Source organism: Lathyrus oleraceus, chromosome 5, assembly GCF_024323335.1.
Source record: "Lathyrus oleraceus cultivar Zhongwan6 chromosome 5, CAAS_Psat_ZW6_1.0, whole genome shotgun sequence".
NCBI lineage: Eukaryota > Viridiplantae > Streptophyta > Magnoliopsida > Fabales > Fabaceae > Lathyrus > Lathyrus oleraceus.
This window is the reverse complement of record NC_066583.1, coordinates 618,785,736-618,857,824: the sequence shown is the minus strand read 5'-3', so window position 1 is coordinate 618,857,824 and position 72,089 is coordinate 618,785,736. Positions and strand designations below refer to the sequence as shown.

The window sequence follows — 72,089 nt, the reverse complement described above, 5'->3', positions numbered from 1 at the left end:
TTTGCTACCATAATGACCACCAGACAGGTAACTTGCAGAGAAATGTAACTATCATTTTCCCTATAATTGCGTAATATTTCAATGTTGGTAATCTTTTAGTCAAATTGTTGCAGCTGGTGAGCATTATGCTGTCCTGTGTGTGGTTTTCCCATCCTCTTAGCTGGGAGCAGTGGATTGGAGCAGTAAGACTTTTACCTTTTCTGAACATTATAACAAATCATGTTGCACTTGCACAGTTGCACTCTAAGATCACACACCATTTCTTTATCACTTCTTTATGACTGCTCGCACTTCATTTGATTAAAATTAAAACCAAACCCTGTATATTGATCAAAGCCTACACTTGAATGTGTGATCCAACGATACCAACCATTTCCTTGATGAATTTAATGGTAAGCATTGTAACGCCATTACATTGTCAGGTCATTGTCTTCGGCTCCCTTTATGCAAAAAGTTTCTGGAAGAAAGCGCCTCAGAAGACAACATCACCTCAGAAGACAACATCCCCAACATCCACAGTAGAGCTTGTTCAAAATGAGGAATCGAATAATTTGAAGGACAACCCCTGACTAAGATAGAGTTAAAGAATACTGACCTTACACCTGACAATGTCTGAAGGGATTCAGTTTTAACTTCAAGAGGTGCACATTCAGTCTTATACAAAGATGGTTTGACTTAAATTCAGACAACTTAAATTCAGACAGCACCAAGTGCAGCTAGATTCCTGGATTTTGACATCACTGTCATAACAATAGAGAACTTGAAAAGGATGTTGTTAACCCCACATTTTTCCTCAGGGGAGATCAATTTTGGACCTTACTAAAGCCAAAAGATGTTTAATGATTGAGATATGTATAATGCGTTGCTCAAGCAAAGTTGTTTTTGTTCAGTTTTTCAGATGTGTTGGAGGGAAAGATGGAAGGTTTGTGCTAATTTTTGGGGTCAATTATTTACTTAATTTAATATCATTATTGGCAATTTATTTTAAGATAGCATAATCTATAAACTAATTGTGCAAAAATATAACTTGCATATATTGTCGCTAAACTATAAATGCATTACTGAATGAAAATTTAAATGATATAAACATCTTGACAAACTGTGTACACGCATGTTTTTTTTTCATTACTCTGATTCTAACACATGTTTTTTAATATTATTTTGCACAAATTAATTTTTTTTAATAATAGCTTTGATTAACGGGAAAATTTTATTTACTTACATCAAAAAGTTGGATAAATGTACATATAGAGTAAAAATGCATTGAAAATCTTCAAAAGTTATATTATTAAATAAGTAATAAAATATAATAAAATAATATGTCATTAATTCATGAAGGCCCCTTATTTAACTTTTTGTAATGAGTTAAGAAGTTGTCTAAATAAGCAAAATTCAAATGTACCCTCACTTTTTATTGGGTTAGTCGCTGATTTACTCCCTTAGTTAATAAAAGCTTAAAATAATATAATTGATAAAATGGAGTTAATATAACTGAAATTTGAAAGCAACGATAAAAAAGAAATATTAACAATTAAATGAAGGCATATGCTTAAATGTTGCTAACATTAGCATCACCAAAGCACCTCTGCCATTTTTGTTTATCTCTTCTTTCTCCAATTATCTTTTCTTATTTATCTTCCATTTTCTTCTCCCACACTTGTTAACCTTCCCATTTGAAAAGCATAAGAGCATTGTTTTAAAAATTGGACCGAATCGGTCGGTCAAACCAGTTGAACAAAGAATCGAAGAGGTCATCGATTTGATATGAATAAGAGATCGGATAAACTATTGAACCAGTGTGAATCCTCTAAAATCCATAAAAACTGATAAATCGACAGTTTTAAAAAATCGGCGGGTTAAATACTTGTTTTTTTTCTTTTCTCAAACAAAACAATGTCATTTTTGATAGAAAAATAAAATTAAAACATATGTAGACTTTGTTCAAAACTTATTTAAAATAATTTTCGCTCCTTAAAATTAAATTTATTAGAAACCGTTAATTAACAAGTTGATAGCATTAGCGTCTGCTAGTTAAGAAGCAAGTTAGTTAAGATGTTTGCTATCTGAGATCCCTTCGTAGGAAAAACCTATGTCAGCTGTGTTAATCCAATGTGATAGTACCACGACTATTGCAAAAATTGAGAACCGTTATTATAATGATAAAAGATGTCAAATTAGAGGAAAGCACATCACTGTTAGAGACTGTATCTCTGAAGGGGGTGTAAAAGTGGATCATGTAAGTACTGAAGAAAATTTAGTAGATCCTTTGACGAAAGGGTTAGCCAGAGAGAAAGTCTCTAATACATCCAATAAGATGTGACTAATGCCTATAGAAAAATGAGTTGCTCATAACGGTAACCCGACCTAAATGACCGGAGATCCCAAAAAATATGTTCAATAGATAATAGCAAGTTGTGAGTAATATGAGATGATCATGTTAGAGTAAATAAGAAAATCATGCATTCTAAAGTGATAAGAGGAAGGGATAATATAAACTCTTAATGAGATTTATACTCAGTATGAGGAAGTACCTAGGCTACATGAGTACTCTTGATAGACTCACTTATGTGATTGTGGAACTTAGGCCGATTACTATGAAATTTGGAGACAAATTTCTTAGAGCCTTCACTAACCCGGGATACAGATGCATGACCACTAAAGCACGGACTATTAGGATAAACCTTAAAAACAAATTGAGTGCGAGTTTGATGTCTAAGATAAACTTGAAGACATTTGTGTTACTATTGTTGAATTAGAATTCTACTTGTTATGCAAAGGTTCAAGTCATAGACACCTTTGCTTATGCACAATCTTAGAAATGTTTGACGTTACTTCTAAAATTCTCTTTTAAATTCAAGTGGGAGATTGGTAGAATACTTGGAATGATGTAAACTTGGAATGGATACTTGGAAGGGTTTATTGACATTAAATGAACACAAGTATGAACAATATGGAACTGAATTTAAAAATATTCACTTTAGCTTCACATACGAGGGAACAAACATATTAGTAGTATATATATCCTCTAAATGGACAAAATTGATTGAACCTAAAGAGATACTCAATTTTATAAAGTAGTGAAGACACACCACCAAGCTACCTTCACACATGCGTGTGCGCCACCGTTCGTTCGTCCGATCGACTCAGCTCGGTCCAGTCTTAGGCTTAAGCCTTGATCATTTATTTTCTAGAACCCGAATGGATGGAAAATTAATTAATATGAATTTAATTAATTCAATGGAAATTAGTTATTATTAATTAATTAATTAATTTAGTGGATATTAATAAATATTAATTAATTAATTATTAATGACGTCCCCTATACATAAACCAAGTCTTAACCTAGTTTTTGATTGTGTTTTGCTTGCCCTCCAAGAGTCAACCGTGACTTGCTGACCAAGTAAAAACCAATAGTTTTTTGGCCGACCCGCTCCATTTTCCCCACGTTCTCTTCATCTGGGCAAGATCCTTAACTATAGTACCGATCTAGAGGGGGGGGGGGGGGGGGGGGGTTGAATAGATCAATATTTAAATTTAGCGCTTTTTAAAAATGTTTTCAAAGGTTGCGAAAGCTCCCTAGACCACAATCGTCTAAACGATCCGTTAATGGAAAGATCGGATATGCGTGAAACCAAATGGAATAACTAAGATAAAGATAATCAACTACTATTATAACCAATTGATTAATTACCCCAATCCTTGATATAGTTACCACTAATGATGAGTTAACACAATAAGAGAACAAGTAAAATATTGATAGACTTGTGTGAGGTTGATTTTATCAAACACTTGGTGTGCACTTCACACCAAGTCTTAATTTCACTCAAATTGAATGTGCAAAATTTTACTTAGTTGTAATCAAAGTGATTGCACCAATTTATCGAACAGCTTCTATGCACAACAATTAAGCAAGATTAATTTTACTATTAAATTCACACAAGACTCAATTAATACAGAATTTAAAGAGTTAAGAGAAAGAGAGAACAACACCAGATTTGTTTAGGCAGTTCCCCTTTCGTCCTCACTTAGGGTACGTCTTCCCCCAATTCTAAAACTAGAATTGAGATATTTATTATCAAATTGCAAAGTTAATACAAGAGAAGAAATGATCACCACCAACCAACCCCAAGTGTTGTTGCAGATCCTATTCACTTCTCTCCCCTTGATTCGAGTTGAACCAAGTCCTTCAAGCGTTCCGAACAAACCTCCGTTTGTATCTACCTTATTGCAAGAACTCCACATTCTCCAAAATTCTAGCTCGACTGATTTCAATCGAATCCGCGTGAAACCTCTGGTTGTAGCTACCTTATTGCAAGAACTCCACGTTCTCCAAAATTCTAGCTCGGCTGACTTCAATCGCAAGATGCTTGAACCCTAACCTTCCTTCACAATCCTCCGGTTACCGTTACTTGTTTGAACGAACCCACCGTTCTTCAAACCTTTCACTCGGCTGAATCTATGAAGCAAAGGTTAGTGCAAAACCCCCCAATTCTTGGAGGACAAAACCCCAATGGTTTTATTCAAGAAAAACCCACTTAAAGCCTCTACCCAAAATAAGATTACACAATCCTACTTGGATGTTATCACCACAACAATGCATAATGATCAACAAAAATTGTTATGTGTAGTTGTTGAGAAATGCAATGAAGAATGAAGATGAAGAGCACTTTAGTGTATATCTTTCACTTTTCTTATTGGTTTTTTGAATAAGAGACTCTATAATATTTATATGATGCATGGACAAAGTAACAGACATAACAGAATAATTTTGCAAAAATACACAGCAGAAAATTGAGTGCCAACAATGACCACTCGACATGTTCGCACAGGTCACTCAACCTGTTCAGACCCGAGGCAAAACTACTCAAGTGAAGCAGGCGATGAGTCGACTCAAACAGGGGATTAGTCGACTCAAACATGGTTTTTCCAAAGTTGAGTCCACCTATGACTCGACCTGTTCAGACCCTTGGCAACATGGTTAAAATGAAACAGAAAATGAGTCGACTCAAACATGTTTTTCCATAGTTGAGTCGACCTATGACTCGACCTGTTCAGACCCGAGAGTTACGCTCCAAGTCATGAGTCGACTCACAGTTCTACCGCTCCAGGTCATGAGTCAACTCAAAATTCTTAAACTGTCAAAAATGAGTTTTTGAGATGTATTTTGGTCAATTCAAACCATTCTCTTATGAACCTAAGGTACCAATGATGATCAAGTGCATTATTCACATATATGATATGCTCCTATATGCATGGACACATTTCACTTATACTTTGAGCATGTTGGAGGATGAATGCATTCTATGATATGATGACATCATCCAAAGCACACATTATGAGCAACTAAAAAGGTTTGACATCATTAAAATAATGACAAAGGATCTTTGCCCTCACATACTCCCCCTTTTTTATGATGGCAAACCGTGGCACAATCGCGTACTTTGATAGACATCCTCCCCCTGATTTTATGCACGCCTTTAAAAATTCTGCTATTATAAAACTACTATCGTGTTTCCATTGCTTCTCCCTCTTTGACAACATCAAAAAGAAACAATGATACAGTCAACAGGAAACAAAAATATTCATAAACACTTAGTCAACTACTTTGCAACAGATAGACATTAACAACCATGCACATAACATGAAGTCAATGTAAGAATTATAGGCATAAATATTGCACGGAGCAAAAGAAAATAAGTAACTAACATTGCCATATTTGTTTAGCATAAACTTTAAGACAAATTACTAAATACAGTAACATGCATGTTAAATATGATACCAAAGCAAGTTCAAGCATAATCCAAACATAGAAATTGATCAAACTTAGATCAAACCATAAAATAAACATCAAGAATTGCATTACATAGAACACATATATACATACATAATTGATCAGGATAGTTCAAATAGATACGAACGATATTACCTTCAATGATGATAGACGATGAGTGCCCTCACATAGCCCACACTTATAAATCAAGGAATAGACATGCATAGATATAGAGCAAGCATCATATATAAATTTAAAAGCGATCTGATATATCGAGAACACCAAGTTCCCTATGAATGTGGAAGAAAGGCTCTGTCGCAAGTGGTTTTGTGCTCAAAGACAACACCACCTTTCTCAACATGATCCCTACGGAAGTGATGTTGAATTTCAATATGTTTAGTGCGTGAATGTAGTATAGGATTTTTGGTTAAATTTATGGCGCTTGTGTTGTCACAAAAAAAGGGAATACGTTCAAGTTGAACATTGAAGTCGAGTAATTGTTGTTTGAGCCATAAAATTTGAGCACAACAACTACCGGCTGCAACGTATTCCGCCTCGGTCGTTGACAAAGCAACTGAAACTTAATTTTTGCTGTGCCAACTCACTAAGGAATTTGAATAAAAATGACAAGTGCCACTAGTGCTTTTCCTATCCGATTGGCAACCGACAAAGTCGGAATCAGAGTAGCCAACCAAAGAGCAATCACTTCCCTTAGAAAACCAAAGCCCATATTTTGAGGTACCACAAAGGTATCTAAGTATGCGCTTGGCGACCTTTAAATGTAACTCTCTGGGACATGATTGATACCTAGCACACATATATACACTAAACATAATATCTGGTCGAAATGCGGTAAGATAGAGGAGGGAGCCGATCATACCTCTATACCTTTTTATATCTACGACCTTACCATTTTCATCCCTATCCATATTAACCGCAGTGGGCATTGGAGTGTCGATTAATTTGAAGTTTGCCATATCGAAGCACTTGAGTAACTCATTGCAATACTGCGTTTGGCTCAAAAAAGTTCCTTCTTCAAGTTGCTTGATTTGAAGTCCGAGGAAGTAATTTAGCTCCCCCATCATGCTCATTTCAAATTCTCCCTGCATCAACTTAGAGAATTCCTTAACCAAATTTATGTTAGTAGATCCAAAAATAATGTCATCTACATAGGCTTGAACTAAAATAAAGTGTTTTCCTTAACGCCTAATAAAAAGGGTTGAGAATCCTTGTTTTAGTAGAAATTTGCTAAGATGCTCATACCATGCCCTAGGGGCTTGTTTGAGACTGTACAAAGCACACTTAAGCTTATAAACATAGTTAGGATTCTCATGGTTTTCAAAACTGGGAGGTTGAGATACATAGACCTCTTCATTAATGTAACCGTTTAGTAAAGTGCTCTTAACATCCATTTGAAATAATTTGAAATTTTGAGAACAAGCATAGGCAAGCAAGAGGCGTATAGCCTCGAGTCGGACGACCGGAGCATAAGTTTCCTCATAGTCGATGCTTTCCTCTTGGTTATACCCTTGAGCAACAAGGTGAGGCTTGTTGCGAGTTATAACTTCATTTTCGTCTAACTTGTTTCTAAACACCCATTTAGTATTGATTACTCGATGGTCTCGCGGAGGGGGAACAAGATCCCACACCTCATTTCTTTTGAACTGATTAAGTTCCTCTTGCATTGCTAAAAACCAATGTTCATCGAGTAATGCGTCTTTGGAGTTTTTAGACTCAATTTGAGAGACGAAAGTGAAATGATAACAAAAGTTACTTATCTTTGACTGTGTGGTAACTCCCTTTGAGATATCTCCTAGAATATTATCGATGGGATGATCCTTAGAAGATTTCCATTCCAAAGGAAGATCATTGTTATTAATCGAATGATCCTCCTCTTTCTTTTCAGATATGTGATCCGGCTTCTCCTCAACTTTTTCCAGATGGGGTTCAATACTCTTTTCTTCTTAATCTTTTATTATGTCTTCTAAAGGAACACCTGCACCACCAACAGTAATACCTTCTCCGACAATTTTCAGATAAGATTCATCAAAGGAAACATGCACAGATTCTTCAACGATAAGTAACCTTTTGTTGTATACTCTACATGCTTTACTAGATTGAGATGATCCGAGAAAGATACCTTCAACAACTTTTGAGTCAAATTTACCAAGGTTTTCTTTACCATTATTTAATACAAAGCATTTACATCCAAAGACATGAAGATGTGAAACATTAGGGTTCCTTCCCTTTAGCAATTCATAAGGAGTTTTGTTTAGAATAGGACGAATGAGTATCCTATTCAATACATAACAAGTCATATTTATGGCATCTTCCCAAAAATATTTAGAAGGCCATTTTCATTGATCATAGTCCTTCCAAGCTTTTCTAAAACTCGGTTTTTACGTTCCACTACTCCATTTTGTTGTGGAGTTCACAGAGCAGAAAAATTATGATCAATGTCGTTTATTTCACAAAATTACTCAAAGAGGTGGTTTTCAAATTCACCTTTGTGATCACTTTGGGTAGTAACTATGCTAGTGTTCAATTTGTTTTGAGAAATCTTGGCAAACTTTTCAAAAGCGAAAAATTGTCACTTTTACTTGCTAAGAAGATGATCCAACAAAATTTAGAGTAATCATCTGCTATAACAAAACCATTATAGTTTCCACCTAGAATTTTAATTCTAGATGGCCCAAAGAGGTCCATATGGAGAAGTTCAAGGGGTCTCGTTGTGGAAATAATATTTTTAGATTTAAAAGAGATCCTTGTTTGCTTTCCCATTTGGCACGCATCACATAAGTGATCTTTTGAAAATTTGATTTTGGGAAGACCAACTACTAGATCTTTTGCAATAACTTTATTTAGCAAGTCAAAGTTGACATGCGCTAATCGCCTATGCCAAAGCCAAGAGTCTTCACTCATGGAGACGAGACATTTAGCGCTAATCAAAGATACTTCATTCAAGTCAAGCATGTATACATTATTTACCCTCCGTCCCTTAAGCACGTCATTCTTTTTATCGTTATGTTCAATCATGCAACAATATTTTGTAAATGATACTTTATATCCTTTGTCACATAATTGACTAATACTAATGAGGTTGTACTTAAGGCCTTAAACTAAATCAAAATCCCTTATCATTTTTAGTTTTGCCTTTAGTAGCCTCTATCATAGATTTCTTAAGAGTTTCTAATTCCTTTTCGGAATCAGAAACCTTCTTTTCTAAATAACAGAAATTTTTCTTATTTGAGGCTAAGCGTTTAAAAGCTTCTTTTGCCTCATTGTGTAGAGTACTAAAGGTATTTTGCAAATCAAAATAAGACATTTTATCAACATGGTCATATTCAAAATAAGACAATCTTTGTAGAGTACTAAAGGTATTTTACAAAGATTGATATTTTCTTCTTCATCACTTGAGTTATCATCGCTTGAGGACTCACTATCGCTCTCCCGTGCAATGTATGCTCTTCTAGCTTTGCTAGATTTGTTGTGACGTTTGTCTCTTCCTTTGTCTTTTTTCAACAAGGGACAGTCCGGCTTATAGTGACCGACCTTTCCGCAATTAAAGCATGATCCTTTTGACTTAGTTGTCTTACCTTTCTCTCGATTCAGGAATTTTGATTGTCTTCTATAGTTAACAAAAGTTTTATCCAAATGTTGAACTTCATTCTTTCTAAGGTATCGGTTATACCTCCTTACAAACAGTCCCATGTCTTCATTCAAATCTTTATCATCATCATTTGATTCACTCTCACACGCATCATTGGTGGATGACTTAGATCTTGAAGCCTCAAAATCAAATTCTGCAGGAAACCAATGTCGGTTTCAGGCCTATCAAATCCAAAATAATGGTGAAACATCATAACTCTAACTTTAAGCCTAGTACAAGAACTAGAGTTGGCCATGTTAACCCGACCTTATGAAGTGCCTCTATTGTAACCTGAGAGGTATTGCTAACTCTCCCATAAAATTAGCTTTAAAAAGGATGATCCTTATAAATAAACTTAATTTAGTTTTTATTTCTGAACTGTGGATGGCTGTAGAAAAGTTTCTGGTTAGATGGTTACATAGATTAGGTCTTAAGCTTTTTGTTGTGAATGTTAGGGAAGGTTTATAGCCTAATCTGTGGTGTTGTTGTCTCGTTAGAATTGATCCTGAGGTTATTAATTCTGACAGCCAGCAGGTATCATTTTTGGTGAAAGATCATGATATTTCATTTCGTATTTCGGTCGTTTATGCTTCAACTAATCTGGTTATTCAAAGGTCTTTGTGGAATAATATGAGTCTTATTCAAAATCAATACAAGCTTCCTTGGTATTTATTGGTGATTTTAATTGCATTCTTGGTGCTTCTGAACACAGAGGTCAACACCTCCATGCTCGTGCTCCTATGGATACTTTCAGCAAGTGGACTGATGATAATTTGCTTTTTCATATTCCTACATCTGGAGTGCTTTTCACTTGGAGTAATGGCAGAAGAGGAACTATGCACACTCAACAAAGGCATGATATATCCATATGCAATCAATTGTGGTTAGACATTTGGTCTAATATTTCTTGCAGAACCCTTACTTGAAACATATATGATCAGTATCCAATTATGTTGGAATTCTTCAATTCTGAGGTTAAGATGGCTTCTCAATTCAAGTTCCTGCAAATGCGGGCTTCCCACCCTAGTTGTCAAAAGATTAATTTGGAAACTTGGAGAACTAGAGTGGTAGGATGTCCTATGTTCATCCTTCAAAAGAAACTTCAAATATTGAAAGCAAAACTAAAAGAGTGGAATAAATCAACTTTTAGAAACGTCCATGACAATGTGAAGGTAGCTGAAGTGAATCTGTGTATAATCCAAAAAGATATATAAGTGGATGTCCATATTGGTGCTCTTAGTATTTTAGAGAAGAATTCCCAGGTTCATCTTGATGAAGCTCTTCAATCGAGGAAATATTATGGAAAGAAAAATCAAGGGTGAACTGGAATATGGATGGGGACAGAAAAACCAGGTTTTTCCATAGAATTGCTAAGATCAAGCAAACTACAAAGAGAATTTCCATCTTGAAAGTGGAGGGAGTGTTTCTCACTGATCAGAATCAGATAATTGATCATGTCGTAGCTTACTACAAAGGTCTTGTTAACAAATTTTCTATTTTGCAAGATGATCATTTAATTGAAGAAGTTATTCCCTTGATGATGACGTGATGAAGCCAATAATACTTTGATTATGCTGCCAACTCTAGAGGAAGTTCACAACGCAGTTTTTAGTCTAGATAAAGATAGCGCTCCTGGTCTTGACGAATTTGGGTTTTTTTTCTTTTAGACTTACTGGTATAAAATACAAACTGACGTCTTTACCGATGTTCTGTAATTCTTTAGAGATGGCTAGATCACTCCTAAGTATAACTCAAACCTTTTGATCCTATTGGAAAAAATAGGTAAAAGCTGTTATGTTTTATTCGTCAGCCTTAGGCTGGTTTATATAGTGAGAATACAATTATTACAATTGATTTTATCCTTAATGGAGAATAAAGAAAAATAAAGGTAGTATTAAAGGCAATAAAAAAACGGAAATAATATATTTTCCAACACCCCCCCCCTCAAGTTGGTGCATAGATATCTATCATGCCCAACTTGTCTATCAAATACTCAAAAGTAGGTCTTGTCAAACTTTTGGTCAGGATATCCGCAGTTTGTTGACTTGAAGTCACGAAGGGTAGACATATGATTATCACATCTAAATTCTCCTTTATGAAGTGTCGATCAATCTCGATATGCTTGGTTCTGTCACATTGAGCTAGATTATGAGCTATGCTAATAGCAACTTTACTGTCAAAGTACAATTTCAATGGAAGCTCAATTTTCATCTTATGTTCTTCTAGGACTCTAAGGATCCATAATCCTTCAGAAATACCTTGAGACATAGCTCTAAACTCATCCTTTGCACTACTCCTTGCTACAACTCCTTGTTTCTTGCTCCTCCATGTCACAAGATTACCCTAAACATATGTACAATATCCAGAGGTTGATCTTCTATTTTTGACTGAACCTGCCCAATCGGCATCGGTGAAGATAGACACATTTCTTTCACTAGTCTTTTTAAAAAATAATCCTTTTCCAGGATTTCTCTTCAAATATCTCAGTATCCTATAGACTGCCTTAAGATGTTCCTCGAAAGGAGAATGCATAAATTGACTCACTACACTAACTGAGAAAGTAATGTCAGGTCGGGTGTGTGACAAATAAATCAGTTTCCCAACCAAGCTCTAATATCTCCCAGTATCAACAGAAACATTACCTTCTCCCCAAAGTTTAGCATTAGGATCCATAGGGGTATCTACAGGAAGATATCCACTCATTCATGTTTCTTTCAACAAGTCTATAATGTATTTCTGTTGTGAAACCACAATACCATTTTTTGACCGAGCAACCTTCATACCTAGAAAATATCTGATGAATCCCAGGTCTTTGATTTCAAAGTCTACTACCGATTTCTCTTTTATTCTTTCCATTTCCACTGTATCGTCTCCAGTAAGGACAATATCATCAACATAAACAATCAAGACAACAACTTTTCCATCATGGGAGAATTTTGTGAACAAGGTGTGATCAGCCTGTCCTTGGATGTACCCTTATTTCTTCATGGATTGAGTGAACTTTTCAAACCAAGCTCTAGGGGTCTGCTTTAATCCATACAAAGACTTATTTAGTTTGCTCACATTTGATCCAAATTTGTTTTCAAATCCAGAAGGAATCTCCATATATACTTCTTCTTCTAGATCGCCATTAAGAAATGCATTCTTAACATCTAACTGATGCAATGGCCAATCCATGTTAGCAGCAAGAAATAAAAGAATTCTGACAGTGTTCAATTTTGCAACAGGAGCAAATGTCTCTGAGTAATCTATACCATAGGTCTGAGTAAAGCCTTTAGTCACCAAGCGAGCGTTGTACCTTTCAATTGATCCATCTGAATTATACTTCACAGTAAACACCCAATTGCATCCAACTGTCTTCTGGCCATCTGGTAGTGACGTAACACTCCAAGTTTTGTTCTTTTCAAGAGCTTTCATCTCCTCAAGTACAACTTCCCTTCACTTTGGAATTTCTAGAAAAACCTGTACATTTTTTGGAATTTCTACACTAGACAATTTTGAAGTGAAGGCAGACATAGATGAAGACAAATTTGAATATGATATAAAATTTGACATGGGATGTTTAGTGGAAGATCTGACAGGTTTTCTAATGGCAACAGGTTCATCTATATCAGGATACAAAATACAACTCTCAGAAACAGAGATAGACTTACCTTTTCTTATGTTAGGAAATTGATTATTCCCTGGTTTAGATTCCTGGCAGTGTTGAGATGTGGGCTGGTCCTTTCCTTTATGGTGCTTTTTCACAAAAACCTTTCCTTTCCAAGTCTTGTTTCCTAACTCATTTTTGTTTTGTTGAAATGACTCATTATTTTGTGGCATTTCAATTAGATCATCATTATCATCATTTTCAGGATTCTCATTGTTTTCTACTAGAGAAAATGTAGGCTCAGATTCACAAGATTCCTTACTCATAACAGGGGTAGGATCAGATAAAAAATCATGGCCATTTTCTTTTGGTGCAGGTGTAAAAATCTCAGAATTTTGTGATACTGGCAAAGATAAGTTATTTAAAAAACTCATATCCTCAATTTTAAACGAGTCTTCGTTTCTCTCCCCCCCTTGAAGATGAGTGTCATAAAAGAAAGGTTTACTTTCAAAGAATGTAACATCCATAGTGACAAATATTTTCTTATTTTTTGTATCAAAACATTTATATCCTTTTTGGGTTGGGGAGTATCCAACAAAGACAAATTTTATAGCACGTGGCTCAAGTTTTCCAACATTTTTATGTTCATGAACAAAGGTTGCGCAACCAAAGATTTTTAAAGTCAAATCAGTTAAAATACGAGTACTAGGAAAACATTATTTGAAAACATTAATAGGAGTTTGAAAATTGAGTATTTTGGAGGGCATTCTGTTAATTAAATACGCAGCTGTTAAAACAGCTTCGCCCCACAAATAATTTGGTACTTTATTTGAAAAAAGTAAAGCTCTAGCAACCTCTAGTAAATGTCTATTTTTCCTTTCGGCCACTCCATTTTGTTGAGGAGTATTAGGACATGAACTTTGATGTACAATCCCTTTTTTTTTAAAAATCACCCAAGATAGTGTTAGAATATTCTTTGCCATTATCACTTCTAAAGACTTGGATATTTGTTTGAAATTGGTTCTGCACCATTAAAAAAAAAATTCTTTACAGCCTGACAAACATCTGATTTCCCCTTTAACAAGTACATCCAACATACTCTTGTATGATCATCTATAAATGTGATAAACCATTGTTTGAGAGAGAGTGTACTTGTACGATTAGGGCCCCAAACATCACTATGAATAATGGAAAAAGGTTTTGATGGTTTATAAGGCTGTATTGAAAATTGAGAACGGTGATGCTTTGCAAACTCACATGCTTCACATTTAAACGAAGAAAATTTTTTATTGTGAAATAATTTAGGAAAAAAGTGTTTTAAGTAACGAAAACTAGGATAACCTAATCTTAAATGCCATACCATAATGTTGTCATCTTTATTATTCAAAACAGAAAAGGACTCAAAGCAGGAATTTATTGTTTTTGAAGGTAGTTGTGATGCAGATCCAATGTCAAGGTAGTAGAGTCCTCCACTCTCCTTAGCACTGCCAATCATCTTCCCCGAGTTCAAATCCTGAAAGACACAGTGAGATCGAACAAAAATAGTTTGACAATTTATATCTTGGGCTAATTTACTGACGGATATTAAATTACAAGATAAATTTAGAACATGAAGGACATTTTTAAGAGTTAACATTGGAGACAACACAACTGACCCTTTACCTGTAATGACTCAAAAAGAGCCATCTGTGATTTTTATTTTTTGATTACCTGCACATGGACTATATGAAGAGAACAAATTAGATTCACCTGTCGTGTGATCGGAGGCACCTGAATCTACTATCCAAGTATGACTAGGACTGACACTAAGAAATGCATAATTACCTTTTGCTGCTATAGAGTAAGAAGGGATTGAAGACTCAAGGAGTTTGTACAGTCTGTCCAGTTGCTCCGTAGTGAGTGAAAACTGAGACTGAGAAGGTTGTTGCCCTTGATCAGAATTACTAGCATGAAATGCACGACCATTTTTCTTCTTCCACTTAGGAGGTTTGCCTTTGAGCTTCCAACAAGTTTCACGTGTATGTAATTCGTGTTTGCAGTGATCACACCAAGGAACTTTGTCTGATCTTCTTCCCTCATCAAGGTTCCTAGTTCGTATGCCGTTTCCGCGACCGACACCCGACTCAGGTTGCGGTTGTTCGCCATGGTTGGATCCAATGTAGGCCTGTGATGGGGAAGGTCACTTATTGTTGCTATTTGCCATAGAAGGCTAAACGAGTATGTGAATTGGGTCAGGTAAGAAAGTGGGTCGAACAAAAATATGTTGAGGAAAGCTTCATGGTAATCCCTAACCCAACAATAGGTTGAAGAAAGTTTTACGGTAACCCCTAACCCAATGCTCTTAGCTCAATAACAATAGGTTAAGGAAAGCTTTACGGTAACCCCTAACCTAGTGCTCTTGATACCATATTGGAAAAAATAGGTAAAAGCTGTTATGTTTTATTTGTCAGCCTTAGGCTGGTTTATATAGTAAGGATACAATTATTACAATTGACTTTATCCTTAATGGAGAATAAAGAAAAATAAAGGTAGTATTAAAGGCAATAACAAAACCGGAAATAATATATTTTCCAACAGATCCTTATCCCCAAAGTGTATAATGTTTAGTCTATTGAGCAGTATTGGTCTATTGCTCTTTCCAATTTCAAGCACAAAATCCTGACGAAGATTATTGCTGACAGATTATCAACTATTTTGCTGTTTATTATCTCTCCTAAACAAAGAGCATTCATTCCATGTCAGAGTATTTGAGGTTGTATCTGTGTCACATTTGAGGTTGTTAACCTTCTTAATAACAAGAGTCACATAGGGAATTTGGACCTAATAGTTGATATCTCAAAAGCTTTCGATGCGATTAGTTGGGACTTCATTTAATGTGCTCAAGGTATATGGTTTTTTCTGAAAAATTCTGAAATTGGACTCTTTGCATATATTCAATTTCTATCAATGGCTCTCACAAAGGTTTTTTATCTTGTACGAGTGGCGTGCGACAGGGCGATCCTCTTTCTCCTTTCCTTTCTGTTTGGAAGAAGACATTTTAAGCAGGGGTATCTCTAGTTTAGTTGCCAATAAGAAGTTGAAGCTGATTAAAGCATCGAAGAAAACGACGGTTCCTTTTCATGTGTTGTACACAAACAACATTCTGGTTTTCTGTTGATGACTGCTTTATTCAGGCCATTAAGAATCTATTTCAAAGGTATGCAATGTTGTATGGACAATAAATCAATCATTCTAAATTTATTGTTTATGTCGGGTCAATGTCGAATACTAGGCAGTTGACAATTGCACAACTCCTGGGTTTCTCTATTGGTACGACCCCCTTCATCTACCTTGGAGCTCCAATTTTTCGAGGGAGGCCGAAACAAATTCACTTTTAGTTTATAGTTGACAGGGTTCGTTCAAAATTGGCCGCCTGGAATGCCAGCCTTCTATCCATCATGGGCATACTGGTTTTGGTAAAATCGATTATCCAAAGTATGCTTCTTCGCACGCTGTTGATTTATTCTTGGTCGTTTCTGTCCTCAAAACTATTGAGCATTGGATTAGGAACTTCATTTGGGGAGGTGAGATCGATAAAAGAAAAATGGTCATCGTTGCTTGGCATAAACGTTGGCGTCCTATTGAGGAAGGAGGATTAGGATCTAGGTCCTTATTAACTCTGAATGAAGCTTCGAATCTAAATCTTTGTTGGGACATGATAAACTCAAAGGATCAATGGGAGGCGTTAATTAGGGAAAAAGTAATGAGAGACGGCAAACACATCAACTACAATATATATTCATCTTTGTGGAACAACATGAAGGGATCATTGGAGATGTAAAAGAGAATTCAACTTGGCTATTTGGAAATGGAAGCAGCATAAAATTATGGCTGGATAATTGGAATAGCTTAGTGGCAGTGAACAAATTAGGTTTGAATTATCGCAATCAGGTTTTCATTAATGACAGAGTTTCGAATTACATTTCAAATTAAAAATGAAGTTTTCCTCAGAGTATTGTTACGAGTTTTCCTTCCACTTATAATCTTCTTGCTAAAACTCGCATTCCTATTGAGAAAAAGGAAGATGCTTACATTTGGAACCCAACTCAAGATGGTCTCTTCACCATTAAAGTAACTTATAAGTTCAAGCAGGCTACTGCTCCAATTCTGAATTGGGGTAAATTGATTGGGACACTCTTATTCCTCTTTCCAGATCTCTATTATTTTGGATTTTTCTTCATCAAAAAATTCTCACCGATGAAAATCTTGGCCATAGAGGGATGAACATTCCTTCCATGTGTAGTTTTTGCTTGGCTCACATAGAGAGTTCTGATCATGTATTTTTCAAGTACAATTTAGCTGGTAATCTTTGGGGACAAATTTCTTCTATTTTATCTTATAATATTCGGACCATGGATGACTGTTTGGCGGCATTGAATGACAATTATTCTGCTCAATGTAATTCGGTTGTGTTGGCCGCTATTATAAATACTTTTAATTTTAATTGGCAGACTAGGAACAATCTCAGGTTCAACAACATTAGAACTCATTGGAAGACAACATTCAATATCATTATTGTTGAGGTTTCTCGCACGAGTAATGCTTCTCTCAAAACCGGTTATATATCTACGTTGGATTCCAACATTCTTACTACCTTCAATGTGATGTTGAATTCTCCCAAGTCTTATATAGTGAAAGAGTTTCTTTGGCACCCTCATATTCTGAACGAGGTGAAATGTAATATCGATGTTGCCTTTGTGGAAGTTCTGGGTGTTGCTGCTTGTGGTGGTATTTATAGGGATCATAGTAGTAATCACCTTGGTAGCTTCTCGATAGGGACAGGGCCAAAAAATTTAAATTGTGGGGGCATAATACTAATTCATGAATTTGTAGAATAATATATATATATATATATATATATATATATATATATATATATATATATATATATATATATATATATATATATATATATATATATATATATATATATATATATATATATATATATATATATATATATATATATATTATGAGATTTATCTTTAGAAGATATTTAATAATTTTTCAATTTAATTATCAATAAAATTATTTATCTATCTATATAATAAAAGTGGAAATAAGGTAGGTCGGAGACCTTAATAAACTTGAGCTTAGACTACATAATTTTTAAAGTTTGAGTTTGACATGTGACTTATTATAAGTTTTTTTATATTTGACTTAACATTTTCAAAAGTTTGGCATGACCTTAGAGTTTATTTAAAAGTCATTTCACATTACAACTTTCAAATAGTCAATTTTACTTTTTTTCCCCATAGACCACAAGGTCTTCTATATACTATTTAACCCATTTTATTATAAATATGCATATATAGATTAATCTATAAGACGTCATATATTTTTTTAATAGCTTAATCATAACTTATTTTAATTAAATATGTTTTTTTTAAAGTCTAAGTCTATTTTTTTTTATTAAATAGACGAGGTTTAGTCAGACTTAAATAGGCCATGATATAGACCATTGTAAGCCGGTCTATCTGATTCTTATATATATAATTAATTAATTATAATACAAGTAGTTATCTGCAACATTTTTTGATGATATCTTATAGTTAAAATAAAAATAAATGAAATATTTTTTTTTTAATTTTAATGATTTTTTAAATAAAGCATAAAATTAATTTGACTATATTTTAGTTAAATATATTTTGGTTTTAAAATTGATTTTTAATTTAAAAAATTCACAATAATTTTAACGGTCTCAACAACTATTCAAATAACATATCCATAGCAAAAATATTCTTTCAATTAATTGATGGATTATATATATATATATATATATATATATATATATATATATATATATATATCCGTCTTTGATGGGACTCTAAACAATTATTTATATAACATGTGTTTATATGTAATTTCTAATAGCAAGAATATTCTTTAATTAATTGAAAAATTATATTATTTTAAATAAATACAGTATAATTGTATTTAAATATTTTTTTAAAAAAAATTAGTGGGACACATGCCTCCATATTACCCACATACCCCGTCCCTACTTCTCTCTATATATTGGGGTAGGGAACCTCATGGCAGATTATGAAAGATAAAAATTGGAATCAACTTTTACTAGAAACTGACTCGAAGTTGATTGTTCTTACGTTCATAAAAATCTTCTATAATTTCGTGGAGACTTCGAAACAGATGAGAGAATGCTTTGCACCATACTAGATCCGTTCATTTTCTGGCAACCATATCTTTGGAGAAGGTGATAATTGTGCAGACAGACTTGCTAACTTAAGTTTACATATACATAATTTTAGTTGGTGGAATGTAGTTCATAGGAACTTTCTTATGAATTTTACTAGGAACTCCATAGATATTCCTTATTATAGAATTTGTCATTAAAGAATTTTGGTTTGATCCCCTTAATTTTGTCTCTATACCTACATCTTAATTTTTAATATAGTTTGTGGTGGTCTTGAACCACCTTCTTTTATAAAAAAAAGAAATTCTTAATCTATATCATCTTTTAATTTATTAGTTTATCCAAATAAAATTAAATAAAGTTATGTTCAAATAAATAGACTTTTAAATAAACCAACATACCAACCATCATGGTACTCTCAAAAGTGAGAGTTAAATTTGCCAAAAAAAGCTACGAACAAAAACATAATTCTTTTTCATGTTTTTCAATAAATAGTTTCACAAAAAATTATGTCTAATAACTGAACCCAAACAAATTCTTAATCTCTTTTATTTTGTTATATATCTAAATAAAATAAAATTAATCTTTTAAATATATTCAAATAAATAGATTTTTAAATAGACTAACATACGACCACCATACTTTCAAGTGACCGACTTGAACATCCCAAAAAAAAAAAAACTCGACTCATACTCCTAATCCTAACTTGGTTTGTATCCTTAAGAAAAACAAGAAAAAACAAATTAGAGTGAACTCTGAACTCAAATTTATTTTCTTCTATTTTTGTCAATCTGACTTCAAGATTGGTATTTCAATTGATTTCCATGTGTTGCTCACTCATAATTGTTTTTCTTGAAAAAAAAATTTAATCCTTTTCAAGCAATTCAATTTAACAAGTATCTAAGATACAAAATAAACCTTAAAATTTAAATTATTATTTTAACATGAAATGAGCTAGATTTGCAAATGTAATTTACAGTGAATTTACATCCACTGTTTCCTTCCAAAAACGCCATTATAAGACCCCTAGCAAACATTTTGTAACCAGCTATGCCCCTTCTACTTTCTACAAGTCACTTCTCTATTCACCATGATTATTTCTACTTGGTAAATTTGTTTTCAAAGCTAATGTATATGGAAATATAAGACATAAATACAGGGATTTGGAACTTGTTATTCTCAGCTAATTTCTATGGAAAATAGAAGACATATAAACACAGGGATTTGGAACTGCATGGAATATTGATAATTACTGCAGACAGCAAAAGAACAACTGCAGGCGCTGAAGCATCACGAACTCAGTCTGATCGCAACGCCATCATTTTTCTAGGCCATATTACTCTCATGACACCAAACTTTGTTTGAGCCTCTGCAAATGTTGAGCCAACGGCTTCTGACGTGTAGGGTAGCTGCAACCCTTTATCAACCCTGAGCTCGCAAACATCCACAACACAGACTCCGAATCCATGTAAGGCGTTCGCATCTAAGGCCTTCCCATACCACTCACCCTCCAACTGAAATACCTTTCCTTTGCCAATCTCCTCTCCTTGCTGGCCGATAAGCATAACATATTGACCTGCATAACAATGACCAAATTATGGACGGCTACCGTTTACAAATTCAGAAAATGAGGCCTGGGTTGATCTAGTTTCACATGACTAAAGATATTTTCTTCCCTGTGATGCATTACCTTGACTAATAGGTGACTCATGGGACCCAAGTGCTGCCTCTTTTTGCCTGTCTGAGACTGGATTGTCAAGATCAGCTGTTACTGGTCGAACGTCCTTAGCTGTGCGAGCTAGCCTAGCTTTTCGATTATTCAACCTGATATGGCAGAAATGACATTCTATTACAAACATTGCTTAATATTCAAGTCCAAATAACATTTGAGAGACCAAAAAATCTAATTGTATAATAGTATTTCAGAGACCATGCTTCATATATTGACACCTTAATAGATAAAAGTCCGTCTTCAGATAAGATATTGTTTAGAGTTTTGGTCAAGAAACTTTGATATATAAATTGATACTAGGTAAAGCCCAAATAAAAAATGATACAATGTAAAGCCCAAAACAAAAATTGATACTAGGTATTTCATTATCTGATTCTATATAGCAAATAGGTCATGTATCAGTTCCCGAACTCCTACAAAGAAGCATGTAGTGCAATGAGAACAATAACTTAAACAAACTAGTAAATGACAAGCTAACAAGGCATACCAATTTTTAAGCTGCGACGATGTAACCTCAGAGCCCTGAAAAACATGCAAGAAAGTCTCAGCAAAACATATCAAGGAAATTCTACTGAATAGCTGAGTCGCATTTAACATACATTCGAACTTAATTTATCAGCCCATGATTGAAGTAAAGCTGCATTTCGTTGCATATCAGGTTCATCCAAGAGTGCCCTCTCTATCGTTAACACCTGTTCTTCATTCATTATAGTTCGCTTTCGTTTTTTCCTCTGTGTGAGCTCAATCTTTTCATCTTCTGGATTTTCTTCAACTGCAACTTTTTTATGACGCTCATTTGATTTTGAAAGCTCGCCCTTATCCATATGAACAGCAACATTCTTTCCTTTTGCAGAACTGGCATCTGAACCACTTGTTTCAATTTTATGAGCATCCTTGTCTGTATCTCTAACTCCTCCTGATGCTGTTTTACCAGATATGCCTTTATTTTCTACATGGCTTTGTCGATTTACGCCATTGCCTTGAATTTTGTCTTCAGCTTTGGTGTTATGTTGTTCCAAGTTTGGATATGAAGAATTCTCCGACATTCCTTCCTTGATTTTCCCACCCTTTTTATCAAGATCGGCAGGTTGCCTACCAGTTAAAGGCAATGGGCGTCCCCCAGCACTTTGAGCCTCCTACAGGAAATCAAACTTCTCATATCACTTTGTTGAAGACAAGCTACATGGTAACCAAATAATCCAATTTGAAAATTGGATTATTTTTTCATTTAACAGCTAGAGTAGGCAATGTTATACTTTAATGTGTTACGCCGAAAAATAAAAATCCTTGCAAATACCTGATACCACTCATTGATGTTGAGTTTAGAAAACTTATCCCAAGATGACTTCTCAAATTTGCTATCTTGAGTTTTCTGCTAGAATGGTTGGGCACATTTATACATCAATTAAGAAAGGTAATGATCATAGGAGAAAAAAAGAGATTGAACAGAAAAAGACACTATTGACAGTTCGAACTTAAGTACAAGGATTTACTTGAGCACGATTTCTCCCAGATCCATTTGAAGTAAACCGTGATTGTAATTCGCCAAAAAACACCCTACAAACAATTCACAAGTAGAAGTTGTTTACTTACAGATGAAATTATAAATTATAATGCTGCAACTTCAGGAGTAAAATGATTGGCAGAAAAATGTTTCATATGCTAACGGGGAGTTGAAGTTTGGGAGGGAGATGACAAAGAACAAAGTCATCATTATCCTTGAAAATACTTATTTAAAATAAAACAATTAAGGGACTCTTCCCCAATAAGCTTAAAAAAACCTCTTTCAATTTTAATCAAGTGGCATAAGGACCTGACATACTGCTCACACATGAAGTAATGTATTGTATATATGACTGACTCATGCATAAATAATCATGGAAATAACATTTCAAAATCAGTCATGCTAAAGTAAAAGTGCCAAGTACTACAACGACATTTATGAGAAGGACATGTAACCTTAAAAGTTGTATATCCTCCACATTTAAGAAGTTCGGAATCAGAGATTCTGCGTGACTTAACAACGAGCCTACAAAAAAAAGGTTAATTGTAAGAAAGTATAGATATGTTGCTCATATTTCTGCAAGAATAATTATAGGAGAACAATCATTACGGAGGTTCCTGCTAGCAGTGGCAGCTCTAGGAGCATCAGAATCAAAAGAAAACTCCGGCAGCAAGTTAGATAAATCCATGTTTAAGCACTCGAGGACTTTGAGCACAAAAAGGTTCCTTTCTTGCTCTGTAGATTAAAATTACAAAAAAAAAGGTCTAATTATATGAGGAAATACATCTATCTTTTAAACAATAAATTTGGCCAAAAATGTGTGGAACGTTGACAAGGAACCAACCTTCACAAACATTGGGAACAAAACAATGAAGATTTGCAAAGAACTTGATAAATAATGATGTTCTATGATGTGCATAAGAAGCTTTAAGCATGCTGTTTGGGGTTAGGTTGAATTCCAAATCTGTGGCTTCCTTTACATCTGGTGAAGTATTATGCAAAACCCAGCCAACTGCAGCAAATATATCATATTCAAGACTTGCGTCCTCCTCGGTGTCTGAAAGGTTTGATGAGCACCAACAGGATAAAAAATCTCCATGGGGGAGTGAAATTATTGCTGTCAGAACTTCAGTCTGGAATCAGATGCAAAGGAAACAGTCAAACTACAACCACAAAATGCACATCTGACAAATCAAAGGAGATGCGTATATATTATACATTGTCTTGGATCGAACATTGTGGCAGAATTTGATCCATATAGCCGGCCCCACTTAGTGGGATAAGGCTTGGTTGTTGTAGTTTTACAAACAAAACACAATGATGCTTGCTAGTTGCTACTACCAAGTCAATAATACTAAAACAGGTTAACTCTATTGTCTTTAAAGGATAGACTTACAAAACAAAGTATCATGTAAGATCGAAAATTTGAATCATCAGAGAAAATGTCGGCTAGACGCATTGCATTGAGTTGTACAAATCCCATCGGGTGACTTCTGTCAGCAGTGAGTTTCCCGGGATTTCTTCCAAAATCTTTCTTCAACAAGTCAAAAACCTATATCAAGAGAACCATATATTAAAAAGCAAAAACTTACTAATAAAGAAATCAAAGTGCTAAATGGCACAAACACATACAACCGACAACCATAGAACAATGTTAATTTAAAGATTTTCTGAAGAACTCATACTTTCACTCAGAAATTCCATCCCAGTTGATGAGCAACATACCCACAGATAGTAATGAAATGATGAGAGTGGCAGAACAATTCAACAAGGCAAATTATCAGGCTATAACTTTTGCAAGTCAACTATCTGCTAAATTCCACTAAAACGGTGCAAATTAACATCAACAGGTCAAATTATTGCCATTTTCCAAAAACTAACCTCTAATGCAACAGATTTAGACAATTCTAAACTCTTCGTTGTGCTAGCTACTTCGTCAAGATAAGAAATGTTTTCTGCTTCACACAAACTCAGCAACTGAGAAATGAAAGCAGCGAAAGTATAGTTAATGATATGCATAAATTAATGAGTAGACTAAATATAAAAGTAGGGATTTATAGCAAACTTTTCCATTTGACTCACAATAGAAAGTATTTTAGCTTTTAGCCTAGAAATAGCTGCCATGATTCTATTCGATGCATGTGGTTGAATGTGTAACTTCAAGATGGATTGGGCAAGCAAAAGAATGCCCCCTTTTCCACATAATTCCTGTAATTAAATGAAAAAACATGTATGAAGCACAAGTTGTCTGATCAATAAAAAAAATCAATGCAATAAGATTAAGCACCATATGTAAAATAGTTTATAAAGAATGAGCCCACATTACAAACTGATTTTGTGGGATTGGGTTAAGTTAGGCTCAACCAACTAAAAAAAACAAAAATCAACTGAAACAAACAAAACCATAATATAAAAGAGCTCTCCAATTCCTCCACAGACCTATATTACATTCCTAAAAGGCAAAGCGCCACAATGAGTCAAAAAGGTATAAATTGATGGTGAGAGAAAAGGGTGGGCTTGAAGATAGTAAATGATATAAACATATGATGACTTGCTTTATTGAGACAACATGTATAACTACTTGAATTTCTACTAGAAAAGGAATTTAGTGGGATTTATTTATTGAGCTTTCCAATTTTAATAAACTGTATTGCAACTGAGAGAAACAAAGGATGCAAATGGGCTTCCAATTTCATACTGTTCTATCTTCAAAAAAAACTTTAGATAGACTGCTCAAAACGTGTGTAGTAAGTTTAGTTTGGAAACCTTATTCTTAAGAAGGCGTTCTTTAAACATTTTCTGCTGACATAATGACTGAAGAAACTGTAAAGAAGCTTCACACTGCTGGCAGAGATAATAAACTCTTCTTTCTGCTGTCAGATTTGATTCCATGGAAATATCCTTATTATAAGCTACAAGTGTAGTCTCAAGAGACCTAACAACCACACGAACTGATCCAAAAGCCGCATCTATAAATATGTCAACCTGTCATAGAAATTCATGATTATCCATAGCAAAAGTATCATCAGCTAATAAATAAATAATATTGACTTCCAGAAAATGTAGTAAGAAATAGAATTTGTTAAGAGAAGTGAGTTTCAGAATGTATCAAATCATTCATGTGCTTTCACCCAAAAACTTAAGCTTTTAGAGGGAGTTGGTTCATAACAATTATACATAAAAAATAATTTAGCTGATTAAAAAAAAGTTCTCTATGCTTGCAACAAACACATTGCAAGATATGCTACTTGGATTGGTATATATTGTTAGTTAAATATTAATCTTTGGCATAAAAAGTTCCTTATTATCATTGTTAGGAGAACATAAATTTGACAAAGTTATCGAACAAGATTTTGAGGTCTAAGAGAATGTCAAATGTTTGGAGACAAAAGTATAAGTAAAGAACAAACATGATGCACAAAATCACACAAATTATAAGGGGATTAAACTCATAAAGTCATATCGGAAACTTTGTGAGTATAAATAATGGAGAGATTAAGACAAAGACACATACAGAAAATCAATTTAGTTTGTCAAGGATACCGACCATAAAACCTATATACTTACTATGGAAACTAATTGAGATATTGGAATAATGAAAAAGAGATTTACACATGGTTTTTATGATTTGAAAAAATGAATAACATTGGGAACATAGAGGTGTTCAAGGCTCTAGAAGAAAAGTTTGGATTGATGAAAAAATATGTATGAAGGCGTAATAATTTGTGAGAGAACGAGATACAAAAGATATCTCTATAGCTATAGGAGGGGCACACCAAAGGCCGACTTTAAACCCTTGTCTTTTTATTTCCGTTCTAGACTTGCATAATATGGTGCATTCTTTTTGTGAATAATATAATTTTAACTAGAGGTGATTATTGAAATATACAAGAGAAAGAGACGTGCTATGATGCATGATTTTTGTGAATGTTTAGTTTTAATTGGAGATGAGGGAAGAAATAAAAAGGAAAATTAAAATACGGAGTCAAGCCTTAGAAATATACAGATTTCACCTAATTAAGAGTAAAATAGAGTAAACTAAATGCAAAATTAGCAAGTGGCGCAAAAATCATAACTTATGATGAACATTGATGAGCATATAAAACAAGTCCTATGTTAAGTATTTGGATCCATCATACAAAATGACAGCAAGATAGAGAGGTGTTCACCAAGATCTAAGTAATGTGGATGAAATGAAAGAATGTTACATGCATGATATGCAATAGAAAAATGCCACTCAAGTGTAAAGGAAAATTTCACTGCATAGTTATAAGACATGCAATGTTATATATGGGTCTAAATCTTGGGAAATAAAGAGTCAACAATACATTAAACTCTGCCGAAAAAGATAAGAATGTCCAGGTGGATGAGTGGTCACACACAAGACAACATAGGATGAGTAACACAATTATTAAGAGAAACATGGAGTAGCATACAGCTCACTAAGGACGGTAGAATTTCTTCTTTGGTGGTTTGAACATGTGTAAAAGATTTGTAGAAGCACCAATATCGAGGGTTGAATAGATGGATGATAGTTGAATAGTTAAAGGTAGATGACAATCAAGAAAAAAATTATTAGCAAAAAGGATTGACTAGATGGATTGTTTGGTTTATGTAACCAATCCTCCTCGATAGAATAAGGCTTGGCCATTATCTTGTTCTGTAGTTTGATATGTGATAGTTAAGAAAAAAGGATTTGAAATAGTCACAATAATATAAAAAGTTTTTTTAACCAATTACAACAAATGGGCACAAACAAAATACTGTTTCTGTAACAAGCATCTAAGATACGAGGTAGAGGTGATTTTGTACCTTGGGGTGTGCAAGCAATACATGCACAATATCTCTCCATTGTGTTGAAATAAACCCGGTTATTAGATAGAAATTGCAAGCTACGAGAGTTGAATGCATAATGTGCACATGACTAAAAGCATGGTCTTCCTGCAACATACATGTAAAGCTCAATATGGAATGACAACACAGAAGTTCAACATTTAAAAAGCAGAATTGAGAAATACCTGTCTATAACCAGCGAGAACGGTCAGCAAGAAGAAAACAATTTCAATCAGCTGCCCCGTCACTTTTACATCATCTAGAAAAATCTGTAATCATATTCTATAACAGTAAACAAAAATCTGAACTTGGCTTTAATATTCAAATTAGGAAAATGAATATACATAGGACACTGGTAAAAGATTATATTCTGCAAGCAAACAAAATGTATAGGATTGTGAATACAACTTTAGTCTTTCTTTGCCGAAACATGACTACAAGTTGGTGAGAACAGTAATGAAACATGGGTGTTCTGCATAGTAAAATTAAGTCAGACTCTCTCTCTCTAGTCCCACTGTCAATTTAGTACACTAAACAGAGTCCAGTGCTGGCCAGCAAAGCATTATTTAGTACACTAAATGCTGTTCAAACTTTTGAATTTTTTGTTAAATATCATTCTCATAACATGTCTTTTCCTTACAATGAAAATGAGGCACGGATACGATACGTGTATATCCGATACGGAGATATGTCAATCATTGAAAAATCTAGGATACGATACGTTTAAGATAAGTATATGAAAAATTAAAATTAAACATTAGTTAAATCATTATCTAACGAAAACCAATTGAGTTTGCAAAATATGATAGTAATTGGTAAAGGAATTAAGAGAAAAGAAAGGATAGTTAAAGTTGAGAGAAAAGTAATTAAAGAAAAAGTTTGATCCTTATCATAGAAAAATGAAAGTAATGAGATGATTAAAGTTGAGAAAAGAAGAATTAAGGTCGAGGAAGATTGATTCATGTTCTAGAAATATGAATAGTCATGAAATTAACTAGCTGTATCGGCAGCGTATCGGAGACGTGTGTCGCCAGCGTATCGTGACATGTCGCCACCATATAGGAATTTTTTATTTTTTATTTTTTAAATAAAAAAGTTTGGATACTCCTTCGATAAGTTTCGAAGATGTATCGGATAGATACGCCATAGATTTTAGAGTATTTGTGCTTCATTGATGAAAAGTAATACACAACGACAAGAGAGGCAGAATACAAACCTGCTCAAATTTAGAGTTACGGGAAGATAAATCACACAAGGAATGCAATAGTCGAACACCACATAATAAATATCTGAATAAGCTCTCATCTCTGTTGGATGATATTAGCACCGAAGCAAGGTGTCCCGGAAGAAATCCCGCAAGCTTTTCCAAGTCAAGCTGTACACACCGCAAGCAGAAATAAGAGTCTGATAAAACACAAGATGTAAAATAGCATTATGATACTGAGTATGAAACAACCTTCAGCAACAATCCTGTTTCAGTACGGTAGTTGATAATTAAATTTTCGGAATCCTTCAATAACTTGTTAAAATCTTGAGAGGTAACACCATGTAATTGCTTCACTGATGGTATCAAATTTAACACCTGTTCAAGCAAATAAATATATATTCAGCCATTGAGAAGGGTAAAGGGGGACAAAAGAGCATCATGGATCCAAGTTATATTTAAGTGGTGAAAACTTACCTGTACATCATTGCTTGATGCCTCTTCCTCTGCAGCCTTCATTCTTGAAAAGTAATCCGAATCTGAGGAAGCATATGTTAGTGCGACAGATATATATATATATATATATATATATATATATATATATATATATATATATATATATATATATATATATATATATATATATATATATATATATAATATATATATATATATATATATATATATATATATATATATATATATATATATATATATCACAAGTAATCAGTATGCATGGGCATGACTTCTAGGCATTAAGACATTGCTAATGTAATGTTTCACTTTGGAAGAAAAGTAGACAGTTCACGCCAACCATACTATGAAGAGCCATAGACTGATGGCAAAAAGATTGTGCAGCTAGAACTATTGTGATTATTGTTGGGATCAAAACTTCAATAGCAGGCATTGCTAAAGAAGATGAAGGCTCATAGCCAACCAAAGCATTAGAGTTTTAATTGAAACTACCGGGATTGATGTCATGGACCAAAATTATGGTGGGGGTGGAAACAAATTCTGATGAAAGCAGTAACAGCATGTGAATGCATCACGTCCAAATTTGATACACACTTGACAATGTATTATCTCTGCCCCATAGCCTCGAAGTCGGAACGACCGCCAGAGCAATCAGTAGTATACAGTATAGGTAGTGTGTGTGTTGTATTTCTATCATGCATGTTGTATCATTTGAAAGACTTATATCACAGCCTGTTTGATTAGGCGATTTAGCATCACCAAAGTTAAAATATATGTTTATAAGTGGGGGACAATCCTCGCCTTACAATCTGATTTTTTAGGGATGAGTAAGACTCAACCCACACATTCTAATATGGTATAAGAGTAAAAGATATACTATGAGATTTTCTGAGTAAAGCTCAAGTGTTAGCAGAATGATATATATATATATATATATATATATATATATATATATATATATATATATATATATATATATATATATATATAAACCAAAATACAGTTTACTAGAAGAATAGAGAAGGGTCATACATAGGTTTTGAACAGTGTAGTTAAATAGCGGTTCTATAACATAGCAGAATTTGAACAAATCACTCTTGTTCCCCAATACGTTTAGTACAAAATATTGTCAAATAGCAGCTATAACAGTGCTATAGCCGAGTTTTTTCTTTACAGAGCCTAAGTTAGCAGTCAAAATTGTTAGAAAGTTAGTGGGTGGGGATCAAACCCAGCACCTTATACTTCCTAACCCCCGAGTCCCTCACCCATTACCACCAAGCCACCTTATGACTCCTGGAATTATAGCACTGTTACATAGCGGAATTTGAACGAACTGCGATTTTCCGCAATCTGCCATTGACAGCACTGGTTTTGGAGCGAAATTTTGAAGGGAGAGCAAAGGCTCCTGAACACCCTAATAAATCTATAATCATACTTCCTTCCTTATCTTTGTTATTGTATATCTTCAGTACAGTTCAAGAGATAAGTATTTGACAACAAAATCTTCCATTTCTTTTCTATATTCTGATCCAGTTCCATCATAATTCATATGCTATTATGTAAATGACCATTTATAGGCCGCCCCATGCAGCAAGTGGGGATAAAAGGAATTAGATTCAAATCTTTTAATTAAACTCTATTAATTGTGTTATTTAATGAACTTTTTTTTAGCAAACATATCCACCACCCATGAATCTAGAGATTCTTGTTGGTATGATAGATGGTTTGCCTTAGGCATTAAAAAAGGGAGAGCCTCGCTTCACCTAGATTCTTTAGCACCAAAAACATCTCTTAATATTTACGAAATTTAATTGGATCTCATGTTTAAGAAGGCAATTCAAATCAATAAAATCTAGATAAATTCTAAATCTTACAATAGTATTATTGGAATGCCAGTAACAATTATAAACCCTAAGTTAGAAATTGTCAATGCCCAGCCCTAGTTTTACGGTTTCTCTCTAAATTTTCTTCTTCATTCAAGGGAGAGGGGTGGTTTGGATCATTTTATGGCCTTGAATCACCCCTCTACATCATTTTCCCCCTCATTTCATCTAAATAAATGGTTTCCACGTAGATCTGAGTTTTTTCTTTCGCGATCTATCGTCTAAATGTCGCGCTGTTTTGTTCGTCGTTTTGGTACAGCCTTGTTTAATTTTCCGTCTGGTCGCAGTGTCCGTTTTGGTTCCGATTAACAGATCAATTTTTATTCATTACAAATCATATTCAATCAATGAGTCTCCCGTCAACTCACAGATCCAGAGACATGAGTATTCTGTTCACTATAAGCATTCCGATTTTTCAGTTTTATGCTATTAATTTGATGTTCTGAGTTTATTCGCAAATTCATCCTCTATCGTAATGTCAAGTTTAGATTGTTTTCGATTTATTCAACAAATTTGATTCAATTGAATGAATGAATATAGTTTTGTTTTAGTTTTACAAAAATAAAAACTATAAATCCAGTCCACAAAACACAACACATTTTCTTACATTTAAGCCGATAATAAATTGAAGCCTAGTAAGATTCTAACATTAATAAGCCATGAAAATGATGAATTATAAATTAACATTAAAGCAGTGGGAACAACGCTACATATGAAATAATTGAATGATTATAATGATTACGAAGAAGCATTTATTCAAACAGTAGAACGATAATTAACGTAATGAAAAGTCGTAGCGATTGAATTCGAAGAAAACGAACCTGCAAGAGCAACAAAGCAAGTAGATTGATGAACCTTTGCCAGGGCAAAAATGCAAGCTACAACTACAAGAGAAAAAAAATCAGTAAAAACAGTTAAATAAAAAAATGAACAAGAGAAAGAAAGTTGAAAAGAGAGAGAGAGAGAGAGAGAGAGAGAGAGAGAGAGAACCTGGAGAAGTAGAATTGTGGAAGAACGGAATGGTGTTCGAGCGTGACGGAGGAGTGTGAGTGACGAGTATATATATAATATGTAATGTAATAGTTAAATAATAATTTTATTGAAAGGAAAGTAGAAAAGAGAAAGATATATACAATGAACTGAAGCTGATTTTATGGCAAACGGACACCCAGATTAATTGTGTTTTTGTTTTTTTATTAACTTTTTCTTAAAATGAATTGACTGAGAAATTAAAATGATTTTATTTATATATATATATTAATGGAAAATTGAATTGAATAATGAATTTAGTTTTAAAAAATTGATTTTATTAACATTTTTTTTACTTTACTATTCTTAAAATAATGAACATGTTTGACCATATTATATAAATAGAAAATATATAAATAAATAAAAAGAGAATGGTCATTTTTTTTAAAATAATCATGTTTTTTAAAATAAATTTAAATATAATATATTTTAAAAGATATATATAAACTAACCCTATTTCAAACAAAATAAAATTAGCTGGCAAGTAGTGTAACCAAACTTTTATATACAGGTGCCAACATGCATGACGCATGCATACAGGTCATGTCACTGCATGTGACGCGTGCATGCATCCTCTAGGAGCATGCATCACAGGCAGTGGTACATAAGTTTGTATAACAAGACAACACAATAGTCACTAGCAGTGGATACAGTGCACAAAAGTTATATGCATGCGCCACAGACAGTGGATATTGTGTACAAAAGTTGTATGCATGTGTCAATGAGTTTCAAAGCATTTAACTTGACACCCCTTAATTAAACCTGACACCCCCCCCCCCCCCCCGGGTATACCAGAATTTTCACAATTTAGGGTATGTTCCAAATAATTCCGAAAATTTGAAATTTACTAGGTTATACTGGAAATTTCAACCAAAATGAAATTTCCGATAGGGATATTCCCTAGACTTTCGGCTTCCAGATGACATCACATCTCTCGTCGGCTTGACGTCTAAGTTGAAGACGAATGAACATGTGAATGATATGTGGAGATCATTTCACTGGTGATAAAGGGGCCGATCGAGTTAGATGTTAAGATTTCAAGGTATGTTGACTATATAATAAAAATGATGAAACGTCCAGAAGCATCTGGTAGTGTCTAGGTTTTCTTATTTATTACCGATTTTTAAAGTTATGTTTAAGTTATGTAATCGTTTATCAAATGTTAGTTTATGTTGATGTAGCATGAATGGAAGATCAAAAATATTATGTAATGAAAAAGTTTCTGATGAAGATGTTTGAGTAATATACAAATAATACAAAATATATAAAAGATGTATAAATAGGCCCCCCACGGGCTACATGTGCAGTCTGAGCTAATCCAGTATAAACCTCGCCATCTGGATTCACCAAACTCATGGAATTAACCATAATAACTGCAATCATCTGAAGGTGTTGTTGGTCATTGACATCGGTTGTGTGAGGTGGCGGCGGCACGTCATCAACAGGTACCTCAGCATCACTTATATCATTAACAGATGGAATGATGTGAGGGTGTGATGTAGTGATGTACCACTCTAAGTAACCATCATCACACTACTATGGGTGTTGTACCCTAACTTTTTGATCTCTAATGGCACGACCGGAGTTGATGAAGTTACTCTGAAACCACCAATCAATGCCCGCATATGGTATATCTAGAACTGGTCGTGGGATACTCTGAATATAACCATACTGTCGCAGACACCTCTCAGGCAAATGTCTAGCAACCATGGTATCCCACCGCATATAACCTGAATATAATGAAGACTCCTCGAACTCATGGTGGACTCCATGGTCAGTGTATGGTGTGTAGATGACATCATTATTATCAGCGCATCGAGCCTCCTCTGGTACTCAGCAACACCACTCGGATGTGATTGCCTCCCCTTTCATCTCCTTGCCCGTAGGGCTCCCATTGGGGAATGTTGCACCCTTCTGTCACTAATGGTGGGAAAATGCTCGTATGTCCAACACCGATATCAAAATATAGACATAACAATTAATAAATAAGAAATGTTATTTGTAACAATTAAATAAGAAATCAACAACAAAAAACAATTTCAAGCAACCTGTAATAGACTCAAATAACCAACAAGCTGTCTAGTCTCAAATATTATCGCCACTCCAAGTGTTGTATACAAGATGGTTAATGCAGCGCAGCCCCAAGCCCAACTGGTAACGTCGAGGCTACTGAACAGACACATGTATTAGGCATCGATATAAAAATCTGACTTATCTGCAAATAGAGTACATGCTACTAGATGTAGCATGTACACCCTAGCGGCAACCTCATAACTCCCAACCGCTACAAGCTCGTCGTACATCTGCCGAAGCCAAGACATACGAAGGTGAGCGCCCCTGTTGAAGGTAAACTCCTTATGCACGTCCGCCTCATAAACTCCCAAATCTTGTGTATCAGTCATACATGCAAGCGGCATGCTAAGAACATGAGTCGTCCATAATTTGTCACCGATGGGGAGATGGAACAAATAGGAGATATCATCCAGAGTGATAGTCATCTTCCCAAATGGAAGATGAAATGAAGATGTCTCCTTATGCCACCTCTCAACAAACGCAGTAAGTAGCGGCACGTCAAGCATGGTGAGGGAGTAGTGGGCAAAATTAAGTAGCTCGAAATCCCGTACAATTCGGATGACCTGCTCAGGCATCAGAATCTTCGGAAAGTCCTTCAGCTTCAAACTATGCGAAGTCACCTTCAGTGTCGGACAATCATGTGACAAACAAATATTAAAAATATTTACAGTTAGCTTTCATGGCACAATAATAAACAAATTAAAGTTAAACATAAAAGATACATATCTCTCCTTGCCATAGTCGTAACACCACATGATCTGCATACTCATTAAGCACTGATTATTCAATGGGTCCTCCAGGGAATCCTCCGTCAATATGCATAGAGGGTTCAGTCAAAAGAGTTGTAACCTTTGCGTCAATAGTAGCAGATGGGACCGGATCAGCAATAACAACATCTGGTTGGACCACCTCAACATCCACCTCATCAACAACCATCCTAGAAACCTCTCCAGCTCTAGCAACCTCCTTAGCAACCTCTCCAACAGCCTCCTCACCAACCTCTCCAGCAACCTCCTTAGCAACCTCTCCAACAACAACCTCATCTCCCACCTAACCCGCCATATCATTTATGGGATACTCAACTAACCGTACCTGTCATCATCGAGTAAAAGCTAGGGAGAAAAGATCTAACCAAGATATAGAAATTTTTATGACATGAGTCAAACAAGAATTCTCTCATTTGGATTAAGCCTCAAGCAAGCCAAATAAGCAAAGAATAACCCATGTATCAGATGGAATCAAAATAACCAAGTCAAGTCTTCAAAAGAAACCCAACGTCAAAGGTACCATATGAATCCCAATGTTTCAATTCACAAACTCCCAAAGAAAGGGTTAATGTACTAGTTCTAAGTCCATAACTCCACAACAATGCCAAGGGTAGTAACCTCGAGTTCAGGAATCAAGAGAACCAAAAAAGTTTAGAGTTTTTTTCTTTATTAATGTCTTTAAAATACAAAAAGAAGTTCAAATGGACAAAGGGAAAAAAGCATAAGCATAAACAAAGGTCCAAGTGGACAAAGAGCAAATCGCATAAACAATATGATATGAGATGTTAAAATAAAAGTATAAAATAAATAGAAAGAAGTAAAAAGCATAAGGTAAATGACATTAGAGTAAAGTCAATGCAATAGAATGTTAGTAAGTTGTGTTAGTGATCAAAAAGAGAAAGATAATTGGTTATTTTTGGGAGAACACTCAACTATTCACACACAAGTGTGGAAATATGAACCTTTGCATCACCATGAGAAGGACTCCAACTTGGATAAAATCAAAAGGTATGCCACTAGCTCTCAAGGGGTGAAAAGGAAACAATATTTTTCACACAATACCATGAGGAGTAGGAGACTTGGAATCTCACTTATGAAAATGACTTACTTTCAGAATAAATTTAATGTTATGTTAAGCAATCGTAATTGGACTTATGTAGAAGTAACAACTATCTGATATCGGTCTATAATAATATTTGTGTTAATACATGCTAGAGAAATGATATGTAAATCATTCTCCTAAAGCTATGTCACACAAAAAAGAAAAGATGATTGATCAAGCATAAAGGCTAGGAGAGTGATCTATTACATCAATTCATACTTCATGATACTTAGGACAAACTTATGAATCAATCCAAAGTACGTTAAATGATCCATGATCAATTAAGAGGTAGATTTGAAATGATGAAAGTTCATCAAGCACCAATCCACACATCATGATCAAGATGGACACAAACCATCCAATTGATCAAAAGAGGAAAAAAAGGGAAGAAGAAGATGAAGACAAGAGAAACCAAATCCAAATTGAATCAGAGGCTTGATCAAGTCATCATTAACATCAATCATCCATTTTGGTGGATTAGGGTTTTCACCTCATCAACACTCAAGATTCATTGAGTTTGATGAGACCTATGATCAACACAACCATGATCCAAGGCCAAAAGAAGTTAAGAAAGGTCAAATAAATATAAAATGCAAGAAAAATAAAATAAAATGCATTAAAAACATTTTTTAAATGAATTTTAAAAGGGGAATAAAAGATAAAATCCACAAAGCCCTCCAAAACAACAAATAAATGGCCAAGAAAATTATGGAAGGTTGGAAATAAAATAAGAAGCATAAAATAAAATTTTCAGAATTTAAAGATGCATAAAAGTATTTTTAAACCAACTAAAACAAGGGATAAGATAGGAAAATCAAGAAAAATAGCAAATCAAGAAAATAAAATATGGAAAAATAAAAATCAGATGAAGAAAAATAAAAGAGAATTTTAGAAATTATTTTGAGATTTTTTGGAGAAAAAAATGAAATTACTATGAATTTTTAAAGAAAAATAAATTTAAAATGAAAAAAGAAAAAGAAATAAAAACAGAAAAAACACGGAGCGTTGGATCTTACCTCATTAATTGACGTGGCAGATCCAACAATTCTCAAGCTATGGTGCACGATGGAAATTAGCAAAAATGAAACACGGGATCCAATTCAAAATGGACCAATCAAAACATTTCAAATTGCCAACGTGGATACAAACTCAGATGACCTAAGATAACTTCGGTCATCTTCCCGGATGATCCCTCATCGGAGTTTCATCGTTTGGTAAATTTAAAACACGAGACCACCACCAAGGTGATCGCCTCCTCATCACAAATTCAACCTCATGCTCCAAATTCATTTATCTAAGTTGAGCATGGAGAATTTCAGAGAAGTTTCAGAAACAAGCAGACCATAAAAAATTAAATTAAATGATGAACACGATAAATCAACATCAGATAAGTTAGGGGAAAACATCACAAAATTGAGGACTACATTATGGTAACTTGTTTGAGTTCAAATGATGCTTAAAACTACCTTGTCTAAATGGTGATCAGAAGTTAATGAAGTCTGATCTGGTCAGGGCGCTTCAGGAGGTCTTCGAGCTTGAGAATTGTTACAAAAGCTTCATAGAAGACCGAAGGTGCTAATGGAATCAAGAAATTGGATTGAAATAAGCTAGAATTCAAAACACGATAGCTCGATTTTCTAGAAAAAATTTAGAGTGAAACATGGGTTTCTTGGCTTTCAAAAGCTTGGAAATGAATTCAATATGTTGCTCTATTTATAGGGAATGTGTTAGGATCCAAATACGTGTGGAATAAATCTCAATTCGTGCAAAACGAATTTGATAAGAATCTGTGGAAAATGTGACTTGCAATCCATCAAAACTCATCCAAACCATGTGTTTTTAGAGTCAATTAACTTCTGGAGACTTGATTAAACATGTTTATGTCCAAAACACATTATATTTTGGCTTGTAATTGAGAATTAGTGAAGTTCAAATTCGGATCATGGTGATTTCTTTAGTTCCAAGTCACCATGTTCAACTCAATGGGGCATCTTGCTCAAGAGGCTTTTTGATCCCATTCTTATTTCAATGTGTTGACATCATATTAAAAATCACAATATGCCAAGAAATATTTCATTTGGATTCTTGAGCACAAATTTATGTCATGTTGAAGTTGGTACGAAAATCTGGTAATGTAACTTAGAAAATTCTAAGTCCCAAGTTGCTGAAAATGACCTATAATGTCTCAAAGAATTCCATAGACTTCCAAACATAATTAAACTTTCACTTTTGAAGAAAACTTGTAGAGGGCATCACAAATGATATTGTGCAAAAATAATCAGCCTCAAATGTTAAAAAATGAAGAAGTTATGATCTTTTAAAGTTGAGAAAAAGTCACTTGAAAATAGGTCAAATTTCACTAAGTCCACGAATGACCTATAATGTCTCCAAACTTTTGATGATCCTCCAAGCATAATTGGATATTGTCATGTAAAGATAAGTTGTAGAGGATAATTCTAAGAGTTATATGAAAAAATATGCATTCAAAAATATTGAGAATTAAAGGAGTTGTGATCCTTTGAACTTTGACTTCAAATGTTGACTTTTTGGTCAAACCTCTTGGAATAAACTTGTACACTTGGCCTTTCCTTGAATTTCAAGGTATATAGATGATTATATGAACTCAAAATAATGTGTCTTTGAATTTATCTCGATTGGATTGCTCAATGTTTGAGGTAACTTGTTGAAGAAGACATGGAAATAAACACATGAACCTTTGACTTCTCTTGAGAAATGAGCAACAAGACTTTGAGATACTCTTAATCAAAGTGAGATTGAAAGATGCTTGAGGACCTTAGAAATCATGTGTTGATAGATATCCCCTTTAGAATCAATGGTTTACCATACTTTAACTTAAGGAATCAACAAAACCCTAACTAAGGAACCATGCTTGATGCTCTTGATAAAAAGTCATACCTTGCACAATAAACTTAAAGAACGAGACATGTTTTTGCTATTTTGGTTAGTAGTTAGATAAGAAATGAACATGTAAACGCAAAGGTAAAACACCAACAAAGAGGTGCTTGATGATCTTTGTAAAAGGCAAACCCAAAGATGAGAGGGAGAGGACAAAGATGTGATCTTGTTTGTATGCAAGGATGCAAATGACATGTGTGATCTTAGGATTAAAAATTAGTGTATGACACCGGTAAATAAAGACAAATTTGGGTTGGGATATCAGTCACGTCAGGTAGCATAATAGAGGATCCCAAAATAAGCCAAGAGGCAAGTTCTTCCGTTACGTGGGACGTTCATCAGTGTTAGGCTCCTCTTTGAAGGACATATTTCTCTCGTAGACGATGAAGTCAGTATCTCGGATGCAGAATGCTTTGTGTATCAAAAGCTCCAGGCCAAGAGCTCTATAATTGGACCTCTATGGACATCCCCGAAGTCACTTTGATTAAAAAGTAATTTTCTTATTTCATTTCAAAACCTTATGCCCTGCCCAAGGCATAGTGGGAGCTTGTAGGTCCCCCCATTATTTTCAAACAAAGTTTATCATAAATAAAATAAACATTTTGCATTCAATTATGTTCCCTGTCTTTGACTCTTTCTTTTACAAATACGACAATGTTTTATTTCATTTTTTCCTTTGTTCTCCATTCAAAAATAAAGCATGAACCATAATTCATGCATATCCGTCTTGGATTCCGTTGATAACGATATTGCTATGGCCCTTTATGACTTTGATAATTCAATCTACCATGTCGACGAGGATTGTGAGGAAGATTGTGAACTCCCTAAGGAGTTGGCCAAACTGTTACAACAAGAATCGAGGGTTATTCAACTGTACCAAGAATCAATGGAAATTATTAATCTCGGGACATAAGACAATAAAAAAGAAATCAAAATAGGCGTCGCCCTAGATGATGATGTAAAGAAGGGTTTGATTGAGCTTCTACATGAGTATGTTAATGTCTTTTCCTGATCATACCAATATATTCTTGGGCTTGATACATATATTGTGGTGCACAAATTACCTCTCAAAGAAGAATATCCTCCAGTGAAGCAAAAGTTGAGAAGAACCCGACCTGACATGGCTATCAAGATCAAAGAAGTGGTTCAGAAATAGGTCGACGCATATCTCTTGGCATTATCAAATTATCCTCAATGGGTTGCGAATATTGTACATGTGCCAAATAAATATGGTAAGATGAGAATGTGTGTTGATTATAGGGATCTGAACAAAGCGAGTCTAAAATATGACTTTCCACTACCAGACATTGACGTGTTGGTGGATAATACGACTCAATTCTCTGTATTTTCATTAATGGATGGCTTATCAAGATACAATCAGATCAATATGGCTCAGAAAGACATGGGAAAACTACCTTTGTTACCCCTTGGGGAACTTTTTGTTACAAGGTCATGCCTTTCGGTTTAGAGAACGCTGGTGCAACATATCAATGGGAAATTGTGACTCTTTATCATGATTTGATTCATAAGGAGATCGAAGTATATGTCGATGCTATGATTGCAGAGTCTCCGACTGAAAAACAACATCTTATTCATCTACAAAAGTTGTCTGTATGATTAAGAAAATTCAAGCTGAGATTAAATCCCAACAAATGTACCTTCGTGGTAAGATCCAACAAGCTGATGGGTTTTACTGTAAGCTAACGTGGGGTTGAAGTTGATCATGATAGAGTTAAAGCCATACAGAGTATGCCAGCGCCAAGAATAGAAAAATACGTTTATGGTTTCCTAGGAAGACTGAACTACATTCCTAGATTCAAATTGCATCTTACAACCACGTGTGAACCTATATTCAAGCTACTCCATAAATATCAAGCCATTAAGTGGAATAATAACTGTAAAAAATACTTTGAAAGAATAAAATTGCGAGGGCAAAGATTCTTAGCCCTTGTTTTAATGATGTCAAACCTTTTTAGTTGCTCATAATGTGTGCTTTGGACGGTGTCATCATATCATAAAATGCATTCATCATCCAACTTGCTCAAATTATAAGTTTAATGTGTCCATGCATATAAGAGCATCTCATAGATGTGAATAATGCACTTGATCATCGTTGGTACCTTAGGTTCATAAGAGAATGGATTAAATTGACCCAAATATGTCTCAAAAACCAATTTTTGACAGTTTAAGAACTTTGAGTCGACTCACGCCTTGGAGCGGTCGACTCATTTAGACATATCCCATTTTGTGTAACTCTCGGGTCTGAACAGGCCGAGTCATAGGTCGACTCAATCTTGGGAAAACTAAATGAGTCGACTCATCCATATGTTGTGTCAACTCATTGCCTGTTTCATTTAAACCATGTTACCACGGGTCTGAACAGGTCAAGTCATAGGTCAACTCAACTCTGGAAAAACTTGTTTGAGTTGACTCATCCCTTATTTGAGTCGACTCATCGTCTGCTTCACTTGAGTAATTTTGTTACGGGTCTGAATAGGTTGAGTGGTCGATGTTGGTACTCAATTTTTTGTGTGTGTATTTTTGCAAAAATATTTTGTTGTGTCTGTTACTTGGTTCATGCATTATATATATATATATATATATATATATATATATATATATATATATATATATATATATATATATATATATATATATATATATATATATATATATATATATATATATATATATATATATATATATATATTCTAGAGTCTCTTATTTGACTATTAACAAGAAAAGTGAAAGATATACACTAAAGTTCCTCTTCATCTTCATTCTTCATTGCATTTTTCAACAACTACACATAACAATTTTTGTTGATCATAGTGCATTGTTGTGGTGATAATGTTCAAATAGGATTGTGTAATATTAGTTTGGGTAGAGACTTTGAGTGAGTTTTTCTTGAATAAAGCCATTGGGTTTTGTCCTCAAAGAATTGGGGGTTTTTGCATAAATCTTTGCTTCATAGATTCAACCGAGTGAAAGGTTTGAAGAACGATGGGTTCGTTCAAACAAGTAACAGTAACTTGAGGATTATCTTGAAAGGTTTGGGTTCAAGCGTCTTGAAATCCAAATTAGTCAAGCTAGAGTTTTGGAGAACGTGGAGTTCTTGCAATAAGGTAGCTACAATCGGAGGTTTGTTCGGAACAGTTGAAGCACTTGGTTCAACTCGAATCAAGGGGAGAGAAGTAAATAGGATCTACAACAACACTTAGGTTTGCTTAGTGGTGATCATTTCTTCTCTTGTATAAAATTTGCAATTTGATAATAAATATCTCAATTCTAGTTTTAGAATTGGGGGCAGACGTACCCTAAGCGAGGACGAAAGGGGAACTGCCTAAACAAATCTGGTGTTGTTCTCTCTTTCTCTAACTCTTTAAATTATGCATAAATTGAGTCTTGTGTGAAATTAATTGTAAAATTAATCTCGCTTAATTGTTGTGCATTAAAGTTGTTCGATAAATTGGTGAAATCACTTTGATTGCAACTAAGGAAAATTCTGCACAATTAATTTTAGTGAAATTGAGACTTAGTATGAAGTGCACACCAAGTGTTTGATAAAATTAACTTCATATAAGTGTATTAATATTTTACTTGTTCTCTTATTATGTTATCTCATCATTAGCGGTAACTATATCAAGGATTGGTGTAATTAATCGATTAATTAAAATAGTTGTTGATTATCTTTATCTTAGTCATTCCATTTGGTTTCACGCATATCTGATCTTTCTATTAACAGATCATTTAGACGATTGTAGTCTAGGCAGCTTTCACAACCTTTAAAAACAATTTTAAAAAGCGCTAAATTTTAAACATTGATCTATTCAACCCCCCTTCTAGATCCGTACTATCGTCTAACAAAAATAGTATCTACAAGCGCCACTAATCTTAATGCCTCAAGTTCCGAGTATACCTCTTATTATGTATTTGACAGTTCTTGAAGAATCCATGGGTTGTGTACTCGGGCAACATGATGAGTCGGGTAGGAAAGAGCATGTTATTTACTACCTAAGGAAGAAGTTCACAGATTGCAAAAAGAGGTACTCACTACTTGAAAAACATGTTGTGCACTTGCTTGGGCTTCCAAACGCCTGAGACAGCATGTGTTGGCTCATACAACATTGTTGATATCCAAGATGAATTCAATCAAATATATCTTTGAGAAGCCTGCTCTTATTGGAAGGTTTGCCCATTGGCAAATTGTCTTAACATAATATGACATCCAATACGTCACTCAAAAAGCTATCGAAGGCAGTATGCTCTCAGATTATCTTGCACACCAACCTGTAGAAGATTACCAACCAATGCGGTTTGATTTTCTAGATGTTAATATCTTATTTGTCAAAGATTGCAACATTTCAGGCCCCGAGGAAGGACCCGAACTAGGATCACGATGGAAGCTCGTGTTCAACGGTGCTTCCAATGCATACGGACATGGGATAGGGGCAATAATTACTTCTCCAACCCACTTTCATCTTCCTTTTAGTTCAAGATTATGTTTCAACTACACCAACAACATGGTAGAGTATGAAGTGTGTATCTTCAGTATCGAAGCAACCATTGATTTAAGGATCAAGATCTTTGAAGTATACAGAGACTCAGCTTTGGTAATCAGTCAGGTCAGGGGGGATTAGGAGACTCGTGATCATAAGTTGATCCCATACAAAGAACATGTCATGAAGTTGGTTCCATATTTTGATGACATCACTTTTCATCATATCCCGAGGGAAGAGAATCAACTAGTATATGCTCTTGCCACCTTATCATCTATGTTCAAGGTGAAATGGGTCAACGAAATACCCTCGATAATCATTGAACACCTGGATGAACCTGCGCATTTTCTAGCAACTAAGGAAGGATGGTAAACCTTGGTTCTACGACATCAAGAGGTACATCGAGAAATAAGATTATCCTAAGAACACGTCTATTACATATAAGAAAGCCCTAAGAAAGCTCTCGACCAAATTCTTCTTGAGTGGGGGCATGCTCTATAAAAGGAATTATGATTCGGTCTTTCTCAGATGTGTGGATAGACACAAAGCAAACCAGATTATAACAGAAGCCCATGAAGGCTCCTTTGGGACTCATTTTAGTGGGTATACAATGTCCAAAAGGATCTTGAGAGCATGTTATTACTAGTTGAAAATGGAAGTTGATTGTTATTACCATGTGCAGACGTGCCACAAATGTCATATCTATGCATATAAAATACATGTGCCACTAACACCTTGTCATATCATCACCTTGGCCCTTTTCCATGTGGGGTAGAAATGTGATTGGACGCATTGAGACAACTACTTCAAAAATACATTGATTTATCTTGGTAGCCATTGATTACTTCACCAAATGGGTGGATATTGTTTCTTATGCAAATGTCACAAAACAATTGGTTGCTTGCTTCCTGAAGAAAGAAATCATCTACCGTTATAGGATTCCTAACAAGATCATTACTGACAATGGTTCAAATATAAATAACAATATGATGAAAGAGTTATGTAAAAGCTTCAAGATTGAACATCATAATTCATCACCTTACTGTCTGAAGATGAATGGTGTTGTTGAGACAGCAAACAAGAACATCAAGAAGCTCATTCAGAAGATGGTGAAAACATACAAAGACTGACAAGAAATGTTACCTTTTGCTTTACACGGCTACCGTACTTCAGTACAAACTTCAATTAGGGAAACCACATTCTCTCTTGTATATGGCATGGAGGAAGTGCTTCCCATTGGAATAGAGATTCCTTCCCTGAGGATCTTAACAGATGTCAAGCTTGAAGAAGTTGAATGAGTTTAGACGAGGCTCAATCAACTCAACCTTATTGAAGAAAAGCGCCTGGCGGCCCTTTGCCACAATCAATTATACCATAAGCGGTTGAAGAGGGAATTTTACAAGAAGGCTCATCCTCAGAATCTCCAAGTAAGAGACCTGTATTGAAGAAGATTATGTCAATTCATACAGATTCATGGGGCAAGTGGATTCCCAATTACCAAGGATCATATGCTATGAGAAAGATTTTCTTTGGAGGAGCCTTGATCCTCTCAACTATGGACAGTGAAGACCTTGCATCACCAGTAAATGCAAACGTAGTCAAAAAATACTTCGCCTAAAAATAGACCCACTAAGTCAAAAACCCGAAAGGGCGACTCAAGCAAAAATGGGCATCCCGGCGGACTATAAAAAGAAAATGTCCAGGCAAAGGATGAAATCAAAAGAAATAAGAAAACCCACTAAGTTGAAAACCTGAAAGGGTGACTTAGGCAAAAAAGGGTATCTCGGTATACTGAAAACCCGAAAGGGAGGTATAAACAAAAGTTAGGGATTTAAAAGGCAAGAGGTTACAGTCTATCGAGAATTTGTGAATCCCTCACTTCAAACATGGAATCTCGGACGGGAAGAATGGATCCATCACTCTCTTTAGAAGTAGAGTATAAGGAACTTAGAGGGTATATGGGTTATAGCCGAATCACAACTCAATGGAAATCCGAGTTTTTTCTCATTGCCGTTGTATTTTTTCTTTTTTGGAAATTACCTCTTTTAGGAATTGCTTCCTCTTGTAATTACCTATTTACGGGTCAATGTCTCATTAATAAAACTTCTTTTACCAAAAAGTTCTCCCCATTTTTATTTTTTTCTCTTTGCTTGTAAAATGTGAATTTATTTTTAATAACAAGGCATTGAAAACTTTGGGGATAATAACAAAACCGTTGAAAGTAAACATGAATTTACTTTGATTCTGAAATGACTGAAGGATGGTCACAATTTCCATATACTGCTCATGGTACGCAAGGACGCCAAAATCACAGAGGGCACCTTAACCGGGAAGATAACAAGAATCGTCATTCACTTAGGGTAATCAACATTCATCTTGTCTGCTCAGATCCAACTTGGGGCACTAGAGGATTCATATCTGCCTCATCACTACAATGGTAACAAGAAGCCCAATTCTCATTGGCACTTTAATGAACCCAAAGCCAAATTCTCGTTGGCACTTCAAAAAATCCAACCATCATAAGGTCTTACTTACCTATCATAAAATCCCGAGCATACATCGACATCTTGCATGAATAACCGTCATTGCATCATGAAACATGTAGCATATTCCATCGATATGGAGCATTACGCTATGCAAAATCAAACATCCATAAACTACATACAAGTCTTTCTCGAAAGCACAAGTAAATCATCAATTGGGATAATTCTATTTCCTTAGCTGAGAATATAATCTCCATGAAATTCTTGATTGGTATTCCTAACAAGGTTCCTCGGGGTATCTCGTCTTTATTTTCCTTTTGCAAATATTATTGGCCTTTCATCTGTCACTTGCCTTTTGCAAGTTCCCCCTGCCTTTTTTGTTTTTTTTCTTCCTGGAGATTCCGAGGCCATACAATAAATAATTTCCCACTAATAACCTTACCTCACATTACATTCATTCCTAACGGGCAAATTTCTTGGATATTTTGGTATTTAATTCTCTCCTACCTCGAATGTTTGAAAGTTGTTGCTATTCATACCTTCAGGTCTGAGAATATTAAATACGGGCAACTGTCATACCCCAAAATTTTCCCTCCCCTTTTCACTTTTTATATGACTTTTGATTTGTGATTCATTTGTATTCATTTCATGTCAAATGCATTCATATTGTCTATTATATCAACACCATCATAGATTCAAAGGTTTAAGATTGTTTATACCTAACAAGAGCCTAAGGTTTTTCCCTAAGGATCAAGCCCTATGGTTTGTGGTCTTGTAGTCAATATATGAAGCCTATACTTTGACCTATTCTTGAAAACTTAGTTGTTGATTCATGGTTGTCTGGTTTGTGATATTGGTTTGCCTGATTTGTATCTTGATTGTGGTTTTTGATTGAAACCTTAATCAATTATGCCTAACATTTATGGATATTGGTTTGTCCGTTGACCTTTTGTGTGAAACCTTAGTTCATGAAAGGGGTTTGTTTAGTCACTGTGATGTGCATCATGCCATTGAAATCATTCATTAAGTTCGTCTGATGATCATGGTTTCATAGTTTTGTTGTTCAAATTCTCATATGGTTCATTCAAGATTCATGCATTGATTTAAATATCATGGTGCATTCAAGTTCCATTGATTCAAGTTTCATGGTCTATTTGGTCAAGCTTTGTGTTTCATTCATGGTCCATTTGTTTAAAGTTCATGTTAAGGTCCATTGATCCATTTCACAATGCATTCATGATCCATGGATTTCTTGATCATATTGCATTCATTATTCTAGGGTGCATTTAAGATCTTTGTCAAAGTGATTTGACATATGAATTGGGAGGGAAAAGGATAATTTGAATCAAAACATGTTGCGTTAGTCATAAGGGTTTTTCTCATTCAAAGAAAACTTTCTTTACATTCACACATATCATGTTACAATGTCCATACATGTTCATACAAAGAAATTACAAAAAACTGGTTTTTTTACCTATAGTTGACTTTTTGGTCAACCATTTGACCAAAGTCAAGTCATCTAATCATCAACCCAATCCCTAGTTTCCATTTGGTTTTCTCAAGTCTTTCCTTCAACTTTATGGCATAACTTCACTTGTAAGTAACCTTTGATCCTTCATGTCCAAGCCATGCCTTGCTTCTTTCCAAACATCTTGATTCCACGCAACAAGCCTTGCACTCACCTCAAAACAACCCTGCAACATTATAAGCATGAATTCAATAGTCCAATACATAACATTCACTTATAAGCACTTCAAACTAAAACTAACATTCATTATAAAATCATGTCAAACTAGCATTTCAAGCAGTGCAAAACAACTATTTGGCAACCATATGCAAACCTCATAATAGCATAATCCTAACATAGCAGGGGAAAACATCAGTTAGCAGCCAACATTCATAGCATTGCAAACTAACCAAGCCAAGATATAACTATTGAGTAGCATAGCATAGCATCACAATAACCCAAGCATTCCATACATACATTTAACACCTAACAAATACATTCATTCACAACAAACTATTCAACCTAAACATTCACTTCAAACAATGCATCATCACCATTCACTAATTAACACAATAGACCTAGCATCTCACTTTAACAAACTAAAGCAACAACAATAATACAACACTAGCAGCAACATATGCATAGTAGGAAATCATAAACCAACTAACAATTCACAATCTAACATCACCAACACTAACTCACATTAATAGAAAGTCATAGCAAGTCATCATCCATCCCAAACCATGGTTGTAACATTCATTCAGCAACGTAATTTTTAACCAATTAATAACATAATTTAGCATTTAACTGCAAGTCTAACAGGAAATCGAATTTCACCTTCTAACAACATGTAACATAATTCCTCAAAATAACTAACTCTCGCCTAATAACTAACATTCATCACTAACAGAAATTGAAACCACAACTTACTCCTTAATTTAAGGTCTAACTCACCAATTTAGCACTAACTAAATCAAGGCCTAATAAATCACTTCTAACTGAAATCGAATTTGATCAAACTAACTGCTCAACATTTCAGTCTAACAAAAATTAACTTCTAACTGATTTCATATTGCATCTCTAACTAACTTTCTCACATTTCCCTAAACTAACATTGTGATTAACATCTAACTAATTCGAAATGGATTGAACCTAACAGATTTAAGCTCTGTTAAATCTTCCTATCACTATAAATTCATCCTTCACCTCATTCATTCATTCAGATTCAAAATTTATCAAAATCACACAATCCTTCAATTCTCATGAATTCACACTACAATCTCCAATCTCAATCACTCACCAACTCACTTTCCCCAACCTCTTTCACATGCATTCTCATTACTCGAAACTTACTCTCAACCAACACATAACAAGAAGAAGGAGAGGATCACGAGAAGAAGGGTGAAGAAGAAGAAGATTTGAATAGAAAAAAGATTCAGAAGAGATTTACCTAAATTTTGTGTCCCTCTGCATCTTCTCCATCGGTGAGTCTTCAATTCCCATTTCCATTTGCTTCAACTTAGTTACTAGAATGTAGGTCTAAGCTTGGGGAATTAAAGCCCTAACCCCTAGGGATTTGATTCCAGGTGTTTGAAATTTAACTTGGATTTTGCTAAGTTAGGGTTCTTATGTGTGTCCTTTCGATTTGTTTAATTGGTGAAGAATTTTGGAAATTTGGTCATGGATTTGCACTCAGGGCAATGAAAGGAAGAGCGTGTTAGGGCTCCGCCACCGTCAGAGGCGACTTTCGGCAGGATAGAGGAGTGTTTTCAGATTAGAGGAAAGCTGTTAACTTGAATTGTTGATTGAACATGTGAAACACGTGAAAGAAATTAAACACATGATGGTGAACGTTTCCAGTTGATACTTTTCCCCCTCTCATTAGCGCATTGTCCTTCCCTTCCCATTTGGCCCATGAATGTTTCTATCTGCACCCCATAATCACTTCAGTATCTCTATTTACACAGCTAAACCACATTGGGCCTTGTATGGGCCTTGCGCCCTAGTTGGTTTCTACACCACTGTTTTCAGTCTTAAACCCCATTTTTTAGGCTTTGTTTCTTTTTTGTTAGTTAGTTTATTTTTGTCATTTTTTTACATGTGTTAATTGTAGTTAATGCATTTTGACATAAAAAAGTAGAAATTAACGTGACTAGAGATTAACATAATTAGTTATTAACATCAATTAGGATTAAGTGAATTTTTGTGATTATCTTGAAATAATATGATTAGCCTAGGTCTTGATTAGGTTTTAGTACATTAATTCACATGATTAAAAATGCTTAGAAGTGCATATGGTTGATTTAGATTTTAAATCATTTTAGAATTTTAATTAGGAATGTTAATTTGTTCTTAATCATAGAATTTAATTGAATCTTTTAATCTAATTAGATTTTGATATAATTCTCATGATTAATTGCAATTTTAACCAATGACATGATTTCTTCCCTTAATTCTAGGTTTCTTTAGAATTAAATTTAGTTGTTAATCTGATTAATCCCTAGGGTTTTCAATTCATTATCTTCTTGTGCATTGATTTTCAACTGATTTAACTCCAATTGATTAAGTTGATCAAAGTTCGCTTTGATCAATTAAATCCTTTGACTGTGCTCATTTCCCATGTTTATTCAAGTGCTCAAAAGTCCCTTAATCACTTTATAGGACCAATCCGTTGTATTGGATCTCAAAACCCCAACAAGCTCAAGACTTCACATTCAAGTTAATACAAGTAAGACATTGCAAACATACCGGATTGTTGTTCAAAGCACAACAAAGGTTCATTTTCAACACTTTCCAGTTATGATGCAAATTACGTGTCACGATCCTTAAGTAGTAGAGAAGGGATAAGAGAGAGCATTGTTATCCTCATTATGACTATCTTTAGGTAAACGACGAATAACCCAGTTTCTCAGAGTATTTAACTTTACTCATAGACTTTAGTGCAATTTAAATCAGATAATTGACAAGTCTTCTTACACATACAGATGTTGTGGACTGGAGATCAAGATTTTAACCTATAGGGTTTCTCTTTCCCTTTCTTTTCTTTCTCTTTTAAGACTAAAATCATTTTGTAAATAAACTTGAAAACACTTAAAAATACGATTAGAATTGTGCTCCACAAGCTTAAGCAATGGAGAAGGGATGAGAGAGAGCATTTCTATCCCCGTTCTGAATATCCTTGGGTCCGGGACGAATGACCCAGTTTCTCAGAGTATTCACCTCCATTCATTGACTTTATTGCAATTCAAATCAAAACATATTTTCAAATATAAAAGCAAACTCAACTAATCAAATTCATTTTCACCTTCAAGCATCTTTTTCAAACCTTTTCAGAAAGGGCATGTTACTTCCATTCTACCATGAACGACGCTTAAGTCTCCCATGCGCGAGCATACAAGCAACATTAACTATTAGAATGCGAATGATAACATTGTTCATTAAAAACAACCAACACGTCCTTATTTTCTACCACGAACTACGGAGCTCTGACTTCCTTATTGCACTATAAGGATATGTAGGCATGAGGACCCCAAATCCTCAATGAGCACCCTAATTATTAAAAGTTTTTTCCTCTTTTGCGAATAACCTTTAGTTAGTAATACCCATTCATGCATAAAAACAATCATAATGATTCCCATTGAGTACAACAGATGTGAAAGATGCTAATACCTTCCCCTTATACAACTGACTTCCTTCCCCTTTTTCTCTTCCCCTGGGCCTTATCGATGTTTTCCCTTTCCTTCGGGAATAAATAAAGTTTGATGGAGACTCTATTGTATCTTTGAGCCTGCGATTCACTCAGGTATATTTTGTGTAGCTTCACCCGTCATCTGCCGCGAGCATCCAGAGTCTAGGTACCATGATTGGTGTCTCAACTGAGTTGCTAAGGATGTCTGCAACATAGATTATCTTATCCTTAGGTACCCACACCTTTTTGGGTCCTTTTTGGTTAGTCTTCTCAGAGTGTTTAAAAAACTTTGGTTTCTATGTAGGATATGTATACATGTATGCATAGTTGAAACGGGAATGAGCTTTTGCTTTAGCCTTAGGTTTTACCTTTAGGACCAACACCATTTTGTTTACAAGAAGAGACATAATGGGAATGAAGAGTTTTTGGTTTATCATCTTTTTCAAAATTATATTCTTCATTAGAATCATAACCAATTCCTCTTGTTCCATTTCTGCTTACACCATAAAACATTGAACCCATTACGCTTCTATTTAGGATTCTAGCAAGAAATTTTTGGAAGGACTTTTCATATTTCTTTATGACATCACCAGAGTTTGTAGAGGCTTCTGAAAGATATTCCTTCTTAAGTTTGGAACTCTTGCTCTGAATCACAAAGTTATTGTTTTTTAAAATAAAGTTTTCTTCACTTAAACTTGAAAAATATTTCTTAAGCTTATAATATGCTTCTAACTTAGATACATGAATATTTTTCAAATCCTTGTATTTGCTCAGGAGCTTTTGATACTTATCCAGAACTTATGATAAACTAGATTCAAGTTCAAAGCGAGAGAGTTCAGTAAATACCTCTTCAGAATCTGATTCTGATTGAATCTTCTCAACAAGAGCTTATATGCATGCCATCGGCTCCACATTAGCTTGCTCTTCCTCAGAATTATCTTTTGAGAATTATTAATCATCCCATGTATCCATTAGACCCTTATTTTTTCCTTTGAAATCCTTCTTCTTAGGTCTGTCTTTCTTCAACTTGGGACATTCATTCTTGAAATGGCCTGGCTCCTTGCACTCAAAGCAAGTGTTGTCTTTGCTAGCTCCCGTTTTCTTGAATCTAGAAGTAGACACATCACGACCACTTGTCTTTCTTTGTCCTCTGAGTTTTCCTTGTCTTTTCTTCCAGAGTTAATTGACTCGTCTGGAGAGAAGAGACCATTCATCATCTTCTTCTGATTCCATTTCAGAATCTTCATCTTCTTATGCTTGAAGGGATTTTGTCTTTACAGACTTTCCCAAAGACTTCAGATCAATAAATTTTCTCTTTCTCTTAGGCTCATCTTTTTCAAGCTCAATTTCATGACTTCTTAAAAAACTAATGAGTTCTTCAAGAGAAGTGTTGTTCAGATCCTTTGATAACTTCAAAGCAGTTACCATATGTCACCATCTTTTAGGTAGACTTTTGATGATCTTCTTCATATGATCAGCAGTAGAATACCCTTTGTCCAGAACCTTAAGTCTTGCAACAAGAGTTTGAAACCTTCCTAACATGTTCTCATCAGTTTCATCGTCTTCCATCTTGATCGCTTCATATTTCTGAACCAAGGCAAGTGCCTTGGTTTCTTTGACTTGGGTGTTCCCTTCATGAGTCATCCTCAGAGAATTAAATATGGACTTTGTAATATCTCTGTTGGCGTTCATCAAGATATTTCTAGCTTTGTAATGATTTTTATAATCCTTCTTCTGTTGTTCCGTCATCACTCTTTTTTCAACTTTATTGCCACTTGCATCTACAGGGTTTATGTAGCCATCAATTACCATATCCCACATATCAACATCATGACCTAGAAATAAGCTTTCTATTCTATCTTTCCAGTAATCAAATATTTCTCCATAAAAAACATGAGGTTTAACGTTATAGTGATATCTATCATTTACAAGAGCAACTGGTGGCGGGATAGCAGCCACTGTGTTTCACAACTGGATCTTTATCTGACACTATTAAGTGTTTGATAATCTTATCAAGACCAGAACCAGGCTCTAATACCAATTGAAGGTGATGAGAAACACAAGAAATGAGGGTTTGAACTGGGTTTTTAAGATTAAATCTTTTTCAGCCCAACACAATCAAACAGTAAACACGAACAAGAAAAATAACACAGTTATTTTTATACTAGTTCGCTGTTAACTAAGCTACCTCCAGTCCACCCACCAAGGTGATTTTTCCTTATCAACAAGGACTTAATCCACTATAATCAAACTGATTATAAACACACAAAGACTACCCATATTTATCTTCTCGAGTCTATCTGACTAAACCCTAGTCACTCAAGGATACAACTCAAACAAATAAGATTATAAGAATGTGTTTACAATACTGCTTATATTAATAACACAAGTTTAGTACAATAACTTTCTCACACAATAACGAATAAAAGCTCTACGAGTGTTTCTATTTTCTATACACAATAATATTCAGTTCAACAAAAGCATTGTGTATCTTTACCAAAATTAGCATGGTGAATTAGAAACTTGTCCAATCTTCCAAGTCTCTTTTATATAGGCAATGAAAAGATTCATTGGAGGGTAGAATTGGAATACCAAAGTGCAATTGTAGACTTGCATAACAACTTGCATAATGGGAAGCAAATGGTACAATAGTACAATCCTTAGCCCACAAAATCAGCATAGTGGAAGGACTATTTGATTTTGTACTATTTATTATTTTCCTTACGCAAAACATTTTCATCTTATCTTCTAATCTTAAGAAGCTTATGAATAAATGATGTTGAAGCATGTTTAGAAGGATCAAGGGACTGGTTGAGAGAATCTTCAGAACCTTAGTCTTTAGAGTATTGAAATAGTTCCTCAGAACCTGGTCTTCAGTCTTCAGATCTTGTACTTCAGAGTCTTCAAAACTTAAGAGTGCAGAATCTTGAAGGCTTTACAGACCTTCAGAGTCACTTCTATCAGAGTCATAGTCAGATGCTTTAGCACAAACATTCATCATAATCGCTGTCTAAGAGAATTCTAGAAACTGACATCATCTTGTAAAGCACTTTTATATCTCTTCAGATTCAGAGTGTGTTCAGTCCAGAATCTAATGACGTCACACGCCAGATCTTCAGAATTAGAACCTATTAGCAAAAGATACACACTAGACAAAACCATTAGGGTACACAATTGTTCTCTAAGAAACAATGCATTGTTATCATCAAAACTAAAGGCCAGATGTAGAACCAAATCTTGTTCTTACGATTTTGAGATTTACTTAGTTTTTTTTCCTCTAAGTCAACTAGATATTTTTATGGGAATGAATTGGTTAGATTTCAACCATGTGCATATCAATTGTCTTGATAAATCAATGAAGTTTCTTGAATCCAATGAGAGTACGAAGTCGAGTTTCATGACTGCGAGGCAGGTAGGGATTTCCTTGAAAGAGAGTGCTCAAGTGTTCATGGTGTTTCGTCCTTGAAAGGGGGAAGCTAGAGAATTATTATGGATCTAGCTATTGTGTGTGAGTTCTTGAAGTGTTCCCAGATGACATTAGTGATTTGCTACAGAAATGCGAAGTTGTGTTTGCTATAAACTTAATACCTGGTACTAGTGTAATGTTAATGGCTCCATATAGGATGTCTGCTTCAGAGATGAGTGGGCTGAAGAAATATCTAGAGAATCTAATTGAGAAGAAGTTTGTTCGATCGAGTTTTTCACCGTGGGGGCACCAATACTGTTAGTTAAGAAGAAAGATGGTAGCATGAGGTTATGTGTTGACTATCGATAATTGAACAAAGTCATTATAAAGAATAAGTATCCTCTTCCTAGAATTGAAGATTTGATGGATTAGTTGGTTGGTGCTTATGTATTCAGTAAGATTAAATTTATGGTCAAGTTATCATCAGATTCGAGTGAAATCAAAAGATATTTCGAAGACTGCACTTAGAATGAGATATGGTCACTATGAGTATTCTCTGATGTCATTTAGTGTGTCTAATACACCAGGTGTATTTATGGAGTATATGAATAGGATTTTCCATCCTTATCTAGATCAATTTATGGTCATGTTCATCGAAAATATTTTGATATATTCTAAGTCAGATGAAGAGCATGTGGAGTATCTGAAGTTATGTGGCAGACCTTGAAAGAAAATAAGTTGTATGGGAAGTTATCTAAGTATGAGTTCTAGTTACAATAAGTGAGTTTCCTTATTCATGTGATATCTAGTAGTGGTATTGATGTGGATCCATCAAAGATATATGTCGTGCTGCAATGGGAAGCCCCAAAGTCTGTTACTGAGATCATGAGTTTAGGTGGTGTATTGTGATGCTTCGAAGATGAGTTTAGGTGGTGTATTGATGAAAAATGGTCAGGTTGTGGCTTATGCTTCTAGACATTTGAAATTTCATGAGAGGAATTATCCTACGCATGATCTAGAGTTGGCAGTCGTAGTGTTTGTGTTACAAATTTATAGGCATTATTTGTTCGGTTCTAGATTTAAAGTGTTAAGTAACCACAAAAGCTTGAAGTACTTGTTGGATTAGAAATAGTTGAATATGAGGCAGAGAATATGGATCTAATTTCCGAAGGATTGTAATTTTGGTTTGATTTACCATCATAGTAAAGCTAATGTCGTCGTTGATGCTTTGAGTAGAAATTCGTTGCATATGTCGATGCTTATGGTTCGAGAATTAGAGTTAATCGAGAAATTTAGAGATCTGAGTCTGTTGTGTGAAAGAACTACTAACAATGTGAAGTTGGGTATGCTGAAGTTGACTAATGGTATTCTCATAAAAAATTAGAGAAGGTTAGAAATCAGATTTGGGATTGATTGACCAGTTAGTGTTGATTAATCAAGGTAAAGGAAATTTCAGAATAGATGAGAATTGTATTATGCGTTTCCGTGATAGAGTTTGTATACCTGATGTGCCAGAACTTAAGAATAATATTCTTAAGGAAGGTCATAGAAGTAATATGAGTATTCATCTCAGTGCTACTAAAATGTATCAAGACTTGAAGGGGATTTTTTGGTGGCCAGGAATAAAGAAGAATATAGTTTAGCTCGTTTATGCGTATTTGACTTGCCAGAAGTCGAAGATTGAGCACCAGAAGCTGCCTGGGTTGATGAAATCGTTGAGTATTCTTGAGTGGAAGTGGGATGGTATTTCCATGGATTTTTTGACAAGTTTTCCTATTACTTATAAAGGGAATGGTTCAGTTTAGGTTATAGTAGATAGATTGACTAAATCGACTTATTTCATTCTGATTAAGATCAGATATTCAGTGCACAAGTTGGTTGAAGTGTATATTGAGAATGTTGTTAGCTTGCATGGTATTCCTTCGAGTATTATTTCTGATAGATATCTGAGATTCACATCGAGGTTCTAGGGGAGTTTGTAGGAAGCCATGAGCACTAAGCTTATCAGTTGCAGATGAACGACCAGACGGAGGGGACTATCTAGTCTTTGGAGGAATTGCTGAGAGCTTGTGTTTTAGAGTAGGGAGGTAACCGGGACAATTACTTATCATTTGTTGAGTTCATTTACAACAAAAATTTCCATTCTAGTATTGGAATGACATTGTTTGAGGCTTTGTATGATATGAGGTGTAAGACGCATTTGTGTTGGTATGATTCTGGTGAAAGTGTTCTTCTTGGACCTGAGATTGTGAAGCAAACCTCTGAGAAGATCAAGATGATCCAAGAGAATATGAAAGCTTTGCAGAGTTACCAGAAAAGTTATCATAATAAGAGGAGGAAAAAACTTGAATTCCAAGAGGGGGATCATGTGTTTTTTAGATTTACTCTGGTAACAGGTGTTGGTCGTGCTTTAAAATCTCGGGAGCTTACGTCACATTTCATTGGTCCTTATCAGATTCTGAAGCGAGTATGAGACGTGCTCTACAGAGTTGATTTACCTCTATTTTTTTTGAATCTTCATGATGTCTTTCACGTATCTTAGTTGAGGAAGCATATTCCTGATCCATCTCATGTGATTCAAGTGGATGATGTGCAAGTTAGAGAGAACTTGACCGTTGAGATATCACCCTTGAGAGTAGAGGATCACGAAGTGAAGAAATTTAGAGGCAAATAGATTACGATAGTGAAGGTGGTGTGGGTAGGACATATTGGAGGCATCATGATGTATGAGTTAGAGAGTTAGAGAGTTAGATGAGAGAGTTGTATCTGATTTTGTTTCCTTCAGGTAATTTTCGAGAGTGAAAATTCAATAAGTGAGGGAGAGTTGTAACACCCTAAATTTAATTAATTAATTTATTTGAATTTAGTTACATTTTATTTAAATTATTTAAATTAGTTTATATGTTTTATTTGGATAATTAGAGAATATATATGTTTTGGGGAGTAATGGAGAGGGTTAAGGGAATGGTAGAAATTAATTAGATTTATTTTAATTAATTTAAGTTTAGTGGAATAATTAAAAATAAGGTGGTTGTAGAAAAATTAGGAAAATAATAGAATTTAGTGGATAATTGAATTATTATAAATTAAAAATAAAGGAAATTGGACTTAGTAGGAGGAGCAAGGGTAGTATGGAAATCTAAGAGTAAGTTGAGGGTAATAAGAGAATAATATAATTAGGGGAATTAGGTTTTGGTTTAAATAGAAAAAGTGAGAACTAGACCTTTTTATAGAACGTGTTATTTTGGAACAAGAGAAAAGAGGCAATGGAGACAACCTAGGGTTTAGAGAGAAAACACCATTATTTAGGAGCTTAGAATTTGCTTTGTTGGAAATCCAAGGTAATGGGGGAAATTACTCTTCTATGGATGTATATTGTATGAAGTGAAAAAAGGAATATTTACCCTCCTATAGGTTTTTGTTTTGATTTCATAATTATTGATGTGTTCATATTTTCTTGACGAAAACTGTGTCAATTGTGTGTCCAATTATAATGATTCATGATTTAATTATATGTTATAACATGTTTAATTGTTATGAGATTGTTATCTTCTTTTAAATTCATAATATGATATATTTTGGGTGTTATAAATGAATTGGTTTGACATATGAGGGTTAGGGGGGGGGGGGGGGGGAAGATGAAGTAAACGTGTTGAAAACTGAAATTTTTAGAAAATTGGCTGATGTCAATCGATTGATCACGTGAAAATTGGGAAAATTTTGGAAAATCAAACTATTTCAATCAATTAATTCCCCTAATCAATCGATTGCATTAAGCCAAAACATGAAAAATTGGAAAGATAAAATGTAATAAGGAATTAGATCAATCGAATGATGGCTTGCTGCAATCGATTGATGCTGGTCAAATTTTGAAAAATTGCTAAGTTGAAACATATTATTCTATTTGATCATATTTGCCATAACTTTAGTTCCATAAATACAAATGAGGTGCGGGTTGAAGCACTAGAAAACTAACGCGTATGGATATCCCATAGTAGTTATTAAGAGGCTGTATGGGTGCTAGAACTTGTGAAATTAATTTTTTTTACTTATTACTTAATAGTTGACGGTAACGAACGAAACAATTAATTATTATAAATGAATGAACTAATGATGAAGCAACGATAATATGAAATAATATGATTGAGTACTACTTGGATGTTTATTTGACGTAGTGGGGGGAGATGAAGTAAACGTGTTGAAAACTGAAATTTTTAGAAAATTGGCTGATGTCAATCGATTGATCACGTGAAAATTGGGAAAATTTTGGAAAATCAAACTATTTCAATCAATTAATTCCCCTAATCAATTGATTGCATTAAGCCAAAACATGAAAAATTGGAAAGATAAAATGTAATAAGGAATTAGATCAATCGAATGATGGCTTGCTGCAATCGATTGATGTTGGTCAAAGATGAAGTAAACGTGTTGAAAACGTGTTGAAATAAACGTGTTGAAAACTGAAATTTTTAGAAAATTGGCTGATGTCAATCGATTGATCACGTGAAAATTGGGAAAATTTTGGAAAATCAAACTATTTCAATCAATTAATTCCCCTAATCAATCGATTGCATTAAGCCAAAACATGAAAAATTGGAAAGATAAAATGTAATAAGGAATTAGATCAATCGAATGATGGCTTGCTGCAATCGATTGATGTTGGTCAAATTTTGAAAAATTGCTAAGTTGAAACATACTATTCTATTTGATCATATTTGCCATAACTTTAGTTCCATAAATACAAATGAGGTGCGGGTTGAAGCACTAGAAAACTAACGTGTATGGATATCCCATAGTAGTGTATTAAGAGGCTGTATGGGTGCTAGAACTTGTGAAATTATTTTTTTTTACTTATTACTTAATAGTTGACGGTAACGAACGAAACAATTAATTATTAAAAATGAATGAACTAATGATGAAGCAACGATAATATGAAATAATATGATTGAGTGCTACTTGGATGTTTATTCGACGTAGGGGGGGGGGGGGGAAGATGAAGTAAACGTGTTGAAAACTGAAATTTTTAGAAAATTGGCTGATGTCAATCGATTGATCACGTGAAAATTGGGAAAATTTTGGAAAATCAAACTATTTCAATCAATTAATTCCCCTAATCAATCGATTGCATTAAGCCAAAACATGAAAAATTGGAAAGATAAAATGTAATAAGGAATTAAATCAATCGAATGATGGCTTGCTGCAATCGATTGATGCTGGTCAAATTTTGAAAAATTGCTAAGTTGAAACATATTATTCTATTTGATCATATTTGCCATAACTTTAGTTCCATAAATACAAATGAGGTGCGGGTTGAAGCACTAGAAAACTAACGCGTATGGATATCCCATAGTAGTGTATTAAGAGGCTGTATGGGTGCTAGAACTTGTGAAATTAATTTTTTTTACTTATTACTTAATAGTTAACGGTAACGAACGAAACAATTAATTATTATAAATGAATGAACTAATGATGAAGCAACGATAATATGAAATAATATGATTGAGTGCTACTTGGATGTTTATTCGACGTGTGAATATATGATGTGAAGTGAAAGTATAATTATGTGAGGAATTGCAATTACTTGTTGATGATTGTTGAAATGTGTAGTTCGGAGTGAGAACTATTATTGATGCATTAAAGGCATGATTTTTTACAGTTAGATGTGGGGTTGTAATTGTTGTTGTGTTGTTGTTGTTGTACGATTATTTACATTCAGATATGGGGATGTAATCATTGTTGTGTTGTTTTCGTTGCACTATTGTATGCCATGTATCATATGTTGTCGTTGTTGCGAAAGAGGCATGTTCACTAGTTCAGAAGTTGGGGCTAGTGACTTGTCCCAAGCTCAAAATTGGGGCTCAGAGTCCAGATGTTAGGACCTAGTTAGTATGAAGAACCATTCTTGAGTTGGTACCACATGCATATAGAGTGAATGTGTTGTACATTGCATACAAGTTGACATTTGTGAATCGATGATTAATGTGTGAATAAATTACCTGTTGATAATTGTTGTTATTGTTTATGCCACCCTTTTTGATCTTTTGCACCTCTAACATATTTGAGTGTATTCTCACCCATTTGTTTTATGTTGTCCACCATGGACATCTTGTAGATAATGAGGAGTAGAGTTTTGTTATTGTGAGTTGAAGATAACTTCTTGGAGCATACCTTCATTTATATTATCATTTATTGTTTTTAGTCGGTTAAATGCTTTGATCTATAACATTGAGGCATCTTGTTTTATTTCATTGTTAAGTTAATTATTGAATAATGATATCTTGATTTCGTATTTAGACTTGTTAGGGTATTTGAAGTTTAAGAATATTAAATTGAAATTCCACTACGAGTGTTTAGATTTAAATATGAAGTATGCATGTTGTGTGAGAGTAGTATCCTAAATATGCCGAGTAATTATTGTATATAAGTTTTGGGAATTAGGGTGTTACACCTTCTAGTAGGGAAATGTCAAAAGGAGAAATATTCTTGCATTATGTGAGAGTTGCAGTCCAAGACGAACTGTGCTATGCGAAGTGACCAAGAAGGTGGGGCAGAGGTAAGGGTGTTGAGAGAAAAGTGGTACGCTTTGAAGGCACGCGTCAAGGGAGTAGCTACCACAACTCTTATCCAATTTGAAGAGGTGAATTGTCTGGAGAAATTTCTCTAGGAAACTCTTAGTACCCGGTGAAGCTAGTAGAAATATACCTAAATATATCGCACGCTCGAACATACAACATAGTCGCCATCGAACTTTATTTATTCCCGGACTTTATTAGCACCCCTAACATCCATGGTACTCCATGGGAACCGTTTTGATTATTTTTTCTTGAATGGGTGTTATATCGAAAGATTACTCGCGAAAGGATAATGGGAAAAGAAATAAATATATAAAGTGCTCCGTAAGGATTAGAGCCCTCATGCCTACGTATCATTATAGTGCAATAAGGAACTCAGAGCTCCGTAGTTCATGGAACTAGTGGTGGGAGGTGAAAAGAAGAGTGATAACAAATATGGTTTGGACCAAAGGATTATATTTTGAACTCCCAAAAGGGAAGAAAACTGAACCCAAGAGTAAAACTGGTATAGACTAAGACGTGGAGGAAACTAGGCATACCCGTTGTATTGTCATAACCAAAAAGAATGAATTTTAAGTGTTTGGTTTCATAGTGCAAACATCTCTTGGTTCACAAGTTGACACAAGATGAAGCTCAAATAGATAGTGTATTTGGCTCAAAAGTAATAGTATATCACATGAAATGAATGAATATAGAATCATGAATGCATCATTGGGATGAATGGAATGATAGAGAAAAGTAACCAAAGTCAAAGAATTGAAGGTCTTCGTAAAAGTGACTGAAACAATATGGTTTGGAACCAAAGGTGAGGGTATATTGGAATCCATAACGGAAATAGTATTTGCAATCCAAGGGTAAAGGTGGCACGACTAAGATGTGGAGGGACAAAGGCATCCCACTGTATTGTCATAACCAAAAAGAATGAATTAGGTGTTTGGTTTTATAGCACAAACATCTCTTGGCATAAAGGTGGACAAATGTCATAAAAGGGTATTTATGGAATTCCAAAGAAAATGGTATTTGGTTTAAAAGAAGAAAGTGTGTCACTGGGGTGAATGATTATGATTAAATATAAATGATGCATCATGAAAGATATGGATGGTTCCCTGAGGCAAAAGGAGGAATAATTAGGAATGTGCTCGCCAAGGGGTCAAAGCCTTATGCATATGATTTCTCATTGTGTAATGAGAAAATCAGAGCATCGTAGTTCGTGGAACCACGAGAATAAAGGAAAGGAGAAATTGATGTGTTTTCCCAAGCAACTAGGACTAATAAAACAAACAACTTCAAGGTTATGATTGCAGTTATGAACAATGTAACATGTACCAACAGAATGGTAGCATGAGAACCCATAAAGGCAAATGCTTTGAACCAAAGAGTAGAGTCATATTGGCTGAAAAAGAAGGAATACAATGTTTGGTTTTATAGCACAAACATCTCTTGGTTCACAAGGAAGGTATTGGTCATTTATCTAAAAGTATATATATGTGGGGGCCATAAGAAAGTGTTGTTGGGTACAAGGAATAATATATCACTATAGGGGACAAACAATTTGAGATCAAAGAAGAATGGTATATTGGATCCATGAAGTAATAAACTCTGAATCAAAGAGTAAAGGTATATTATCCAAAAAAAGAAGGAATAAAGTGTTTGACATTAAGGAAAACATCTCTTGGTTCATAAGATGGACTTTGATTAGGTTTTCCTAAAAGGATGTACATGGCATCCTAGAGAAAATGATATTTGATCTTAAAAAGATGGTATTGATTGATGAATGGAGAATTAGAGGTAGAAATAAATAAGATAACTCGCGGAGAATCTGAACTCTCGTGCCTACATATTCTCACTGTGCAATGAGAAAGTCAGAGCTTTCGTAGTTCAGCCTACTAGCTCTGGCAGCAAGATAAGGCAAGAGAAATGGTATGATAATGAAGAGGACTTGGTAGTCATTGGATATGAGTCACACTAAAGTCTATGAATGAAGACGAATGCTTTGAATAACTAGGGTTTACTCCCCATTTGCAAAGTCACTCTAGATAAGGGTAGGAGAAACTTTGTCTCATCATTACTCATTACTTAAGGCTCGTGGCATGTGATATTCATCACAACTGACAAGTTGTTGGAGAAGAATCCTCCTAGCTTCTTCTTGGGTTGATGTTTCTTTATGTGAATAAGACTTGGCAATTTATTTAATTTGCATTGAATTAAAGCCTATGAATGAAGACGAATGCTTTGAATAGCTAGGGCCTACGCCCCGTACGCAAGATAAGGGTAGGAGAAACTCCATCTCATCATTCCTCATTACTTAAGGCGCATGGAATACAATTTTAATTGTGGTTTCCAAGTGTTAACCTTTGTTGTGTCTTGTATAATCCGCTGCTTGATTTGTCTGGGATGTCTTGTATGAAAGTCTGAACTTGAGGCTTTAAGATCCATAATATTAGAAATAGTCTTATCAAATGATCAAGGGACTTTTGATCCCTTGATTAGACTGTGGGATTATACATGATCAAAGAATTTAGTTAATCAAAATTTCTTCTGATCAACTTAAATCAAAGGATTTGAATTAATTGGTAATTATTGTTAACCTAATCTAAGGGTTAATATTATGTATAAGTTGTTCTAACGGATCATGTAAAGATTAAAGTCAAATTAATCAAATATCTCATGAAAATTAATTTGATTAAAATGGCTAATTATTCTAAGTCAAATTCTAACCCTAAGGGATCATGAAATTCTAAGACTAAGATAACCCTAAGGGTAAAAAGGTCAAATCACATGGATGTGGATTAATTTCTATCAATGTTAAAATATAATCATCACTAATATAACTAGCAATCTAAAACTAATCAAATTCTAACATTAACTATCCTATATCAATTTCAAAATCTAATTACTCTTAAAAATCTAACTAAGTTCTAAAATTAACTAATACTCTAATTAAATCTAATTATAATCCTAATACTAAAATTCTAAATCTAATTAATCATAGATCCTACTTATTCCTAAAATATAATCAAGCTAATTAAACTAATCCAAATTAAAAACCTCTAATTTGCCTAATTAACAAAAATTAAAACTAATCTAATAATCAACAAAAATAAACCAAAAACAAGTAACAAAATGGGCTCAACTGGGGGGTGCAAGCCCTATATAGGGTGGCTCCAGGAAGCAATGTGTGTGGGCTTAGAGGCTAAATCCAAATGGAAAACTGCAACCTGGCCATGGGGGTGTGAATCCCAGGTTGGGGATGATAGGCTATGGATTAGCTGGTCCTAGACGCACCAAGGACCACTCAACAATCCATTCAAAGGGGATAAGGCAGATGTGGCTTTGTAGCATGGGGAAGACCAAACGCATGGATAATTTAAGATGAATTTGAAAGTACTTTTTGAGTTAATACTAATTGTTTTACCCTGTTATGAATTAACATAATTGAATGATAGAAAAAAAACTGATATGTTTCGAAACCAATAGTTGGTTAGGTGAATTGATGATTAATTGCCGATTTTGATGATTATGAGAAGGTTTATTATAAAATGATATCACTGGTTGTTAGCTTGTTTATAATGGAAAGTAGTTTAGTGTTGAAGAATCTGTTGATTTGCAACTGTTAATTAGGATGCAGGTTCTGTTACCTTAAAATTCAATATTGTTATTTTTTGGTTTTGAACTGAGTTTTGTGGTACTGCAAGGTGAATGTTATTGTCTTCAAATATACTTGCAAGGTGTGGGAGTCACTTGTTCACTTGCAACTCAAACTCAGATTTGTCATCATGTCATCGTGTGGTTTGCTGCATCATGTTGGGTGTTTTGTGTATGTTTATAGGCCAATGATTGAAGGAATGGACTCATGCTTTTTTGCATTCTGTATATAGTACATAACATGGCCTATGTTTGGAGTCGAGGGCTTGGAATACTTGGCCAATGGTTAGGGATGGCTTAGGACTAGATATGGAATTTTGTATGAATAAGTTTGTAATGATAATGTGGGAAATTGAATGAGTTTATGTAATGACTTGTGTAATGTGTATTGAATCGATATTTTGGATTTTGGTTGTGAAATGAATGTTATTTGTGATTGAAATGAAAGTTGATTCTTGAATGAATATATTGAACCATTTTGGAACCTGGATAGTATATGGAAATGGATTTGAATGTTTGGAATTGTACATGGCTTGATCATTTGAATTGTATTGATTTGTTTGTACTTGAAAATGAATTGAGTGGTTGAAGGTTTTTTATAAATGAATTTGGTTTATGTCATTGTAATGAACATGTAAGAACAATCATGATTTAGAATGGTTTATGCACAATCTTTGGAAATGGTCAAAACATGAATCATAGTTAAAGGTGACCAAGGTTTGAAGTGGATCATGGCCTTTGGAAGGGCATGGACTAAAGATGAATGGTTTTAAAAGTGACTTATGGAGAATGGTTGACTTTGGTCAAATAGTTGACCAAAAACTCAATAGTTGACCAAGGTCAACTGTAGGTTATAAACTAGGGTTTTCTTGTCTGTATGGGCTTGTGTTAATTATGATGAACATGAACCCTGATTAAAAACATTGATGAACCCAAAATGATGACCTAAAATGGCTTGGGAATTTTGATGGATCAAAAGCAAACCAAAGGCCCAAGAGATCAATGTATTGATGCAAGCATAAATCCTAGAACCAATGACCAATGATTAACACCATATGAATATGAGACATGCCTATGAATTAGATCCTAAGATCTTTGGAAGAACTAGAATAATGGTGTATAGGTTTAGTTGACAAGATGTATAGCAAGAGCTTCCCCTAATGGGCTAGGGTTTCAGTCAATCCATGATCCCCAATCAACCTCTACTAGCATATAACTTCAAGCATCTGGATTGGGATTTCAAAGAAACATACCTTTCAATCGAGGCCTTTGAATGGATCAGAATGCTTTACAAGTAAGTCTTCACTATATGGGCCCCAATTAGGATTTTGATGGTCAAGACAAAGCCCAAGGAACATCCATGAAGCCTCACAACCACATCATCAGGAAATTAGGGTTTGTGATCCTTGAGGAGTACCATGATGGAACCTTGTTGAATTCATGTTCCCAAGATTAAGCAATTAGAGTTTCATATCCCTCATGATCATATGGATAGCCAAGCCATACCTTTGAGATTTGATCCACACACAAAACCCTAGGTTTGCAAGCCAAGAGCTTTAAATATATAGTGATTGTTGCGATGAAGAATCAAAGACCAAGCTATTGATTAGACTTGATTCATGAATCAAAATATCACCACCGAACTTTAATTTATCCAAGGGAAGGGGAAATGATTCAAAAATAACCCAATATGTATATGCAAAGCTAGAAGATTAAACTTAAGCTAAGTAAAAGGGGGGGGATTCTAAGGTACGGGGGTGCGTTATGAAAAGGGAAGGTATTAGCACCCTAATCATTTGTAGTACCCTACAAGAACCTTTTAAATATATGTGTTTGGTATAAAATTGTTTGTTATTTGATTGGGGAGATGAGAAAAAGAACATCTTTTTATTGTTTGATGATTTGGAAAGACATTGAGTCTTATGCCTACGTACCCGTGAAGGATCAAAACCTCGTAGTTTGGGTTCGAAAGTAAGAAGGGATTTGTTGGGGTTCATTTTATGAGAAAGAGACAAATTGTCATCTTAAGGAGAAAACTCACTTTTAAACCACCACAAACATGTGGAAGATAGATCTTTGCATCAAATTGAAAGAAGGGGTTTCACTTGGATATAGAATCAACAAGTATGCCACATACCTCTTCCAAATGGAAAATAATAAATATCAATCTCAACTATGTTATGGGATAGGAGATTTAAATCTCAACTAGGGATGACTCATGTCTAATCCTTTTATGAAAAGGTTTTAAACATGGAAAATCCAAACTGGCAAAAGGGTTTGAATTAAGTTTGTGTTTTTTTTAGGTCTTATGAAAAGATCTTTGAATATGCTTAAGTGTTTTGAAGCATTTGATTAAGAAATAAAAGGGAAAACAATGACCTAAGTCAAAGTTTATTATGAAAGTTGTTATAATAAGGAGAGAGAGAGAGAGAGAGAATCCTAAGGTTTAACCTAAGATTGTATCTAGAAGTTTTGGATTAAGGGGAATCAAAGTTGTATAGAATTCAGATGAACACACACATGCAAAATGAAAAGAATGTCATGATTCCTTTCCCTTGGATACAAATAATAACAATGTTGAACATGCATTAACATTAAGAAGGAGAGAGAGAGAGAGAGAGAAAATCCTAAGGTTTAACCTAAGATTGTATCTAGAAGTTTTGGATTAAGGGGAATCAAAGTTGTATAGAATTCAGATGAACACACACATGCAAAATGAAAAGAATGTCATGATTCCTTTCCCTTGGATACAAATAATAACAATGTTGAACATGCATTAACATTAAGACACAAAATATGGCTAAATACAATGGTAATCACAAGCTGAGTGAGGTATGAATGACAATATTTATTATGGTTTTTAGGCATTGAGATAAACATAAACAAGATATGACGAAGTTTCACATAACATCACAAGACACAACACATTGATGGTGAAGACAAAATCATATTTGACATGGTAAAGGAATTCATTGGTACATGGTAAACACAACATGAATCAATTTAGGTCAAACATGCATCACATTATAAGTCTTCATAAAATAAACATTAAACTTGAATCAAATTTCATGATAAGACCAAGCTTAAGTGGAAAACCTAGTCACCTCCTAACCATTCATTCAAACATGTTTTCAAGGTGAATCAATTGATAAATTGTATGAAGATAATCAAGTTCAAACGTGTTAAGGATAAGAATCAACATTTAAAAGAGTGTGCTTTAATCATACAAGCTTTCAACATCAAGAACAAACAAGACATAAGGCAAAATAATCAATTAGGAGCCTTAAAAAACACTTAAAAGACATGTTTTCCATCCAATCAAAAGTGGTGAAGTAAGCATTACACTGGTCAGGTTCGAACCCACGTCATTGGGGTTCCATGCACTGTTTGGAAAAATAAATACCAAAGTCTGGGGCAAGGGAGATTTGAACACCAAACCTTATGCATGCAAGATACTTAACAACTAATGTTTTACCACTGGGACGCAATGTCAATTCATGTATTTAGTTATATCAATTAAAATATATATTAAAGTCACTTTTAAAATTAAAAAATGGCTCCAAACTTTATCTTCCTCATTCATCCTGTAGTCCATCATTTCCACCATTTTCACAACTTCTCAAAACTCCAACTCTCTCAATTCTTAACGAAATCAAAAGTTGTAAAGACCAAAATTGCTTAGAACTTCGCAAGGAATCTAATGGTATTAACCAATTTCATTTATTTTTCATCCAGGAATCAAGTAAAATGCATATGAACCCTAAAAAATGAATTTAAAATTAACTTCCAAATATCACTAATTAAGACCAATGATCATAGGGGTTTTATTCCTCACATCTTGGCAAGTGAAATGGTAACAAGAATGATTCAAAATGGTGCCTTAAATAATAAATTGAAGAAATTATTACATACCTCAAAAATGAAAATCGTGTTTTGAAATAGGGGTGTTTCAGATTTGATTTTATGATCTGAACTACTTCCTTACACCTTAAGGAAGGTGTTTGAATGCCTGGCTTGAGCTGAGAGTGTTTGGTTCTTCCTTTCCAAATCAAGTTATGTGCTATGAAAATGTGATTTGAAAGATGATGGTAGGGCTATTACAGAAGTTGTTCAAGTGTTTGGACAACTTCTAATGGATGTTTATAAGTTGTTTGAAGTGTTGGTTTGGAGAAAACACAAGCACAATGGAATTTGGAAGTTTGAGGTTTAGAGAATTTGCTACAATGGAGTTTTTGTGCCAATTCTGGTGTGTTGAGTTATGAGGCTTGTCTCTCTATTTAATATAGGCTCCATATGGTTCATGTAACTTGCAGAAATCAATCTTGGTTCAATTGGAACGCTAGTTTGGTGACTTGGTTCCATTTTGCACAAAAATGCATAATGGATCATGATGAAAAGGTGGAGTGAAAAAAGGAGTTTAGAGGTATTTTTCTTGAGGTTTAGGATGTTTCTTTCTGGTTTAGAGGTTAAGTGTGATTAGAATAAACAAGTTGGAAGCTCAATGCAAGAGTGGTTGGAAAAGTTGGTCTTTATCAAAATGGATATGAAGTTCTTTGCAAAACCTTCCAAATATGGCATCAAGACTTGGTCAATGACTCAATCCCTTGTGTAATGCACCAAGGGTTTATTTAATCATATAATTAAGGTGAGGTTTAGAATTAAGATAGCCTGCAAAGTAAGATTATGTAGCTTTGGCTCAAGGTTGCATGATGAAGTTGCCATGAAAATGACCCAAAATTCAGATTTGGAGAGCCAACTTCATCTCTTCGAAAATCCTAGCTCAAATATGACAATTTCATGCTCTTGGACTTTTTGGAAAGATAAGACCAGTATATACAAATTTCATGTTGGGAGTTTTCCTTGAATAAATGTGGATCATGGTGAAAATGATGATCAAGTAAGTCACTTTTTGAAGGCAGATTTGGTTTAAAATTGTTCTAAGTGTTTCAATTTTATGGTACCAACTTCATGGCTTCATAACTTGAAATACTTACATTTTTTGGGAATCAATCATCAAGGACAAATTTGAAGTATTAAGACCTTTAATAAGACCATTTGAGCAAACAAAATGGTGGCTTGGATCACATGTTATGGCCTTGGAAAGTTGGGTACTTGAACATGTATTTTTTCATAAGTTAGAAAAATTTACAAAACCAAATCTTGCCCTTTTTGCAAGTAATCTCCAATTTCTTGTTTTATCTTGATCAAATTCATCCATCAACCATATTTTCATGATCCTTGAGTTGGGAAGTCCATGGTTGGCCAAAAATGTTAAAAGTCAAACTTTGACTTTGCCTCAGTTGACTTTATATCAGATGAATCCAATTCTTGAAATCTTTAATGAATGGGATCTCTTGGGCACATTGGATGATGTGAATGGATCACTTATGATGTATTTTAAGTATTTGAACCATACTTTAAGCTTTGGGATCATGCCTTGGCTAAAAAGTCAACTAGTTGACTTTGGGTCAAAACCCTAGTTGAGGGTATCAGATGAACTCTGGCCTTGATGAATTTGAGATGGAATGGTCTTGAAATTTATTCTTGCTGATGGAAGTCACTTGATCACTAGGGAAGGATGAGGAGTTTGGAATATTGAAACTCATGCCAAGTCTTGATTGATCAATCTTTGAAAGCTCTTGGTGCAAAACCCTAACTTAAGACAAACAAAGTAGAAAATCTTTTTGTATTTTCAATAGGTTAGTAATGCAAAGATGTTAGATGTCATGCAAATGATAAAAATGATGGTGGAATCTTAGGGTCGAAAATTAGGGTATAATAGTGATCAATTGATGGATGAATGATTGATGCATATGAATGAAACATGGACGTATACAAATGATTCTCAAGTTAAGGGTCGAGTGAAAAGATGAAAAGGGGAGGGAAAATTTTGGGGTGAAACACTAGGGATAATTAGGAGTAAAAAGCACTATTACTTAAGGATGAGGTTGTGGATACTGTAAGACCCCAATTTTGACCCTAAGATCCCTCATGCAATTTCATCATAAGCATTAGCATTGGGATCATACCTTGGCATCCTCCTTACCCCTCTTTCATTGGGTTTGTTTTGGGAGAGATCACTAAGCACTATGTGATTGTATCATACTTATATATCATCATTTTACTGACCAAAATACCAAAAAATTTCTTTGTATTTGCCTAACTCTTTTGTAGGTAGGGCATGATCTCCATTGATCTATCAAGTCCATATCTAGGGTTTGAGACCCTCATGACAAAGAGCACAACCATGAATTGATCCAAGAATGATTATGAGCATCATATATGAGTTCCATTGATTCCTACATGTTTTATTGATCAAGTTTTCTTCAAAAGTTTGAAGGTTATTTGCCTTGGAAACCCTAGTTTGATTGGGTATCTTAAGTAACTTCTCCAACAAGCTATCTCACCAATTGATCAAATTTCTCAAGGGACACTTCAAAATTCATCATATTATGCATATATTATCTACCATGAGCCTAGAGAGTCAAGATAATTGAAGTTTAGCAAGTTGGTTGATGGTGGTTGGCCAGATAAATTCATCTGATCAAAAGTGGGTCTCCCTAGACCCTATCCCCTACACTTTTCACCATATGAAAATGATTCCAAGAGAAAAGTTACTCTAAATCACATTACAAACAACGTTCATGTTGAGACCTAGAGATAGTTTTGCTTGGAAAATCATTTTCTATGTTGAAACATTATAGGTCATTTGGTCAAAACCCTAATTTGAAAGTCAACTTCCCAAGGCCATAACTTGCTCAATTTGTATGATATGAAATATTTCCAAGTTGCACAATCACATTCAAGATGTATACTTCAACTTTTATGTTTGGAGTAAGAGTTAATTCAACTTTTATGAGCATGTGATATGAGGATACATTATAGGTCATTTTTTACCTATACCATTGAACAAGTGATTTTTCCAAACTTCAAAAATGCATAACTCTATAAATCTAAATCCAAATGACATGAAATAGGTTACCATTTTGAATGTCTTTGAAATAGATACAACTTTGATGAAGACATGTTTATCATTTGAAGCTCACATAAAAAGTTAAGTAAGGTGGAATATTGAGGTATATGGCTTGACACTTAGAAAAATTTTCAACATGTTGAAATTTCCAAACTTCCACCTCAAAGTTCACCATGATCCAAGATCCAAATGAAAACATTTTAAACATCAAACTTGTTCCCCTTGATCCAAGCTTTCCAAAGAACCCAAGTTCATGCATTTTGGATGAGGTTTGCTAGATCTGCGCATGGCTTTAACAGGGATGCATCATTGGAAAGAATCAATTGCACAAATTTCAGTCCACAATGCCCTGCCATTCAGGCTTCATTCAGACTTCATTTGGAATCATTTTAGACCTTATTGCATTGCATCATGGGCATGTACATGCCCATGCACTCGTGCCATCCACATTGCCAATTTTGGACAGATTTTAAAGTGTGCAAATATCATTCCCTTTGGCTATAAATAGAAGGCCAATGAGCTCATTTGAACAGGACTTTTACGCGCCAGCTTTGCCCCCTATTGAAACCCTCTCATTCTAAAGGAAAACCTGAGAAAT

The 72,089-nt window shown here is 34.5% G+C and overlaps 4 protein-coding genes and 1 long non-coding RNA gene across 6 annotated transcripts in view; 2 read left to right on the top strand and 3 right to left on the bottom strand.

Moving 5' to 3' along the window:
• Nucleotides 1–982, top strand: part of LOC127087128 (UDP-galactose/UDP-glucose transporter 5) — a 6,682-nt gene extending 5,700 nt beyond the window's left edge. The window contains exons 9-11 of the mRNA XM_051027986.1: nucleotides 1–27; nucleotides 114–182; nucleotides 423–982. The exon at nucleotides 1–27 is cut by the window's left edge and continues 60 nt beyond it. Of these exons, the coding sequence (XP_050883943.1) occupies nucleotides 1–27; nucleotides 114–182; nucleotides 423–569 (243 nt within the window). The 3' untranslated portion in view covers nucleotides 570–982. The remainder of the gene's footprint in view (nucleotides 28–113; nucleotides 183–422) is intronic.
• Nucleotides 983–12,857: 11,875 nt separating this feature from the next.
• On the bottom strand, nucleotides 12,858–17,284 carry LOC127082450 (uncharacterized). Its single transcript, XM_051022689.1, has 7 exons — nucleotides 17,243–17,284; nucleotides 14,719–15,172; nucleotides 14,618–14,670; nucleotides 14,369–14,521; nucleotides 14,108–14,224; nucleotides 13,962–14,031; nucleotides 12,858–13,411 (listed from the first exon to the last, which is right to left on the bottom strand). The coding sequence occupies exons 1-7, from the start codon at nucleotides 17,282–17,284 to the stop codon at nucleotides 12,858–12,860; spliced, it is 1,443 nt and encodes a 480-aa protein (XP_050878646.1).
• A 2,830-nt stretch (nucleotides 17,285–20,114) lies between these two features.
• LOC127087127 (nodulin homeobox) lies at nucleotides 20,115–31,951 on the bottom strand. 2 transcript variants are annotated; one of them, XM_051027984.1, is made up of 20 exons: nucleotides 31,822–31,951; nucleotides 31,653–31,715; nucleotides 28,952–29,013; nucleotides 28,727–28,852; nucleotides 28,487–28,645; nucleotides 27,456–27,539; nucleotides 27,250–27,378; nucleotides 25,204–25,422; nucleotides 24,520–24,645; nucleotides 24,319–24,414; nucleotides 23,834–23,989; nucleotides 23,282–23,570; nucleotides 23,047–23,172; nucleotides 22,893–22,962; nucleotides 22,427–22,490; nucleotides 22,231–22,308; nucleotides 21,533–22,069; nucleotides 21,421–21,455; nucleotides 20,892–21,025; nucleotides 20,115–20,777 (listed from the first exon to the last, which is right to left on the bottom strand). In XM_051027984.1, exons 3-20 carry the CDS (start codon nucleotides 28,991–28,993, stop codon nucleotides 20,500–20,502), a joined length of 2,748 nt encoding a protein of 915 aa, XP_050883941.1. In that variant the 5' UTR covers nucleotides 28,994–29,013; nucleotides 31,653–31,715; nucleotides 31,822–31,951; the 3' UTR covers nucleotides 20,115–20,499. The 2 variants fall into 2 exon arrangements, with proteins under 2 accessions (XP_050883941.1, XP_050883942.1); XM_051027985.1 differs by having other exon boundaries at nucleotides 22,231–22,305.
• A 15,109-nt stretch (nucleotides 31,952–47,060) lies between these two features.
• LOC127087126 (uncharacterized) lies at nucleotides 47,061–49,157 on the bottom strand. The gene is made up of 2 exons (XR_007789787.1): nucleotides 48,658–49,157; nucleotides 47,061–47,394 (listed from the first exon to the last, which is right to left on the bottom strand). It is a non-coding gene; the product is annotated as an uncharacterized LOC127087126 (long non-coding RNA).
• A 7,299-nt stretch (nucleotides 49,158–56,456) lies between these two features.
• Nucleotides 56,457–56,975, top strand: LOC127082449 (uncharacterized). The gene is made up of 2 exons (XM_051022688.1): nucleotides 56,457–56,768; nucleotides 56,844–56,975. The coding sequence occupies exons 1-2, from the start codon at nucleotides 56,457–56,459 to the stop codon at nucleotides 56,973–56,975; spliced, it is 444 nt and encodes a 147-aa protein (XP_050878645.1).
• The last annotated feature ends 15,114 nt before the right edge of the window (nucleotides 56,976–72,089 follow it).

Coding starts and splice junctions, on each gene's coding strand:
- LOC127082450 (XM_051022689.1), bottom strand. CDS start 17,284: ATGGAAGGAATGTTCATCCCTCTATGGCCAAGATTTTCATCG. Junction 15,173..17,242: donor TATGGCCAAGATTTTCATCG/GTGAGAATTTTT, acceptor TCCCCATCACAG/GCCTACATTGGATCCAACCA. Junction 14,522..14,617: donor CTCTTAAAAATGTCCTTCAT/GTTCTAAATTTA, acceptor TGTGTCTTTCAG/GATTTGAACTCGGGGAAGAT.
- LOC127087127 (XM_051027984.1), bottom strand. CDS start 28,993: ATGAAGGCTGCAGAGGAAGAGGCATCAAGCAATGATGTACAG. Junction 22,491..22,892: donor GAGGATATACAACTTTTAAG/GTTACATGTCCT, acceptor AATTGTTTGTAG/GGTGTTTTTTGGCGAATTAC. Junction 22,309..22,426: donor CTGGGAGAAATCGTGCTCAA/GTAAATCCTTGT, acceptor CAACCATTCTAG/CAGAAAACTCAAGATAGCAA.
- LOC127082449 (XM_051022688.1), top strand. CDS start 56,457: ATGACATTGTTTGAGGCTTTGTATGATATGAGGTGTAAGACGCATTTG. Junction 56,769..56,843: donor CTTATCAGATTCTGAAGCGA/GTATGAGACGTG, acceptor CACGTATCTTAG/TTGAGGAAGCATATTCCTGA.